The 60948-nt window shown below is 39.9% G+C and overlaps 4 protein-coding genes across 5 annotated transcripts in view; 3 read left to right on the plus strand and 1 right to left on the minus strand.

The window, feature by feature from the left end:
• LOC134745115 (ubiquitin carboxyl-terminal hydrolase 36) overlaps window positions 1-699 on the plus strand; it is a 17922-nt gene extending 17223 nt beyond the window's left edge. For both annotated transcript variants that reach the window (XM_063679076.1, XM_063679077.1), the window contains exon 11: window positions 1-699. This exon is cut by the window's left edge and continues 1083 nt beyond it. The gene's annotated coding sequence lies outside the window, so the exon portion shown is untranslated.
• Window positions 700-7939: 7240 nt separating this feature from the next.
• On the minus strand, window positions 7940-57432 carry LOC134745105 (uncharacterized). The gene is made up of 16 exons (XM_063679046.1): window positions 57089-57432; window positions 50937-52233; window positions 49930-50806; window positions 49409-49569; window positions 46452-46574; window positions 42529-42767; window positions 41729-41837; window positions 41363-41524; window positions 39847-39983; window positions 39434-39553; window positions 38464-38594; window positions 20364-20508; window positions 16297-16537; window positions 12002-12164; window positions 9666-9846; window positions 7940-8258 (listed from the first exon to the last, which is right to left on the minus strand). Exons 1-16 carry the CDS (start codon window positions 57269-57271, stop codon window positions 8127-8129), a joined length of 4401 nt encoding a protein of 1466 aa, XP_063535116.1. The 5' UTR covers window positions 57272-57432; the 3' UTR covers window positions 7940-8126.
• On the plus strand, window positions 25907-26832 carry LOC134745568 (uncharacterized). Its single transcript, XM_063679643.1, has 2 exons — window positions 25907-26270; window positions 26525-26832. The coding sequence occupies exons 1-2, from the start codon at window positions 26153-26155 to the stop codon at window positions 26830-26832; spliced, it is 426 nt and encodes a 141-aa protein (XP_063535713.1). The 5' UTR covers window positions 25907-26152.
• Window positions 26829-29202, plus strand: LOC134745570 (uncharacterized). The gene is made up of 2 exons (XM_063679645.1): window positions 26829-27469; window positions 29043-29202. The coding sequence occupies exon 1, from the start codon at window positions 26829-26831 to the stop codon at window positions 27462-27464; it is 636 nt and encodes a 211-aa protein (XP_063535715.1). The 3' UTR covers window positions 27465-27469; window positions 29043-29202.
• Window positions 57433-60948: the final 3516 nt, after the last annotated feature.

Below are 60948 nucleotides of genomic sequence, written 5' to 3' on the forward strand. Positions count from 1 at the left end.
TTGTAAATAGTGAAGAACTGAGCTTTTTCGGACTTAGCGTTAATGGTGATTTGACGAATGCTAACTCGAAAGGTGGCACATTTTGTAATTATAACAGCCAAATGCGTCGTCCCTCCAGTACCTTCTAAGAAAACGTAGGTTTGCATTTATATAATCAATGCATAACACACTGTAGTAACAACAACACTAAAGTAAGGACGATAAGCACGAACAATTTAGTACATTTACCCGCCTGTACTTATCTCTATCGCACGCGCATAATTTGATTGGTGCTCCGCTCGTATTGTCATTGACCGTCGGCATCATGGGACATCAATATAATTACGCGCGTGCGATAGAGATAGGAGCAGGCGGCCTTACTTTACAAACCATTGGTAGACCTTATTTCGTTGTGATACGAGTTACGAATGGTCAGACTAGTGTGTCGACGATGGTACAACATAACAACACATACTCGACTACATCTAGCCTTATTATTGTAGTAGGTACAGTGTGATATGCTCGTTATTATTCCCTTAAATATGTATTTATTTTCAGTCTCATGTAGAGATGTTTCGTTTGTGCGTATTTTTTTAAATTCAGAGCTAGGTATGTTTTTGATGTATTTGGAATATTTGACGTAGCCCTAGTGTGAAAAATAAAAGTATATACGCGTTGACTGCACAGCGTGTCAAAATAAACTAATTAAATGCAACAACATTACTTGTGTTTATTCTTCCATCTTAGGACTGGTCCATTGTTTTATATTGTACATAGACATGTCTGGTGTATTGCTTTCGCTCTAAAGTTACAATTTTATAATTATTGATAAAAACTCCAATCCTAAAGAAAACATTGCACGCACATTTAGAAAAAATAAACCGGCCAAGTGCGAGTCGGACTCGCCCACCGAGAGTGTTATAGCGGCAACAGAAATACATCATCTGTGAAAATTTCAACTGTCTAGCTATCACGGTTCATGAGATACAGCCTGCTGACAGACAGACGGACAGCGGAGTCTTAGTATTTTTACCATTCAGATGGTCCTTGCTTTTATATACAGACTGTTTTTGCAATCCTCAATAATATTCTACGAGGTGAAAATAATAACAGAAGTGAATGTTAGAAAAATAATAATAATAAAAAACTAACCGTGGAACGTACCGTGAAATTGCGAAAATATCTGACTATTCCACAGAAACCATCGGCATCTGTGAAATAGGTAATTATTTTTCATTTCTCATGCTCTGAAAGAGGGTCATTGTTGTTCTAAAAGGTGCGCAGAAAATGATACGTGTCTGCACTAGAGCATTTTACGTTCGAAGTACGACTTTTTTAATTTTTTTACGATACGCAATTGAAATTTGAGTTTAAATGGATTTGTAATAAATTTTTCATTTTGATATTTGACTCTCCATTCCATAAATAACGATACTTTTGTCTGAATTGTTAATTGAAAGTACCCTCAAGAAATACTATAAAAATGTATACTTAGTCATGTTTTAAAAAAAATACATGCATTTTACTTTCCTCGTATTCGAAATGAAAAGTAGAGTGTTTAACTCGGGTGAAAGGCATCATTTCTGCCTCGGACTATTGGCGCTCTCACTGCATTCGAGCGCCAAAATACCTCGGCAGAAATGAGTGCCTTTCGTCCCTTGGTTAACAATCTACTATTAATTTTACCTATTTCTGAGTTGGTTCTATAGGAAAGGTGTGATGTGATGACTAACTTAATCACCTCGCACAATATGACAAAGGTTGAAAAACCAACCTGTAGTTCGTATGAGCGTACACTACTGACAACATTCTTGTCAGGCATGTATACCTAAGGGTCGGTTGCACCAAACAGTCTGTCACCGTAAAGCGTTCGAAAAAATATATTATATGGGAACCATAGTTAACCGCTGAATGACTGATCAGTCCGCCCATTATAGTTGGTGGAACTGGCCCTTAATGAAGGTAGTCTTAATTTGACCTCAATTTTAGAAGGAAAAACTAGGCGTTTGTATGATTATATTAATGTGGGCTAGAGTTAAACATTTTGTAATATTCATTGCAACGCGTAAATGAGTAAAAAATAACTTGCAACCAATGTGTTTTTAATACCTTTTTTTACCTTGTAACTTTTAAATTATTAGTTACACTTAAACAAAGATATTTGAGTTAGTTATGGACCATAGTGGAGACTTTGGACTATGCTTGAACACTTGGGTACTTACGGTAATGACACTTGATAACGATTTCGGAGCTGCTGGTAATATTCTACGAATTCGTTTCATGGCGTTACAACTTTAGAAAACTGAGTCGAATTGGATTTTAAATGAAACAATGATTAATACAAAAATAACATAGTTTTATTGGATACAAAGGATACGTATACAACAAATAACATAGTTTTATTGGATATTTACAACGGTCCCTAAATACGAATAATCGATAACAGCATAATACTCGCTATAAGTACTTATCTAAAGAATTAGCTGAATACAAAATCGTGCACGTGGCAAAATCTGGGTTGGTGCGAAATTCGAAGGTATCTCCATCGTTCTTAAAATGTTCGAGTGACGGTCGGACACTTCTAAATTCGATATTCGTGGTAGCCTACCGGGCGAATGATCTTATGGCACACAGCAGCATCATCATTAGCATTAGGGGCATCTTAGGTGTCTTACAGACAGACTGCAACCCAACTGCAATTTGTATGGGAAATGGCGACGTTGCAGTTGGCGTGCTGTTCCCATACAAGTTGCATTACGTTTGTACCGGTACTGGCCCTTAGTGTCGAAGCAACAGGCGTTTAGCTCGCAAACAAGTTGCATTCCGTCTGTACCGGTACCGGCCCTCAGTGTGGAAGCAACAGGCGTTTAGCTCGCACACAAGTCGTAGCTGGAATACAGTCAGTCCGTATCAACACTGGGGCAGTTACGGCTTACGGTGCATTGACATGTATTATTCTAAAATTACTATATTCGAACTGCATTCGATTAAAGTTATATTTTGACAGCATTCTAACTTGATAAATGAATAGATATGGATTTAGGTACATAATGTAATTCAAAATATAACAACAGTATTCGAATGGTGAGTTTAACGTCGTATTCTGTTCAGCTGTAAGGCATGTATTAAGATAAATAGTAGAAAGATTTAAAAAAAAAACGCACTTCGGGAGTGCCGATAGAAGTAAAAACGAACAATTATTACGTGTCTATGTTTTGAATCGTTAGGAAAGTTGTTAGTTTTGACTGACTGTTTGTCTTGCCAATATTTAACCATTTGAACGCCAAGAACCTCTAAAGGTGTCGTCATTAGTTGTGCCCACAGAGCCAAGGACAACTATAGGGGTTACGGCGGACGCTGTCAAAAAGTAACCTTGACACTTTACATTCGCTCGCTTGCGCCCGTTACCTTGGCGTGACAATGACGTTTTTGTTAATGATGTAAAGCGTTCAAAAGGTTAACATTTGCATCTATCGCACTACTATGGTATGTAACGCAAATATCAAAAATTTGCATCTATCGCAGGTGTATGGACTGTGACGCCAATATCAAACATTTGCATCTATCACAGGTGTATGGACTGTGACGCCAATATCAAACATTTGCATCTATCGCAGGTGTATGGACTGTGACGCCAATATCAAACATTTGCATCTATGGCAGGCGTATGGACTGTGATGGCAAAATCTTACTCGTACACTTTTTTTCAGCTAGCCCCCATCCGCAAACCGTCCGATAAGAAACTTCGTTTCAAAAGTCGTATGTGACTATTATGATATGACTATTTGCCATTCACCGTAGAATTTAAGTAGCGAATATTCTTTATAGTTTTTTTTTTTTTAGCATTAGAGAGAGAAGGTAAGCGATCTTGACGTAAATCACTTATACGATCTTTTACATTCTTTTGCTTTCATCACTACATACTACATAGTATAAAACAAAGTCGCTTTCCGCTGTCTGTATGTCTGCCCTATGTATGCGTAGATCTTTAAAACTACGCAACGGATTTTGATCCGGCTTTTTTAATAGATAGAGTGATTCAAGAGGAAGGTTTATATGTATAATTTGTAAACGTTTTGTGTAAATTTGTTGAACTTCCCGTGCGAAGCCGGCGCGGGTCGCTAGTAAGTAATATAAACATTTTTTTAAAGAGCGTTTCATCAATAAAAAGATACGTTAAGATCGTTTACCTTTTTTCTAATGCTAAAAAAAACGAACTATAACAAAAGACTGAACTCTTAAGTGCCAGTGGCACCATCCGCACTTGACAGACTGAACAACGTCACCCGGCGCGCCGCGGCAGTTACTCGTACTATGAAACTTTCCATACAATTAAATTTAGCGAACTCTTTAACGATGACAAACAGTTTGGTGCAATAAAGTAGAATTTTCCTAACGTACATACCCATTATTCTTTCTTTATGTATTTTGACAGAATTTATTTGAATTTGACAGCATCCTTCCCGTATTTAAGGTTAATAAGGTCTACTGTCCTTAAAATTTTGTATGGAATTACAAGCAAATATCAGCATTCGTGAAATTGGTGTCGGTTACCGTTACAGTGTCGCGAGTTTAATGGATTTTTCAAAAAATATCAAAAAATGCCGAAAGCGCCTAAGAAATTTTCACTTTAAAAATAAATGCCTGCTACTCGATACTCGACCCAATCAGTCGAATCACAAAAAAACTAGCAGATAAAGTTGCACTCGACAGTTCAAATCACTTACTTATTTAATAACTCAATTATACATTATCACCATGTTAAAAAGTATAACATTTACACCAACAACAATATCACTTGGTCCACAATAAAGCTACAAATTATACTTTTATACGTGAAAATGAGCACCATACAGATGTATAATTTATATGTAGTTCCTCGTATCTACACAGGTTTGTTCTACGTTACACGCTTCGTCTATAGGTATGTTGCCATCGCATTCACGTGACAACGTACCTTTGGAATGGCACTATGGCGGTCAGCAAAATATTATCGGCGCGTGTCGATAACTTAGTATAGGTTAGAGCACGCGCTGATTGGATTAAGATAATGTCTGTACCGCCGTAGATTAGAGATGTATAAAACACTTGATTATGATTTAATAAATGAGTCTAAGTCTACCCGTCAACGGTACCTTTTTCTCACCCAACTACGTTCCCCTAAAGTGGTGACCCCGAGTGGGGTTCCCACGGGGACCGACGTGCACGGTTGCCACTTCGCTACAGTGGTAACCCGCCGAAGGAACACGCACCTACTGAGATGTCTACACGAAGAGCTCCAGTGAAGAAGCCTCGGAAGTAAGTGACTGCGACATTCAATTGCTGGTCGAGAAGGACTGACAAAGTGATCTCGTCTCAATTTGATTTCGCCACCTTCCATCAAATGACATCACCGACACTACCAAATAACATCGCAGGAAAAAAGCGGCTACTCCCATTATATTCCGGTTTCCGGATTCTTGGATCACAGAATATCTTCAGAAGGAAGAAGAGATAATTACAACGAGCCTGACATGACCTCACCATGACATCAGATATCCACCAACGCTTTATGGCAAGAGGATCCTGATTAATCCTGATGTGGCACGCAGCAAACCTAGCGACCCGACTACTCTACTCAACGCTCCACTACTAGTCGTCGCCCTCAACGCTCGCCTTGTCGGCTCCGAGCACCCCGCTCGCCACAATGGCTCGAGATTCTCCGCTCGCCACCCTGGCTCGAGCATTTCCGCTCGCCACGCTGGCTCTGAGCACCCTGGCTGCACTTCATACGTCCGCCCAGACGTATTAGAAGACATAGGCACGTCTCCGTTTCTTCCAAGAACGACAAGTTTAAGGAAATGATGCAACGGGGAGGACTGTCACAACGCATCAGGAATATATTCAAGGGAATTCACGCCGAATTGCAAATTAATTAAATGAAGTCATGCCAGCTACATATTATAATTGTTTTGAAGCCGCACTCAAGAATGCAAGCAAGCACAATACGCGACACGCGCGAGGAAATTATTGTCAACGCAGCACGCGTCGAGACATGCCGCAGCAATTCATTTTCAAGTTCACGGTCGCGGAGCCGTGATTGAAGCTATAACGTCGTGGAAGTGAAATAATCGTATCGTAATCGTAGGCAATAATCGTATCCTGTTCAGGACAGCTCCTGCGAAGGACCTGGTCGTCAACCCTACCGGTTGACTAAAGGGGGAGTACTATGGCGGTCAGCAAAATATTATCGGCGCGTGTCGATAACTTAGTATAGGTTAGAGCACGCGCTGATTGGATTAAGATAATGTCTGTACCGCCGTAGATTAGAGATGTATAAAACACTTGATTATGATTTAATAAATGAGTCTAAGTCTACCCGTCAACGGTACCTTTTTCTCACCCAACTACGTTCCCCTAAAGGCACATCATAGTGAGCTTATATTTTGTCGTTGCTTTCCTTTAATTGATTAGTAATGATGGCTCCCAAACATTAGGTAAATCTTCCTCTTCACTGGTAATTAATCTTCGGTATTCCTTCCTCCTTAAAGGTGATCAACTGATCATATAAAATTTTAAATCATGCATTTTACGCGGATAAGGCGAAAACGTGGTAGACATAACACTAACTATAAATCCTAAATAAAAATGTTTTGTAGATACTTCAAAACGGTATTTTGCTTCCAATACAAGACAAAGAGAAATTGTAAATGAGAAGTCTATTGGAAGTTTTTATTTTAGTTAAACGTTGGCGTGATTTAATGTAATATTTTATTTTCAAAAAAAATGTGACGTTTTCAACCAAAAGGTACCACATTGTCGCTTGTCGATAAGGTTGATTTCTAATTGAAGATGGAAATAGCGCCTTACTGACAAGCGACAATAAGTACCCTTTGGTTGAAAATGGCACAAATAATAAAGTATTGCATTACACCTACCTTTTTAAAAGGTTTTTGTATAAATGTATGTTTGTGCATAATTGTATTTATGGAGGTCGATAAGAATCTAGTAACATGCTCATCACTCATCAAGCAAGCAAGCTCACGTTTAGGCTCCATTACCAGTTTCTTTACTATTTTAACTGCTTTAACTAATTATTATTCTAACTCATAAATCGATTATTGCTGATGCAAATGGCATAATTCTAGCAGCAATACATTCAAATGATGCATTAAGCTATATTATACTGACGGTGGGTCGTTTTACAAAATACATGAAGATTTTTTTATTATTTTTCACATAAAATAAATACAAAATCTTACACTGTTGCATGTCGCAAAACGACCTATTGACATAACCAACGTAATTAAATAATTTGCTATATTAATGCAATGACTACAAGACGAAATATTAACAGTCAGTATACACAAAAAGTGAAACCTACATTAACACATTCAATTACATCAGATTCATACAAGATCTGTTTAATAATTGGGGATTATGGGTTTCAGTTTTTGGTAAACTTTGTTTTGAAATAATTATAAATTGTGTCATGAGCATGACCAACCAGATTCAAATTAATGTTTGAATCGTAAAAATGACGCGAGTTAGATTTAAAATGTGTTTAGCGAAAAAAAAATTAACCTAACAACGTTATCTTTCCGTTGAAAAAAAAAAACAAGCTGTGCCTATGCTAAAGAGAAAATCACAGAAATAAATATACCATAGAAGACGCAAATGCATCTACTTCGCGTGTCCGAACCCCGACCAAGCGTCGAAGTTGACCGTCGCTCTTTACAGTCCACGCCGCCGGTTGTTGCACCCGGACATCCGTGAAAACTTAAAAAATGCTTCGTTGCATGATAATTAACTGCAACAGCCCAAAAATTGCGAGCACCCAAAGGCAAGCAAATATTTCCTATCACAGATAAGTAATTTTAAAATTTTATTATGCGTAAATTTTGTATGAAAAAGTCGGCACGCTTGGTTTCAATACAAATCGTGGTATTTGCGTCGTCTAGCGTATATATTAAATCTGTGGAGATGTAAAGCACCCTGCATCTGCGTAATTTAAAAAAAAGTAGTGCTGAAAAGTTCCAAATCATTTTTTTCCTCCGTCAGTTTTCATGCGAGCGTTTCAGATATATAAAAGGCAGTTTTAGTTTAATTCAACAAGGGTTAATCATCTATCCCTTGTCTGTTATATAAATGTGGATATAAAATAGCTCTTAGTTTATGTACTGCAGGATTTCCTCGACGGGTTGTCCCGGGGCGAGCGGTTGGCACATTTTGTTCGGCAGCGGCCGTAGAAGTCCTCTCCTTTGCGCATCTTCGACCAAAGTACGCCACTGATCGTTTCTCTGCAATGACAAAAATAATATAACTATAAAATTAATAGAAAATCGCAATTGAGTAAAATATATACTACTTTGCCAGTAGTAATAATAAATAAAAAATAAAAAAATAAAAAGCCTTTTATTTCTTGAACTTTTTTTTACATTATTTCATATTTGTTTAAGCGTTCTATATATATAATATTATTCAAGAACCCCGTTTTCACAGGTGAAGGCCTCCTCCAAAGCCTTCCATGTATCTCGGTCCTTTGCCACTTGTATCCAATTTGGCCCAGTAGTATACATAGTATATTTTACTCAATTGTTTAGGCGCACTCTGTTATTACTGCTCCGAGCCGAGTCATTAAGGCAGAGTTCTAGTATCGTCGGAGAAGGACCACGTTGTCCTTCATCAGTTTTGTTAGACGGTCAGAATTCTGTATGTGCGTAAAATTTATACTACTTTGCAGTAGAAGAAAACCAATTTTAGCATGACGGCCCGCGTTAGTTAGAAACCCCGAGACGTGCAAGCGAGTTAGCGACACGACTGTCTCGCTCAGGGGCGTAGCTAGAGGATATGGCGCCCGGGGCAGTCACCAAATTTGCGCCCCCTGACGACTGACAAGTTTCCCTGCTGCTGCTTTTTGCCCATTTTGGCGCCCCCCCTTGGATGGCGCCCGGGGCACTTGCCCACTCTGCCCCCCCCCCTAGTTACGCCACTGGTCTCGCTCTTGAGCGCTGTCTACTATATACGTAGTTACCTCCACCAGTCTTAATATAAACAAACAAACACAATCTCACCATGATAGCATGCGGTTTGAGCGCGATGACGAGCGTGTGTCAGGAAGGCCACTTCGTTCGAGCGAGCTAACGACTCTTTGTTTTGGGAGCTCTCCTCCAGTCCGTATCCACTACCAGGGGCCCGTTTATCAAAAGCTTGTAACTTGTAATACAAGTGGATGTCCCTTTTTGACAGCTTTTATTAGAAAGGGACTTCCACTTGTATTACGAGCTACAAGCTTTTGATCAAAGACCTATATAACTCCGTATAAGATGAATAAAGTCTAAGGCAAAAACGTGCCGCGGAAATCAAGAAAATTTGATTCGCGCACAGATGGCGCTACCACCAATACCAACCTTTGGCCTATTCTCGTTCAGAGGGCGTTAACGGTTTCGTTTGTTATTTAACAATTTTAACACATATCCGTGAAAGAACGTGGGTCAAACTCATATAAAAATTATAAATACAAATAAAAAAAATTACATCCATATATTATTATACATTAAAAAAAAAAAATTAAATTGTGTGTCGATAGATGGTAGTAAATTGACTGTGACTACAAAATTTACTATGACAGTACTTCTCTATCCTATATATTCTCTTTGCTTTTGATAAACGGGCCCCTGTACTGATATAAACAAACACAATCTCACCATGAAAGCATGCGGGTTGAGCGCGATGACGAGCGCGTGCCTGGCGCGCGTCAGCATCACGTTGAGGCGACCCGCGTCCGTTAGGAAGCCCACGCCGTGCGAGCGAGCTAGCGACACGATTATTATGTCTCGCTCTTGCCCTTGGAAGCTGTCCACCGTGTTAACCTCCACTGGTTCCGATCTGAGGAAATTACTAGTTATGACTAGTTTTTCTTTAAATCACGTAAGCTAGATTCTCCTGTTTCATGTTATAACGTGCGTATACGTACACCCAGCTGCAAAAGTGCGTGGCCACTTCATAAATGAATTTGATTCATAATGAACAAGTTTGGGAACAAATCAAATTATTTTATTAAATATTTTTGATTTGTGTTTTTTAAATAGTCACACTACTATATATAAATTAAAAACTGTAATAGATGTCATATATTAAAGAAAAAGTGACGAAGCCCTCCAGTGGTGAAGGCCGGATTCGAACCGGCGTCTTTAGCTATCGCGGCTAACGCCATGAACCCCTAGGCCACCCCGCCACAACGGCGGCGGGGTGGCCTAGGGGTTCATGGCGTTAGCCGCGATAGCTAAAGACGCCGGTTCGAATCCGGCCTTCACCACTGGAGGGCTTCGTCACTTTTTCTTTAATATATGACATCTATTACAGTTTTTTGATTCATAATGTTTATCTGTAGTGTCCCCGCCAAAACGAGCAAAGCGAAGCGCAAGGGCACTACCTACCTTTTCTCGAAGCGCTTCGTCGTTGCTTTGAACCCTCATAACTTGGGTTTGGATTATACCAGATAAACAAAATTCTCGGGATATGATGTCAATAGTGGACTAATTAAGCATAAAAAATTTCAATTGCATAGCTGTTATATTTTAGATTTTATTCATATCTAAAAAGCCCCGATTTCGTCACTGACTCACTGACTTGCTGATGATCATCAAAACCTTTAGGGTACTTCCTGAAATCCTAGGAAGCTGAAATTTGGTACGTAAGATAGTCTTAGTACACAAACAACAAAAAATTCAAAAACTTGAAATTTTTAGCCCCTAAAAGGGAGAAAGCAGGTCACGTCTGCCGCATGCATCCGGATAGGTGGGCTAGTATAGCCACCAAGTGGATGCCGCAAAAGAAGCGCGGACGTGGCAGGCCCAGGCGGAGATGGCGGGACGACTTAGACACCTTCACTAATAACTGGCCGGAAACAGCTCAACAACGGGAGTCATGGAAATCAAAGGGAGAGGCCTTTGCCCAGCAGTGGGAGACTACAGGCTACTACTACAGGTTATGTAATTATTTTTTGTAATTTTGGGTTAATTTTATTGTTTGTAAAAATTGACACGTAAAAGTGCCCCTGTGGCCTATTTGCTGTATAAATGTTTAATTGATTGATTGATTTGATAAAAAAAAAGGGTCAAAAGGGGGGTGGAATTTTGTATAGGGAATCAAAAACCGCTGAACCGATTTAGTTGAAATTTGATATATAGATAGCTTTTGTTATGGGAAAGGATATAGAATAGTTTTCAACCCCAAAATCACCTCGTAAGGGTGGAAAAGGGCGTTAGGGGGGAAAAGGTGTTGAAGTTTGTAAGGGGAATTAGTAAAAAGCAGATTGTATAAAAGATGCCCCCAGATACGTATTTCAGAATTTTTAACAGTAAATTACAAGTTTTTAACAGTACGATACAAGATAAAAAACATAAAACATAAAAAATAAGATAAGCAACATAAAAAAGGAAGTAAAATCAGAAGAGAAGTAAAATGTTGCCAAGACGAAACCATAAGGCTCGCAATGTCAAAAAGTTATCAGATCTCTTGTAGAGCCAAGCTTCTAAGTTTCTAACTCTACAAGCCCTAACTTCACAAACTCTACACCTAAGTCAAAATATGTGACTTGACCGTTTCGTTTCGCTACCGTAAGGGTAAAAATGTATTATTTTTTATTATACCACATATTTTAACTAAGGTGTAGAGTTTGTGAAGTTAGGGCTTGTAGAGTTAGAAACTTTGCTCTACAAGAGATCTTATAACTTTTTGACATTGCGAGCCTTATGGTTTATTTTACATGAAAATGTTTTTGGTGGGTTTAATTTTTACTACGGTTCTGACTGCGACCATCGTCGGACCAGCTCGTTTAGGGATCGCCATTTTGGCGCATTTGGTATAAAACTTTTTAAAAGAAAAGGAGGACACTAAAAGTGTAAATAACACCGCAAAGTAAAGTGTGTTAAGGGTAAAAACAGTGTTTAGGTTAAAAGCAAATATAAAAGTTAGATACGGGTAGCGGACGACAGTACAGAGTTCAAATCATTTGTAAATATAATACAAATATACTTACTGATCCTGTTGCAGTGCTTTGAGGTTCCTCTTGATGAGCTCCTTGTGCGCGTTGTAGGGAGTAATGATGGCCATGTTGAGGTTAAGCCGCCGCGCTACCTCGCGCAATGCGATGGCCAGTCGCGTCACGCCCCACGCCTCCATGTCGTTGCTGCCTGATGCACCTGGATAATATAACGATTAGGTTAGGGGACGACATTTAAAAAAAAAGAGCTATCGGCAGTAGAATTCTCCAATTTTAGAAATATTTATGTTAGTGAACGAAACCATAACTTAAGACCGAATAGTTTAGTGTCCCATTGCTGGGCAAAGGCCTCCCCCCTCCTTACCTCCACTCAACCCTGTCGTTTTACTTTCCCGCCAATACGGATAAAATGCGTCCAAGTCGTCCCGCTATCTCCTTTTCGGTCTGCCTGAACCCCGGCCTGCACCATCGATGGTGTTCCGTAGGTCGCACTCGGTAACCATTTTGGCCCACCTTTCAGAGGGTGCATGCGACAGACATGTCCCGCCCAGTCCCACTTAAGCTTAGCGGTCTTGACACCTACATCTACAATTCGAGTTCTGGAGCGCAGTTCCGTGTTTCTGATTCGATCAGTTCTGCGAAGGAAAGTGCGATTTTCCTCACTCCAGGGTGTGAAACAAAGTAGCTTTTTAATTTAATGAAGGCCATGAACTGCCACTTCATACTTTTATTACATTTTTTTTTATGGTATGGTATGGTATGGTATGATATGGTATGGTATTATGGTATGGTATGGTATGGTTTGGTATGGTATGGTATGGTATGGTATGGTTTGGTATGGTATGGTATGGTATGGTATAGTATGGTATGGTATGGTATGGTATGGTATGGTATGGTATGGCATGGTTTGGTATGGTATTTTATTTTATTTTATTAATTCAAAAAATTTACACAGCATTACAGCGAACTAATACACTGAGAAATGTATAATAGAAAGTATTTATACAAACTAGGTACATGATACAGTCTAGAAAGGACAACAGAACAAATGTAAGAAAGAAGAACTAATACAAAACAGATGATTCACGCTTATCCATCGCCTCACAGTACTTCATACATTCTTTACACAGATCCATCCAAGTACTTGCAAATACATCACATTCCAGTGCTGATGCGAGGAGCGCGTTGATATATTGTAGAGCGCGGGCAAGTGGTGATTTGCCATGAGACATAGTGCCCGTTTTAGGCACAGCTAATAGGTGACAACTTCGCGGTCGGAAATTAAATTGGGCCTTAGTTATAGATGGAACGAACAGGCGTACGAGCTGTGCAACCAGTTCAGGGCAGTCTGAGCTCCCCCGTAAGACATTACATGCAGTAGTCAAGGAATTAAACCCTAAAATGCCAAGCAGGAACTTTAATGGGTACAAATATGGGTAATACCCGTGAATCTTCTTATATAAGAACCGCAGAAAGGCTTTCTGGATTTTTTCCAGACGCAGGACGTACTTGTCTTCATGCGGGCTCCAAACGACCGAGGCAGCTTCAAGTTTACTCCGAACTAACGCAGTGTACACTAATTTAATAGCCCTGACGTCATCAAAATCTCGCGCATTCCGAACTACAAACCCTAACCTCTGATAGCAATTAGTAGCTAACGCTTTCATGTGCTCATGAAAGTTGAGCTGCGTGTCGAGGATGACACCCAAGTCACGTATAGACTCGACACGAGTTATGGGATCAGGACCTAGCAGGTATTGGGCGAATAAGGGACTATTGGCACGGCTAAAAGTCATCACGGAGCACTTTGATTTGTTAAAAAGGAGCTTGTTGTCAATGCTCCACTGATGAAGGCGGTCAATATCCTCCTGCAAAGACACACAGTCGGACAATTGCTGCACTCCATACATGAGCTTTAGGTCGTCAGCATATAATAAACAACTGGCATACGTAGGGACTGCAGCTAAGTCAGTTATCATTAAGCCAAATAGAAACGGACCTAAAATCGAACCCTGACTGACTCCGGAACGTGTGTGGTAGCATCCATGCTGCACGTACTGCGTCGATCCCGCAGATAACTGGCAAACAACCGGAGCAGCTTCGGCGAGAAGCCAACGCTACATAGCTTGCTCAACAGTATGTCGTTATCCACGCGATGGAAGGCCTTCTTAAAGTCGAAGTACAGCACGTCAACTTGTATTCCCTTATTTAAATGCTCAGAGAGTCAACCAGAGTTAATAGGTTCGTTTCAACAGATCGCTTGGGCCTGAAACCGTGCTGAGAATCGCATAGGTAAGGTTTTACTTGAGAAGCGACAAGTCTATTTATGATTGACTCAAACACTTTTGCAACTGAAGATAGAATGGCTATAGGGCGGTAATTCTCGACCTCTGACGTTTCACTAGATTTTGGGATGGGACGCACTCGTGTAATCTTTCATTGACTCGGGTACTCTCCAGAACCAAGAACCAAGTTGAAAATATGAAGTAGTGGCCCAGTTAGCCATTCCTTACACCCCTTGATAATAAATGCAGGTATGCCATCAGGGCCAGGGGAGCTCTGAGGTTTTAAATGAGCTATACCAATTATTAGATCCCCAAGGGATATCACATTTACGTTTATGTAGTTTGAATTACATGTTGAGTCATTACGGATAATGTTTTCATGGTCAAGGAGAGGTTCAGACGGAAGAAAAACACTTGAAAAAAAGTTTGAGAAGGCCTGGGCTGCTTCAACCCCTTCGTGCATCTTTCCCTCATAATTGACCTGCGATTCAAATCCTCCTTTAGATTTTAGACTGCTCACATGTTGCCAAAATGCCCTAGGTTCGGAAGTTATCTTGCTTTGGATACGACGGACATAATTATCATAGGCTACTGTGGTTTTCGATTTTACAGCTGCCCTTAGCCTAGAAAAGTCGTCATATACCGCACTGTCACCTGTTCGCTTCCATTCACGGTGAAGATGAGCTTTACGCCTAATATCCTTTAATAAATCGGCTGTAAACCATATTGGATAACGTGTACGCGCTTTCTCAGATCTGAATTTCCTAGGTATACAAATATCGAATATATTGTATATTATCTTATAAAAGCGCACCAAAGCAGTGCTGACTTCGCGACTTTCAAGAACTTCTTCCCAAGACACTTCAGAAATCAGTTGGTAAAGGAGTGTATAGTTTCCTTTGGGGTAGTTCAATCGAGTCTCGAGTCAACATTGCTTGGTTGCAGCTTAGCAGTATCACTCTTGGCATCAACACAAGGAACAGAGATCTCAAGCGGAGGATGGTACGCATCGGGATACGGAACTAGTCCACACTCTTTAATTTCCGTTACAGTGACCCCACCTTCACGCCCACGCACCAGCACTACATCTAACACTCCGCCATACATATTCGCAACTTCATTCATCTCTTTCAAATCACAAACAGTAGGTAAATAACAGTAGTAACTTAAAGTACTAATAGAGGTGTGCTTAGGGTTCAAATTTAAGTCCCCAACAATAATTACGACACCGGCTATCGATTCAATGATTGATTCAATCTTGTGGAAGAATCTCATGTACTCACTTTCGGCGGCCCCCGCACCACGCCACGCCACGCATATACACCACGCACAGATAAAATAATGTGTTTTCCACCACAAACGAGACCCACAAATCTTCTCCGCTCGTTGTTTCAAGGTCAGGTAAATGCTGCAGAGCAATCCCAGGTCTCGCCGCAACCAAGACACCGCCCCCTCTTTGTCCGTCGGCGCGATCTCGTCGAATCACGCTCCAGTCGCGTCCTACCAACTCCTCGACTGAATCAGATAGCCATGTTTCAGTGACAGCTATTATATGGTATCGTATGGTATGGTATGGTTTGGTATGATATGGTATGGTATGGTATGGTTTGGTATGGTATGGTTTGGTATGGTATGGTTTGGTATGGTATGGTTTGGTATGGTATGGTATGGTGTGGTGTGGTATGGTGTGGTGTGGTATGGTATGGTTTGGTATGGTATGGTATGGTATGGTTTGGTATGGTATGGTATGGTATCGTATCGTATCGTTTCGTATGGTATCGTATCGTATCGTATCGTATCGTATGGTATGGTACGTATATTACTTTTTTTTCTGTTTATTATGTGTAATTCGAAATACATTTTAACCTTTAATATGTTCTCACTACTGAGGTGAAAAATTATGTGTGCAACACGAGAGCAAATTTATTTTACATCTCGTGTTTTTGAGTCCCTCGCAAGAAAAACCAACTTTCCTCTCTTGTTGCACAAATAACTATTTATTAATCCGGGTATGCATGTTCAGTATGTTTGTTGCAGAGGACTCACCCTGCCCCTTGTCGCCGCTGGCCACGGAGAGGATGGAGTAGGGCAGCACGGGCAGCGGCGGGCGCGGAACGGGCGCGCACGCCACGCGGCCCGCGTAGAACGTGCGCACCGGGTACTCGGCGATGGCGCGCTGCATGCGGTACTGCGTGTCGAGCAGCACGACCGGCGTCCGAGGCCAGCTCTCCGCGCTGCTCGCTAGACGCGAGAACAAGCTCTCGCCGAGACCGTGACGTTTCGCGCGCTGTAATAAAACAGTCGAAATTAAGTTTTGATCACCAAAGGGCCTGGCGTTTCGAACGCCAAATTTTTTAGGGTCCCTTTTTTACCCTTTGGGTAAGGTAATAATTGCACTTAAGGTGGTTCGATTTTCATACAAAATTCAATCTGCTTTAATTAAGGCACTACACACTATTACTACACAAATATTTGCTCATTTATCTACTTTCGAATATTCGTTTGCGCTAAATTAATAGAAAAACTTTGTTTCATACAGAAATCATACATAAATCAACGTAATTTTTTCATCAATTTTACGTATGTGTGTCACAAATGTCGTGTACAAATACGTTGCGTGCGGCGTTGCCACTCTATGACGTTGGCGACGTTGCCTGGCCGACCTGGCAGGATTTGCAGTGCCGTCATGTTTAGTGCATTTTTATTTGACAGTGTTGACACTGACACATAGGGTCATGTTTATTGTGTCAATTTGTTTGTATAAATTGAAAATGATAGCAACGTCTAAATCAAGTTACAAAAATCATCGGTGTTCTGGTCCGCGAAAATCCAGAAAAATTCAGACTCAATTGAAGCGGAATTCATGATGGTGAAGTTTCGTAAGGTAGGTACAGTTTCATTCCTTCATTGTACATTGTAATTTTCTCGTGCCGATCTTTTTAGAAAATAATTCTCACTTCTTCCGTAATGGTAGATATAAGCAGTGAACAATACCTATATAATGTAATTATTACTGTTTTGGTTGCCGAATAGTCAATGTGTCACTAACTCTAGGTTTTTTTTAGGTATTGTGCAAAATGAAGAGGCATTCTTGGAAATAAAATGTTTTCCTTCATTAGCCAGAAAAAATCAGGACATCCTCACTGCAATAAAGTAAAATAAAACATTTCCTGGGGATGAAAATTATGGAATTTTGTCTATGAATGCCAAACACAATTATTACTAGGTAAGTAAATGATAACTTTATTAGAATCCATATTGTTGCATCATCTTTCTTCCTATAACATTAGAGATTTTGTGCTATCATGATATTATTTTTCTTTCAGGTACAGGGACAACTACGGATAACAAATATGAAAAAATGTTATTTCATTTGTTGTGTGAATCCATCTACACCAACAAGACATCCACTGCTGGACATAGGCCTCCCCAGGGATCTCCACAACGACTGGTCTTGCAAGACCGGCCAAAATATCGAGAAATAAATAATATAAATAAACATGATAAATATCCCGTTTTCTATAATAGTTATAATTAGAAGGCCATGCAATGTTGTTACTCACTGTACCTACTTGAATCCAAAAAAAAATATAAAAAAAGTTTTAATTTTATTTTACAATTACTACTTTATTATTAGTACATTACGATACAAGTGCGAAAAGTAGGAAATTGGCAACGAGTGGCGATAAATTGAAACACGACCGAAGGAAGTGTTTTAATCGACACGAGTTGCGAATTACCTTTTCGCACGTGTATTGTACAACGTTTTACAGTACATAATTATGGCCCTTTACATTTTCGACATATGCACGTATTGTACTAATTACCGCACTAGGGCGGTAACGTATATGTAGCACCATATGTACTAAAAAGTATTTTACAGTACATATGGTGCAACTTTCTCGCCCTAGTGCGTAAAGAGCACTTTTCATGCATATGTCGAAAGTTTAAAGGGCCATATGTACTGTAAAACGTTGTACGATACACGTGCGAATAGGTAATTCGCAACTCGTGTCGATTTAAAACACTCTCTGCGGTCGTGTTTTAATCTGTCGCCACTCGTTTCGAATTTTCTCTTTTCCGCACTTGTATCGTAAATAACTATTTCAAACTGCAAGGGTACGATGATAGATCTCAATTCAATATAATTTTGCAACATTTGGCATTATTAGGTTATAAATTATATGGAGATGAAATCTATCATCGTACCCAGTTTGAAAAATACTATAGAGGCTGGGCAGTAAGGGATTGCTTTACTTGTAGAACTATATTTAGCCCTTTAAAAAAAAACTGATACCTAACACTTACAAACCTGGACTTCCTTGGGCTAGTGCTACTAAGAATCGTCAGTATTCTCCATCCTTTCTGAGTTGGAAGAACCCAAAAAGGTGAGATTTGTGAAAGTCAGGTTTTCAATATATGTGGCGTTTTCAACCAAACGGGTACCTACTTATTGTTGTCATATTTCCATAAAGCTTCAAAATGAAATCAACCTAATCGACAACCGACAATGTGGTACCTTTTAGTTCAAAACGTCACATATTTTTATAAAACGTTATAAACTAATTTATTAATAATACTGAATATCTGGGAGAAAAAGAAAACATAAGTAAAAACTCAAAAATGCTCGTTTTCCCAGAGATAGGACCTAGCTAGATCGAACCCCTTACAGCAAATTTCATCGAAATCGTTAGAGCCGTTTCCGATATCACTGAAATATATTTCGGTTATATCGGAATCGGACAAGAATTCGAAGAATAAAAGGTATAAGAAACATAAGATAACACAAAAAGGACAAAAAAAAGTACCCCTGTCGTACCAGTCTCGAACCTGAATCCTCTTGCACGTATTTCCACGAACATACCGCAACGCCATTGCAGCATACTTACACTGCATGAAATTGTCTACTACAAGCATCACGGAAACACTGTTTGCATGTGTGAGTAATAGTAGGAAATAGCATGACAGAAACACTCTGTCGACTTTAAAAGTGTTTTTTGCACTAATGAAGTATTCAATGTTTATTATAATAGTTCAATATTTATGTAAAGAGTGCGCTAAACATACTTTTAAGTATACAGATACCAACACTATTCCACAAAAAAATAAAACCTGAAAATTTGCGAGTGACGCCATCTAGCGGGGTTTAAGCTTTTGGTAACCTAGTCGAACCACCTTAAACTATCGTGAGACATATTTCAAAATATTTATCAGTACGGTTTTTACTCACTATTATTTTTAGTCGCTTTTGGCGACATGTTTCGGATTCTTTGGGAATCCATCCTCAGGCACGAGTGTCCGCGGCGGTTGTACGTCGTGCACTGCCCGGTGCCCGCGCCGCCCGCCTCGTCGCTCGTTGCGCACGCGCTGATGGGGCGGGGGCGGGGGGCGCGGGGCAGTCCGCAGATGGAGTCGTCAAGTGAAGGTCTGGTAGGGCGGCTGTATCGAACGAAGTCAAGCACACTGCACTCACTATGTCCCCGCGATCGTCACAACACACTTGCCGCTTGACCTTAAGGTATTATAGGCTTCCATGCAGGTGGCAACATCCAGCCTCCGTCCCGATTGAAATTAGGGCGGCGTGCAATTTCAATCGCCTCGCGAATCTTACGCGGCACAAAACATTTCTCCCGTACCAGTAATCTCGCTTTATCGAAACGAATGAAATGGGACGCGCCTATATCGTTCGCATGCTCTGCCACCGCTGAGTTCCTGGTGTCCATGTTCTTTACGCTGCGTATGTGTTCCGACAACCTAGTGGAGACATTCCTTCCGGTCTCACCGACAAAAAATAATAGTGAGTAAAAACCGTACTGATAAATATTTTAAGGTAATAATTCTTTAAGTCTGAGATAAAATATATACTTATAATAAAAAAATATTATTAAATTATCCTAGATTTAAAGGGTCTCCAAGACTGGAATTCTTATATTAAGTAATTAAAAGACAAGATATTAAATTAGACAAACAGAAAAGAACGAATGAAGTGTCTCACGTTAATGCCAAAAGTAAAGTTACATATGTACTTATAACATAACACGTAGCCCGTGTAAGCTTAAACAGACTGGTCTTCACAAACAGCACCCGTTCACGAGTATGACGCGTATAGTGACCTGTGAGCAGATGTAGCCGGGCAGCTGCTGCGGGTCGCCGATGAGCGTGAGCCGCGTGACGTCGAGCGTGAGGGGGATCAGCGCCTCCGGCTCGATCGCCTGCCCCGCCTCGTCCACGATGCATAACGCGATACGTCTTTTTAACCTGCGCACAATGTGAGTAAACATTATCCTTTATCCCGTATTTTTAGTGTTCCGTGCAAAACTTTGTTCTGACAAACGGAACACTTATGGGATCACTTCGGTCTTGCAAATCAGTTAAATGCGTTTGAGGTAGATACCTAAAATTTGAAACAGTTATAGCAATTACCACCACTAATATCGTAAATAAGTCAAAAGCGCTTATTTCTTATTTTAGGGGGTTGAGAGGGGTAACCAAATATTTTTTTATTTGTAAGAATCGTGTGGGCTACCATTAGAAAGCTTGCAAAAAATTGAGTCGATGGACTGATTTTGACTTAATTTTAGACTGCAGTAGTTTCGATAAAAAATGCATTTAAAGTTGCAAATTTCATACAAAAAGATTCGCCTCTGTCCTGGGATTTTTTGGGAAAACTATAGTTAACCAGACAATAACCAACTAAAACGAGCATGAAGACGCGGGGAAAATTATCAAGATAACCTTACCTTTACTAGTTTTTTGACTGCAGCCAGTGCAGCCTGATCTTAGATTACTTAGGGAATCAGTAGGTACTTAGTAATTCTGTACTTTACAATGGTTGACCAATTACCTTAATAAAAACAACCTTATTCGAATAGAAATAAGTTCAAATTTGGAACGGGATTTTTCACATATTTAAGTCATTTAGTAAATTTGTTCGTGACATTTATTGATGATTGATGATGATGATCATGATGATTTCTAATTTTAACTATGACTGACAAATCACTATCTGATTAGTCAAATTATACTGTCAAGTAAACCTGGATAAGGGTTGTGTGATGGACGGATAGGAACCTTATACAAATTACAAATGAATGGTCATTTTTGCAATATGGCACAACACAGTTTAATGGCAATAATGTATGTGCTACTATAAAAGGCGTTTTACCTAGTTAAAACGGATTTTATGTAACACCCCAGTGAAAACCCATTTTCACGAGTAAAACTAGTTTCCCAAACTGCATTTTCACTAGTTGTAACTCGGATTTTTCAAAACTAGTTGTTGCAAAAGTACATTGGTGAAAACTAGTTTTGACTTTTCGGGAAAACGCATTTTCACTAGGTGAAACTAGTTTTCACGGTAGGTATTCTGCCAGAGATCTGGCGAGAATGAAATGTCCCAAAATTAATACTGAAACGGGATTTAATAGAATGCACTCACTTTTATCATTTTGGCCTGACGTTTTGAACGTCACATTACGTTCGCGGCTACAGGCAAACTAAAATCATATACGTACCTAAATGTCTCAAGTCTTACCTCCTACATAATAGTTATTTGTTATACAAGGGTGCAAAGTTGTATTTTACCCGCGAGTGTAGAATTGAAACACGAGCAAGCGAAAGGATTCTATAGGTGAACCACGAGCGAAGCGAGTGGTTCTAAAATAGAATCCTGAGCGTAGCGAGTGTTTCAACACACGAGAAGTAAAATACATTTGCGCCCGTGTGTAACACAAAACTTTTCACCTCACTATAGCGAGGAAAGTGCAACATCCACAGGCGTTAGATCATCTTCATCACTGGAATCACTCATTTCTTTACGATATTATAACAGAAAACTCTGGAATTTGTGTATTTGCACGCGAATCGGTAAGAAAAGGTTTTAAGTAAAAAAATTGTGGACAATGTTGACATTTCTGATGTATGAAATGTCAACGATGCGTTTTGAAATTGCATCGACTCACCTTGTGCGTTCAGAATTATATTTAACATCATTATAAAAAAAAAAAGTTTCTTATGGAATTTTAAGGTTTATGACTTAAAATCATTAAATAAAGCTAAATTTGGTATTTTTTATTAGATTCTCAAACCACTTATTTAATGATAATTAATATCGAACGAACCATTATCATGAGCGTTTTACGTTTTGTTATCTGTCAAGCTACTTAAACACGCTCCATCCAAGGTCAAATTACTTTCCCCACTAGTGGATAAAACGCGTTTTTCCCCGCTTGTATTGAAGGATAAACGACAACTTTCTGAGCTAGTGAGGGGAAAAATGTATTTTTTCTTATTGCTACTTTCATATACCTCTTCTTAAAAAATTCGGTAATGGGGTATTTGTAAAAAACGAACCTAAGTGCCAAAAACTGACTTTCCATTTTGAGTCGCGTCCAGTCAACAAGTTTCAAATACTATGATAATAATTGTCATAGGTGTTATCTTAACATGAAGTTTTTTTATTTTATTTATTTATTTATTTAAGAAACAAACAGTCTTTTATAGTTATACATAACACTGGAAATTTTCTTAAAGCTAAACTTACAGTTCCCTTAATGAAAATATTTTAACATCATGTTTCATAAAGTTTCTACAGAGTAAAACAGAGCTATTTATGCAAACAAGAACAAAAACAATAATAGCAATAATGAAAATAAAATGCAAGAGTATCAGGGTGTTAACAATTAATTTGTATATAAACTGAATAAGTACAAAAAAGGTTTTGTTATTCTTATTACTTATTAACGTTCAATACTGAGATTTTTTTCCTAATAGGGCTAAACTAATGATTTGGGTTATTACACTGCATAAATAAGTGTTCTAAATGTATAATAACACCACGGATTTAGATTTTAATAAACCGGATGGAGTACACGGGCCAAAAAGTGTGTCCACATGAGAAGTCAAAGTGGGCGGTTGCATCTCTTTCTAATTAGGGTGACCATAAGTCATATGTATGTGGGATATTAGGATAAGTTGGAATGTATAGTTTGGCCAAGATCTTTTTTCATTTATGCATAGGAAGTCAGAGAGAATGGATATAGTTTTTTTCTCCTCTGTAAAACGCTTCACAAAACCTTACTTAATTTAGTCGTTATAAAAGCTGTTACTGATGACAGACAGACTGACAGACGGACAGCGGAGTCTTAGTGATAGGGTCCCGTTTTTACCCTTTGGGTACGGAACCCTAAAAATGGTCACGTTTTTTTCATTTGTAGTCTGCCTCTTTCGCACTCATGGTATGTTCATATACGTAATGGCTTCTCTTTTGCACACTTCAGCTATTCTTTAAGCGTCATCGCAGTTAATTGCACCATTTTTTTTTAATTTGCCGCCTTTGTGTACTGATGGAAATGTGTGTTCAACCTATATAGAATATTATGTATAAATGTGTCTGTAATATTTAAGGATTTTGGATTTAAATTTTGGCAATTATATAGCTCTCATTACGTGCACAAATAAATCATTTATCTATCTATCTATGAACCAAATAATTAAACATGCCGAAATAAAGATATACTTATTTAGGTAAACTTATTTTTACATTAAGTAAGTACGTAGGTAATAAGAACTCTGTAAGGCCGATTCACATCGTGCCGACATCATAGTCACCCTAATGAGTTTGACAATGTTTTTTTGTATTTTTATCGTAAACTTTAATAGTTGAGGCTTACCTGTGAAAAGATATACCACAATCAACAAAACTTTCACTTCTGCAACCTTTCACACAACATCTTTTACCCATTTTATACTTTATTTCGCAAATAAATCTTGAGCGCCGCCATTCATGTATTTTGAAAATTTCTTTATCAAGTTGGGGATACCAATTAATATTCAAAGTTACTACAATGTCTACCATATTAAAATTAATGTATTTTTTGTGTTGTGCACATGCTTGGTTAAATCAGTTAATAATATTGACATTATAACTATTTACAAATTACGTAAAAGATATCAGAACCGCACTCTGAATATAGCACTTAAATAATATAAGAAGGTATTTAATTTTAGTAGTTATTGATATAAATACTACCAAAATGGTATTTTTTTAACATTGGCAACATGTACTGTTTGAGCGTTATATGTATTGTTTCAAGTTTTTATTGATACCTCAAACAGCTCGGTTTAGATAAAAAAAAAAAAAGAAAACAAAATGGCTATTCTCAATAAAATCTCCATGTTTGCACGTTGAACCAGTTTTGTATCATTTTTTGAATCCAATAAATTGTGCCGGCCCACGAGGTCGGACATGGTCCTTCGAACCGGATTTTAATAAAATCAGTGAAAGTTCACCAAGATCACAATGGAAGTCGACTCTTTCATAAAGTTACAACAAAATACAGAAGAGAAGATAGACAAGGCCGCTTCTAACCTCAAAAAATCGCCCAAGGCGCGGATCACCAGTACATATTTAGAAACGAGGTTAGAACTGTTAGATGGCTACTGGAAATCGTTCGAGAACAACCATCAAGCTATTTTGTTACAATCCGAAGATCTCAACATTACTTATTTCACAAGTGAGAGTTATGACAGAGTAGAAGAAAAATACATCGAATATAAATGTCAATTAAAAGAGGCCTTGGACAAAATCAAACCCCAATCAAACTTGCCGACAATGTTAACACCCACAGTTCACTCACACAATAATCCGCAAAATGAATCCAATGTATCCAGTGCAGTGAAACTACCAAGAATTATTATCCCAGTGTTTTCCGGCAAGTATGCAGAGTGGCCTACTTTTCATGACTTATTCGAATCTGTGATCAATAACAACCAAAGTTTAGCACCTGTGCAAAAGCTCCATTATTTGAAAGGTCATCTGACAGGTGAGGCAGAGCAATTAATACGACACACACCCATAACTGATGCAAATTATGAACAATGTTGGACCTTATTAAAGAAAAGGTACAGCAACACTCGCTACATCTCATCATGCATACTCAACCGATTAACAAGTCAAAAGACCTTATCCGCAGCATCTTCTTATGGAATCAAACAAATATTAGATACAACAAATGAATGTTTAAGTGCTCTCACCAACATGAATATTGACATTTCAACCTGGGATCTCATTATTATCCACCTGATCATACAGAAGCTTGACCAGGAATCCCGGAAACTATGGGAACACAAGATCAGTGAGAATGCAGACACACTACCAACCTTTAGTGAATTTTCAACGTTCCTGGAATCCAGATTCAGAGCATTAGAGTTCCTAGAGCCAAGTAACAAGAGAGAAATAAAACCAAAAGAAACAGATCGACCTAAAGTGTTCAGCGTTACTACATCAGCACCATCAGTGTCCTGTCCATGCTGTGCAGAGGCTCACTTGTTGTATCAATGTAAGCGGTTTAGCCAGGACTCCGTACAACAACGGCGGGACTTTGTCAAAAATAAGGCGTTGTGCTTCAATTGCTTCGGAGTAAAGCATTCTGCAACACAGTGTAAGCGAGATACATCATGTAGGCGCTGCGGCCGTCGTCACCACTCCCTGTTGCATCTGGACAGCGAGCATCCACCTTCAGCGCAGCCAAGCCGAGTCAGTGAAGGGGAAAAGATCCACAGCAAACAGCGTGAAGGCAGCCATGAGAAGTCAGAGCAGAAGGAACCTGTACCTAGCAATATTGTGGCTCATGCGGCTGAAGGTTCTAGTATGCCCAATTATATTTCGTTCGTTTCATTCTTCAGATATTACATTTACCAGGTAGTCCTTTAAACCTACAGGCGACTTTTGCACTATATTAAGAGACAGTCAATTGACTATTGAACTGATTTTTAGTTCATTCATTCATTTCCCTACCCTTCCCGTTCGTTCCACCCTCATAGTTGCTCATTCTTTTTTCGTGCACGGCGACGAGCGCACGCGCCCTTTAGCTTCTCGGCTACGACATTATTACCTACAGAAATGTCGAAGCGCACAGCTAAAGACAAGTTAAAATATTACCGTGAAAAAATTAAACGTCTTGAAGATCATAAAAGACGATACCGGATAATTTATGATTCGTCTTCATCGGAAGATGAAGGTAAGTTGTTTGTTTTATTATTTGGTGTTGAGAAGTGATTAAAATGAGCCGACATAGGGATTGACTGCGAGTCTCTAACTATGATCATATAACCATCGGGGTTGACTGCGAGTCTCCAACGATGTTAACAAGCAGAACAATGCGCGCAGTCTTCAGTAGATGCGCGTTACTCTGCGACACAAATATTTTCTCAACCTACCCCCAAGAGAAAATATTTTTCATAAAATGTAATAATCACTTCTCTTTTGTTTTAGAGGTTGTAATGGAACAAAATGTAGATGGTTCCATACCGGCTCATGATCCTATTATACAGGAACCACAACCAAACATCGATCCCGTAATACCGGAACATAATAGTGATGTGCCGATGCCGGACCATAATAACGGGGTTCCTGTACCTGAAAATCAGGCAGAATTGCCCATGTCGTCAGCTCAATCCGAGCTCGACCCGGATATGCTGCTGGCTCTCGGGGAATCGACCGAGGATACCCCCGAGTATGCCGAAAAAATCCACGATAATTTATCCAAACTTTGGTTACCGTTACTCAAAAAAAAGGTATGACCAATGAAGCCAAAGATAAAATCCAAAAAGGCTATTTGGTTCCCGACAACTGTCGATTGTTACAAGCACCAAAATTAAACGTGGAGATTTCAGCAGCCGTACCCGATATGGTCCGGAACCGAGACAAAAATCTGGCTGCAACGCAGCAACAACTCGGCCACGGGATCGCTGCCGTCAACAGGGCCATGGATATTCTAATTAAATGTGTCGATACCAACGGAATCGAAGCTATGAAACACCTCAGCAACGGCTGCCGTATTCTGTATGACCTCCATGCGTCATCTACTCAGAGCCGCATAAAACTCATCACACCTAGTCTCGATAAGACGTTCTTGCAAGTTATTCAAGACACAGAACGTGATGACACCCTATTTGGTAATAAATTGTCCGAAAACATTAAGGCAGCGAAGACCATTGAAAAACAAGGTCTCCAACTCAAGAAAACGTCCCCTAAGAAACCTGCGCCGGCACAGCCGTCGACAAGTCGAGCTTCGTACTCGGGAAACTGGTCAGCGCCCCCTCGTTATGCTTCGAACAGGGGGGGGCGGAGAGGTGCTCGCAGGCAGACGAATTACACCAGGCGGACGTTTCCAGCTCCACAACCGGCCAAGACACGTGCCCAGGCACCGTAACGCAGGTACATGCCGGCCGATCATTTTTATTACTGTTGGCTAAAACGACATGGTTTTAGATTGGGTCAGATATGGCTATTTAACTCGGAGGTAAAACAAATATTTGTTCTATCAAACACGCTTGAACAAAGTGAAATAGCTGATATGAAATTAGCTATACAAAAACTGTTAGATTTAGGAGCCATATCTGAGTGCCCTAAAGTCAAAAACCAATACATATCTATAAGGTTTTTCTTACCCTAAAACCTAACCGAGGAAAGCGTTTTATCCTAAATTTAAAAGGCGGCCTCAAAACTCATTCCTAAAAATGGTTTTTTAGCCACAATAGATTCGACAAAACCATATCTGCTTATATCTATAAACATTAATGAAAAAAGTGTTATCTAATTTGAGATCTCGAGGTCTCAAATCTGTCATTTATTTGGACAACATTCTGTGCATAGGAAATACCTTTCAAGAATGTCTTATATAATGTTAAAGAAACCTTAAAGCTATTGCAATGTTTAGGATATGTTATAAATTACGATAAGGGTTCCTTACATCCAGAACACACTTGTAAATTTTTAGGGTTTAACTTTCACACCCACAATTTTACCATGGCCTTACCTAAACGATAAGGATAAACGAAATAAAATCGCACAATTGGTTCGTAAATTTCTAGGTCTGTCTAAATGTACCATCTCGAATGGTAGTGTTCAAAACTCATCGGAGTTTTAGTGTCAGCCTGTTCCGCTGTAAAATACGGTTGGGTTTATACAAAAACCTTAAAAAGGCTAAAATATTTCGAGTTATTAGAAAATAACGATAATTTTGACGCCAAAATGAAACCCTCTAGTTCCATATTAGATGTTTATACATCAAATAATTACATGAGATATCCCAGTTTTCAACTCGAAATTTACAGTGACACACCCAACTCAGGTTGGAGTGCCGTTTGAAAAAAAAAAAAAAAAAATAGTAAGGTTAACGGCACGTGGAAATCTTCGGAACGGGATTCTCATATCAATTATTTGGAATTGCTGGCGGTTTACCTTGGATTAAAGAGCTTTGAATTTTGTTGCGAGTTGATAGCACGACCGCCATAAGTTATATGAACCGCATGGGGGCATACAGTTTCCACACCTAAACGATGTGTCTTGTACATTTTGGCAATGGTGCGACAAGCGAAATATATTAATCTTCGCATCATATTATATAAATACAAAAGAAAAGATTGCGGATCTAGTCTAGCAAAATAGTTAACCCTGATACCGAATGGGAACTGTCAGACAAAGCGTCTGAATCTATAGTACAACGTTTTGGTAAACCAACAATAGATTTATTCGCTTCTCGTTTCAATGCCAATTGCAAAAATTTCGTTTCATGGAAACCCGACCCAGATGCGATAGCGGTTGACGCATTTACGATTAACGGGGGTGAAAAATATTTTCATGACTTTCCCCCTTTTTTCGTTAATCTTAAAATGCCTTAGAAAGATCTTAGACGATCAACCAAATAGAATCATAGTGTTTCCTTATTGGCCATTTCGGAGATAATGTTTCGCAATCCGAATAAAAACTTGCTGCATTCCCATTACAGGGACTGCCATCCCCTACACAAGGGGCTTACCCTGGGGGTCGCGAAGCTCTGCAACAGTCCTTCAGTCGAAGAGGCTCTCCGCCAGAGGCTATAACACTGATGTTGGCATCACTCTCCGACAAAACAATACAACAATACGAAGTTACATATTAGCTCTGGTGGCAATTTTGCACCGTTAATTCTATTGAAATTTTAAATCCCCCAAAATCGTCAATATTTTTATTTTTTAACAGAACAATTTAACAAAAATTGTGCATACGGCACACTGAATAGTCACCGTTCAGCCTTATCTTTGTTATTGGGAGACAATGTCGGTTCGGACGATTGCGTAAAACGCCTACTCAAAGGTGCGTACAAACAAAGATCGAACGGCCCCAAGTATAACCATACATGAGACCCTCGGGTCGTTTTAAATCGTGTCTCTCACTGGTATCCCAATACAAGTATAAGCCTGGAAAAACTGTCGAAAAAATTAGTGACATTAATGGCCATATGCACAGCGCATAGGGTTCAAACATTAGTGCTTATAAAAATCGAAAATATTGTTATTTCCACAAACGGTGTCAAAATTGGAATTACTGACATAATTAAAACATCAGCTGCCGGAAGAAAACAACCCGTTCTCTTCCTTCCATATTTTAAAGACAATGTGTCTATATGCCCTGCTACAACTTTTAGAGATTATATTTTAGTAACAAAAAATAAGAGAGTTGATAGTATAGGAAATTTGTTATTGACATACAAACCTCCACATAGACCTGCAACTTCTCAGACCATCAGCAGATGGATTAAAAATGTTTTGTCGAAAAGTGGCATTGACATTACAGTGTACCGCGCACACCGCACAGTGCGCGCCACGCCGGCGCCAGCGTCGACACTATCACTATCCGCCGCACCGCAGGCTGGACCGCGGCGTCTACGTCGTTCGCGCGGTTCTATAATAGGCCACTATCGGATGAAGGACTCTTTGCGAGATCTGTTTGCTTGTCGAGTACGAGTGACAATCCTTAGATAAGATTATCGATCATAACTAGTTGATTTATTAATATGAATAAATGTTAATATCTGATCTGACTGACTGACCACTGAGGTCACGTCAAAGGTGAAAATAAATATATGATTTTGTGTTTACATATATCTATAGTTTCATTCCGCCTAAGCAAAACTTTAAGACTCTAAACATCTACCTGGTAAATGTAATATCTGAAGAATGAAACGAACGAAATATAATAGATGATCAAACGAACTTCTCGAGCGAAGTTCGATCACTATTATATGAGTCGTTTCATTCGAAGATATAATAACCCTCCCACCCTAATATGACCCCAAATTTTAAAAGTTTTGCGTTTTCTCTAAAGATAATGAGCAACTATGAGGGTGGAACGAACGGGAAGGGTAGGGAAATGAATGAATGAACTAAAAATCAGTTCAATAGTCAATTGACTGTCTCTTAATATAGTGCAAAAGTCGCCTGTAGGTTTAAAGGACTACCTGGTAAATGTAATATCTTCGAATGAAACGACTCATATAATAGTGATCGAACTTCGCTCGAGAAGTTCGTTTGATCATCTATAGTGAGGTAATGTTAACTACGGCATTAGTTAAGGTAGAAAATAAGGGAATATGTCATACACTTAGGGCATTTCTTGACCAGGGTGCACAATTATCATTTGTGACTGAGCGTACTGTACAATTACTCAAGTTACACAAGATACCTGCAAATGGTAGGGTTGATCCTTCAGGACTGGGCGGGGAGAAAATCCCATTGCCAAAACCAATTAAACACAAGGTTCAATTCAAAATACAATCCACTTGTAGCTCTTTTAGTTGTGTCGTTCAGGCATATGTGGTAAGTCAGGCAACTAATTCCATTCCTTCACAGAAAGTTGAGATTCGTGATTGGCCAGAGTTGAGGGAGTTAAAGATGGCAGATCCAGGATATGACACTCCAGGCCATGTAGACATGTTGCTGGGTGCTGAGGTGTATGGACAGACCCTGACAGATGGTATTGTACGGAATCCGACGTCCACCCTGACAGCACAAAACACCGCGTTGGGCTGGATCCTGTCAGGGAAAACACAAGTGAGTAACCATTCTAATAGCTTTATAACTGCACATATTCTGGATAGCTCCATTAATGACACTCTCCGTAAATTCTGGGAAATTGAAACTGATCAGCCTCGCACCTTGTTGTCTAAGGAGGACCAAGCGTGTGAGGAGCATTATGCATCCACTACAACTAGGGACAGTACCGGTCGCTATGTTGTTAGTCTTCCGTTCCGTGATGAGGATCCATTATGTCAATATGGGGATTCACGGAAAGTGGCTTTAAGGAGATTTCTCTCATTGGAGAAAAAGATGAATAGCAATCCACTCCTAAAGCAGGAATATACCAAAGTGATTAATGAATATTTATCACTAAATCACATGGAACTTATCCAAGACCAGCGGGAAACTGTGAAACCGGGTTGTGTGTACATGCCTTACCATGCCGTGATTCGCAGTGACAAATCCACAACCAAGTTTCGCATGGTTTTCGACTGCTCTTCTAAGGGTGTCAACGGCAGGTCTTTAAATGATGATCTCATGGTTGGTCCACGACTACAACCTGAACTGCGTCATATCATCATGAAATGGCGTATTTATCCAATTTGCTTTATAGCGGATATTATAAAAATGTACAGGCAGGTTAAAGTCGTGGACAAACACACTGATTTCCAACGCCTGCTATGGCGTGAGAGTTCTGATGACATTGTAAAGGATTACAGGATGTTACGTGTAACTTTCGGGGTCTCATCAGCTCCTTATCTTGCAGTCAAAAGTTTACAGCAAGTAGCTAAAGATGATGGTAAAGATTATCCATTGGCTGCAGAAAGGGTGCTGACAGATTTCTATATGGATGATTTCATGAGTGGGTGTGAGACTGAGGATGAAGCTATACAAATCTATTCGGAAATGGTCAGTTTGCTAAGTAAAGCTGGGTTTGAATTACAAAAATGGGCAAGCAATAGCCAAGAATTGATGGAAACAATTTATCCACACCCGGTTACTAGCTCTGATAAAGTCATAAAACTAGATGACATGATCAAAATCCTGGGCTTGTCGTGGAATCATCAGACCGACTCATTTCACTACAAGGTTAACTTACCTTCACAGCCAACCCCCGTCACCAAACGAAACATCTTGTCTGACATATCACGTCTCTTTGATCCACTGGGATGGATTTCTCCAGTCATAATCCGAGCCAAGATATACATGCAAAAACTGTGGGTTTCAGGTCACTCGTGGGACCAGGAAGTAACTTCCGACTTGCTGACGGAGTGGAACGAGTTCCGGGAGCAGCTGCCGGCTCTCAACAGCTTCATCGTGCGAAGATGGGTCGGTATCAGGCAAGACGCGAGTGATATCCAGCTACATGGCTACTGTGACGCCTCCAACGACGCTTACGCAGCAGTCGTATACCTTCGGGTGGTGGATCATGAAGGTAATGTCTCCGTTAATTTAGTCGCAGCCCGAACAAAGGTCAGTCCAATCCGTCAAATCTCCATACCCCGTCTTGAACTTTCCGGGGCAGTACTATTATCCAAACTGCTGGCAGAAGTATCCACTATCCTATCCGTTCCAGTCAGTCGCTGTAGGGCGTGGACAGACTCAACTATAGTCCTAGCATGGCTTCAAGGCGAGCCAAACCGATGGACAACGTTTGTTGCCAATCGCGTCACTGAGATTCTATCCATACTAAACAATGATCAGTGGGCGCATGTAGAATCCACCAGTAACCCTGCAGACTGTGCAAGTCGAGGTATGTCACCCTCCGACTTCATCCAATTCGAGTTGTGGGTCCAGGGCCCAGCATGGCTACAAGACCCTAACTACCAGCATCCAACATCCAAGCCAGTATCCACTGAGCTGGAAGCCAAGCCCATGAAAGTACTCGTATGTACAGTTTTATCCCCTGATCAGCCACCCGAAGAGTTGAGTGTTTGGACTAAATACTCATCTTTAACAAAGACGGTAAGAGTAGTAGCTTACTGTCTCAGATTTTGTAAAAAACTGAAAGGAGAATCGTTTCCGTCCTATCTGACCGCAAGAGAGCTCGATAATGCCTTAAAGGTAGGTATCAAAGCAAGTCAATTCTCCGCATTCCCTAGGGAGTTAACTAACTTGAATAATTCTCATCCAATCCCTCGGAGAAGCATTATTTTATCATTGTGTCCCTTCATGGACGAGGATGGCATTATGAGAACTCGAGGTAGGATTGAGCATAGCGATCATTCTTATAATGTTAAGCATCCTATAATAATGCCTCATGACCATCACTTATCGAAGCTGATTGTGAGTGACGCTCACACAAGGACTCTCCACGGTGGTCCCCAACTTACTCTAAATTATGTGAGATCCAAGTTTTTAATTGTTAATGCCAAAAGCTTAATTAGGCATATTTTAAGTAAATGTGTGAGATGCATTAAGTACAAAGCCACCAAAACTCAACCCTTCATGGCTGATTTACCCAGTACCAGGGTTACTGTTGCTCGGGCGTTCCACCGCACAGGGTGCGACTATGCAGGCCCTATAAATATCAGAATATCCAAAGGTAGAGGTTGTAAAAGCTATAAAGGTTACATAGCACTGTTTGTATGTATGGTAACTCGTTGTATCCACCTGGAGGCAGTAAGTTCACTTACCACTGAAGGGTTTTTAGCAGCTTACAGACGGATGATTGATGTTATCTCAGTTTAGTAATTCTTTTTGTCTTATCTTAGTTTAGTTACTTTAGTACCTAAACCTTGTTCTGTATGTACTTCTATATATTTCTGTATGATGTGATGTCATGGCGGGCGGTAAGAAGAACATACTGTTCTTGGCGGGCGGGATGTTTGAGCGTTATATGTATTGTTTCAAGTTTTTATTGATACCTCAAACAGCTCGGTTTAGATTAAAAAAAAAAAGAAAACAAAATGGCTATTCTCAATAAAATCTCCATGTTTGCACGTTGAACCAGTTTTGTATCATTTTTTGAATCCAATAAATTGTGCCGGCCCACGAGGTCGGACATGTACGAGTGGGACACCGCGACCCACTTTTGCTATCTCATGTGGACCGTTTTCTCTAGTCTGGTACGAACACCTTTCTGGCTCGGTGATAAGGTTCAATTTAGTATGGCAAAAAAAGTGACAGCTCGCTCCTGTTTAGGGTATAACTTCATGAATAACACTCACTGCTTGATTTGATTTTGAACTGACGACCTAATTGTTCCTCGGACCCTATATGAAACCCAGAAAAATCTTAACACCGCGTTGTAGAAAATACATGTTGGGAACAAAGTGCCATCTTTTGACTTATTTGGTAATTAATTTTATTTAACAACAAATCGCAAAATTGTGACTTTACATGAAAAATAATACATAACCGTTATTCAAAATAATTTTACAAATATTTTAGTGTTGGATAACAATCCAAGGTAACTAAGGGACTATGCCTAAAATTTAATCCGTAATAACGATGCGTACGATAGATGGATTACGTACGCACGGGACACTTGCTACCGCAGTTATGACTGCGGGCTTGGCCAATTTATTATTTTATGACATTTAGTTTTATGAACTTGAACGACTAACTGCAGCTTATATCTAGCTGTAGCCGGAGTCTTCACCCGGAGCTCCCAAGCGTGTCATTCAAGTAATTTAAAGCGAAGCCGAAGGCCGAGCTGCGGGAGTATAGTGCCCACTGTGCCCAGCATTCTACCTAGTTAACTGTTTTGATAAGCGAAGCGTCGATGCTTCCGAAGGTCGAGTTCCGCGTACGGCCGAAAACCCGTAGTGTCACCTAAAAGCGCAATACCGGGGAACAACAACTAAACAACCATACGAACCACAAAAGCATCAAGCAAAACTAGTAGTATCACTACAGCTGCAGTTACCCGCGCATCTTCTGGTTGATGGCGGAGGCGAGCGTGGTGAGCACGATGTCGGCGCCCTCGATGATGCGGCGCTCGGCGCGGCTCGTTGTCCTATCTAACTATACTATCACTACAGCTACAGTTACCCGCGCATCTTCTGGTTGATGGCGGAGGCGAGCGTGGTGAGCACGATGTCGGCGCCCTCGATGATGCGGCGCTCGGCGCGGCTCGTTGTCCTATCTAACTATACTATCACTACAGCTACAGTTACCCGCGCATCTTCTGGTTGATGGCGGAGGCGAGCGTGGTGAGCACGATGTCGGCGCCCTCGATGATGCGGCGCTCGGCGCGGCTCGTTGTCCTATCTAACTATACTATCACTACAGCTACAGTTACCCGCGCATCTTCTGGTTGATGGCGGAGGCGAGCGTGGTGAGCACGATGTCGGCGCCCTCGATGATGCGGCGCTCGGCGCGGCTCGTTGTCCTATCTAACTATACTATCACTACAGCTACAGTTACCCGCGCATCTTCTGGTTGATGGCGGAGGCGAGCGTGGTGAGCACGATGTCGGCGCCCTCGATGATGCGGCGCTCGGCGCGGCTCGTTGTCCTATCTAACTATACTATCACTACAGCTACAGTTACCCGCGCATCTTCTGGTTGATGGCGGAGGCGAGCGTGGTGAGCACGATGTCGGCGCCCTCGATGATGCGGCGCTCGGCGCGGCTCGTTGTCCTATCTAACTATACTATCACTACAGCTACAGTTACCCGCGCATCTTCTGGTTGATGGCGGAGGCGAGCGTGGTGAGCACGATGTCGGCGCCCTCGATGATGCGGCGCTCGGCGCGGCTCGTTGTCCTATCTAACTATACTATCACTACAGCTACAGTTACCCGCGCATCTTCTGGTTGATGGCGGAGGCGAGCGTGGTGAGCACGATGTCGGCGCCCTCGATGATGCGGCGCTCGGCGCGGCTCGTTGTCCTATCTAACTATACTATCACTACAGCTACAGTTACCCGCGCATCTTCTGGTTGATGGCGGAGGCGAGCGTGGTGAGCACGATGTCGGCGCCCTCGATGATGCGGCGCTCGGCGCGGCTCGTTGTCCTATCTAACTATACTATCACTACAGCTACAGTTACCCGCGCATCTTCTGGTTGATGGCGGAGGCGAGCGTGGAGAGCACGATGTCGGCGCCCTCGATGATGCGGCGCTCGGCGCGGCTCGTTGTCCTATCTAACTATACTATCACTACAGCTACAGTTACCCGCGCATCTTCTGGTTGATGGCGGAGGCGAGCGTGGTGAGCACGATGTCGGCGCCCTCGATGATGCGGCGCTCGGCGCGGCTCGTTGTCCTATCTAACTATACTATCACTACAGCTACAGTTACCCGCGCATCTTCTGGTTGATGGCGGAGGCGAGCGTGGTGAGCACGATGTCGGCGCCCTCGATGATGCGGCGCTCGGCGCGGCTCGTTGTCCTATCTAACTATACTATCACTACAGCTACAGTTACCCGCGCATCTTCTGGTTGATGGCGGAGGCGAGCGTGGTGAGCACGATGTCGGCGCCCTCGATGATGCGGCGCTCGGCGCGGCTCGTTGTCCTATCTAACTATACTATCACTACAGCTACAGTTACCCGCGCATCTTCTGGTTGATGGCGGAGGCGAGCGTGGTGAGCACGATGTCGGCGCCCTCGATGATGCGGCGCTCGGCGCGGCTCGTTGTCCTATCTAACTATACTATCACTACAGCTACAGTTACCCGCGCATCTTCTGGTTGATGGCGGAGGCGAGCGTGGTGAGCACGATGTCGGCGCCCTCGATGATGCGGCGCTCGGCGCGGCTCGTTGTCCTATCTAACTATACTATCACTACAGCTACAGTTACCCGCGCATCTTCTGGTTGATGGCGGAGGCGAGCGTGGTGAGCACGATGTCGGCGCCCTCGATGATGCGGCGCTCGGCGCGGCTCGTTGTCCTATCTAACTATACTATCACTACAGCTACAGTTACCCGCGCATCTTCTGGTTGATGGCGGAGGCGAGCGTGGTGAGCACGATGTCGGCGCCCTCGATGATGCGGCGCTCGGCGCGGCTCGTTGTCCTATCTAACTATACTATCACTACAGCTACAGTTACCCGCGCATCTTCTGGTTGATGGCGGAGGCGAGCGTGGTGAGCACGATGTCGGCGCCCTCGATGATGCGGCGCTCGGCGCGGCTCGTTGTCCTATCTAACTATACTATCACTACAGCTACAGTTACCCGCGCATCTTCTGGTTGATGGCGGAGGCGAGCGTGGTGAGCACGATGTCGGCGCCCTCGATGATGCGGCGCTCGGCGCGGCTCGTTGTCCTATCTAACTATACTATCACTACAGCTACAGTTACCCGCGCATCTTCTGGTTGATGGCGGAGGCGAGCGTGGTGAGCACGATGTCGGCGCCCTCGATGATGCGGCGCTCGGCGCGGCTCGTTGTCCTATCTAACTATACTATCACTACAGCTACAGTTACCCGCGCATCTTCTGGTTGATGGCGGAGGCGAGCGTGGTGAGCACGATGTCGGCGCCCTCGATGATGCGGCGCTCGGCGCGGCTCGTTGTCCTATCTAACTATACTATCACTACAGCTACAGTTACCCGCGCATCTTCTGGTTGATGGCGGAGGCGAGCGTGGTGAGCACGATGTCGGCGCCCTCGATGATGCGGCGCTCGGCGCGGCTCGTTGTCCTATCTAACTATACTATCACTACAGCTACAGTTACCCGCGCATCTTCTGGTTGATGGCGGAGGCGAGCGTGGTGAGCACGATGTCGGCGCCCTCGATGATGCGGCGCTCGGCGCGGCTCGTTGTCCTATCTAACTATACTATCACTACAGCTACAGTTACCCGCGCATCTTCTGGTTGATGGCGGAGGCGAGCGTGGTGAGCACGATGTCGGCGCCCTCGATGATGCGGCGCTCGGCGCGGCTCGTTGTCCTATCTAACTATACTATCACTACAGCTACAGTTACCCGCGCATCTTCTGGTTGATGGCGGAGGCGAGCGTGGTGAGCACGATGTCGGCGCCCTCGATGATGCGGCGCTCGGCGCGGCTCGTTGTCCTATCTAACTATACTATCACTACAGCTACAGTTACCCGCGCATCTTCTGGTTGATGGCGGAGGCGAGCGTGGTGAGCACGATGTCGGCGCCCTCGATGATGCGGCGCTCGGCGCGGCTCGTTGTCCTATCTAACTATACTATCACTACAGCTACAGTTACCCGCGCATCTTCTGGTTGATGGCGGAGGCGAGCGTGGTGAGCACGATGTCGGCGCCCTCGATGATGCGGCGCTCGGCGCGGCTCGTTGTCCTATCTAACTATACTATCACTACAGCTACAGTTACCCGCGCATCTTCTGGTTGATGGCGGAGGCGAGCGTGGAGAGCACGATGTCGGCGCCCTCGATGATGCGGCGCTCGGCGCGGCTCGTTGTCCTATCTAACTATACTATCACTACAGCTACAGTTACCCGCGCATCTTCTGGTTGATGGCGGAGGCGAGCGTGGTGAGCACGATGTCGGCGCCCTCGATGATGCGGCGCTCGGCGCGCGCCACGTCCTCGGGCCGCGGCTCCTCGCTGCCGTCGCCCGACCCCCCTAACTGGAACACACTCATTACAATGAATATCTGGGAGACCGAGCTTTGCTCGGAAAACCTATCAAAACTAAAAAATACGAGTTTTCCCAGAGATAAGACCTAGCTAGATCGATTTTTCGCCCCCGAAAACCCCCATACAGCAAATTTCATCGAAATCGTTAGAGCCGTTTCCGAGATCCCCGAAATATATATACAAGAATTGCTCGTTTAAAGGTATAAGATTACCAATTTTGAACCATGGGCCCATGGTTCAAAAGTTAAAGTTAAATTATTTCCAAAAAATATTCACTTAATGAAAAAATGTTTATTGAAGATCCCTATTCGTTTTAAAAGACCTATCCAACGATACTCCACATTGTAGGGTTAAAGCGAAAAAAAAAAACTTACACCCTCACTTTACGTGTAGGGGAGGTACCCTAAAACATTTTTTATTTTATTTTATTGTACGACTATCGGATTTATTGATTTATATATCCATGTCAAATTGCAGCTTTCTAGCACTAACGATCACGGAGCAAAGCCTCGGACAGACAGACAGCCAGCGGCCATCAACAGCGGAACCTTAAAAAACAGAAGTAATTCATGCTCATCGCATAAATATATGCCGCTGCTTGCCGGGATGTGAACCCAGGATCGCCAGAAGCATGATCAAAAATGTTAAGTACCTAATGAAATGCGAATTAATGATATTGCATATAATGGTCTAAAGAATGCGTGACAACGTGTTAGTAAGAAGGTTGTAAAAAATAATATCATACCTAAAATCAAAGAGGTTCCATGGAACCAACGAGTAGTTACAGGAAATGTGCCTCAGTTTGCTCTACAGCGACAAGTTCTGTTACCTGTGCTCTCTTGAGTGTGAATTGCTTGACGCGCTCCTCGCAGTAGGCGATGCGGGACGGATCTTTGGCATCGCGGCTCGCGCTTTTCCACATGTTGATTTTGGCAGTCAGTCTCGAGATCTAGGGACATTGTTGGCCTTTAAGTTAAGTATAAAAACGAGCTGAAACCATTCGGGGCGGAAATTTTTACCCGCATCTCGACGTCTAATTATACTTAAATTACTTAGCGGGTTGCAGTGACGGGTTCTAATTCAACTAATGGATTCACATATACAAATACAAACGTATATGAGAGGGCTCAGGCTGCACAAATCCCTTTGCCACGTTGTCTACCCTGTCGAACGCTTGGCTTGGAGATGTATGATGGAGATTCCAAGAAGCCGCTCATCTGTGACACGTGACTGTGGTAATACCTCCTCCTTGAGCGCGGGCGCTTGTTGGTCGGGCCGGACGCGCGCGTCGCGCTGCGCGAGCTGTTGTGAGCTGACGTCGCGCGCGCGCTGGTTCATCGCCTCGGCGCGGCCCACGCGCACCATGCGGAACCGCTCGTCTATGATACGGGAAAAACGACTAATTAATCGAAGAAAACAAAAATTCAGAAGCCAATATTTTTATCATACGAGAGATGCCTTTTAAGTTGTGTCGTTTGTAAAATCAAAAGACAATTGAAAGCTAGAGTACTATTTATTGTTTTTCTAGGAACTCGCCGTGATATTTAATACACTCTTTCATTCGGTCGATCCAGTTTTGAAAGCACTTATTCCACACCGATGTTGTGGCTCGAAATAGCCGTTTTGTATACGTCTACCGCCTCTTCTTGGCTCGATACCGTTAACCACGAAGACATTTCTTGATTTTAGGGAAAGCAAAGAAATCATTAGGGCCCAAGTCAGGGCTGTACGGCGGGTGGTCTAGAATTTCGACGTTTTGCTCTTGTAAAAAGGCAACTGTTTGCCGGGAGGTGTGTGAGCTGGCATTGTAATGGCGCAGTACCATACGATGTTTTCGGTTGATTTTTCGGAATTCACTTATAGCTTCTAGTAAGCAAAGTGTGATATACTGTTTTGTGATATTCTAACCCGATGGTGGCAACGTGTCCACTTTTGGCGACAAACGAGGTGATCATTGTTTTATTTACCTACTTCTTGAGCGTATGACTTATTTGGTCGGTTTCGGCTCGTTTTAGAACACTCAGACGGTGGATTGCTGTTTGGAATCTGGATCTTAAGCATGAATCCAAGATTCATCACCACTGACAATGTCACAAACGAGTTTTGAATCTCCTTGATCGAAATTTTTGTAGTTTTGCGGCACCATCTAATGCGAGCCATGTTTTGGTCGTCAATAAGTAAATGTGGTATCTGGCGAGATTTTTTTACACCTAGCTCTTCAATCGCGTTAAAATTTCAAATACCAGCGTTACACAGTCAGAAGGTATGATGCTTTGTCAATGAAAACAGTAGTTAGCTCTTTAAAGCACTGAAGTCGCGTTAAACCAAACCTCATTTAAAGTTATAGAAAATTAACGCACGAAAATTTTCCTATGAATTTTCCAGTTTCATAACTGACTTGTCAACTTTAACTCGACGCTGTACTAAAACGGTTCGGTCAATCATAATTCGTTTATTTGTTTTTGAATTCTTAATTCAAATAGTTTGATATATATAGGTATATATAAATATAAATATATACGATGGTAGTTTTTTTATAACTGTGAGATTTGCAAACGACAAGACTTAACAGGCGGCCCTCGTAGTTATTGCGAGGCGATTAAAAAAACACATAGCTAAATTCGAACTACTCTTCTACACTTCTATTCTATGTAAGCTTTTCGAACGATTAATCCCTCAACTGCCTCTCTCACCTTCCTGATATAGCGTCGGGGATTTCCAAGTGGATAAAGTGGACACAAATGAAAATAGAACATACTCTTGGGCAGCGTCTGCCTGATGATCAGCAGCCGGCAGACCAGCTCGTCGACGGCGGCGTTGCTAGTGGCGCAGATGAGGATCTTGCTGCGGTTCTGCAGCCGCCGCTCCGCCGGGTCATAGAAGTACGCCATCACCATCGCCGTGATCACCGCCGACTTGCCTGGTGGACGGGTTACGGGTTAATTACCACTATCAAAGAGTTATTAGATTGAACGTACCCTATACGCTTAATAATAAAGAATATTTGTGGCTTTCCATCAGAGAAGGGTCCTTATGCTTCATCTGCAATAAGAGCCTTTTTATCAGAATTTGAAGCATAAGCACCCTTCTGTGATGGAAAGCCACATTCAATTTCATTAGTCACCTGTGCCAGGAGGTCCCTGTACCATCTGTATGCGCGGCCTGTCTCCGAGCGCCGCCGACACGGACGCACTTACGGCCGCCTTTTGGCTGTCGTTTAGACCATTTACCCACTACAAACACAATATTACATATTATAGACACATTAATTATAGTACGTAGACGTAGAGTTTTACAATAAGGTTTACGACCTGTCAGTTAACAGTGTGGGCGATGGTACTATTATGATAGGTAGTTAAACTAGGACTGAACCTGAAAGGTAATTCATTTATAACTATATGTACAGTCGCCATCAGATATATCGGAGCGACCAAGGCGCTCACAAATATCTGAACACGCCTCTATTGTCCAGGCGCTAGAGTGCGTGTTCAGATATTTTGACCACCTCGGCCGCTCCGATATATCTGATGGTGACTGTACATACAATTGAGTAGAATTTACAATCCCACTGATTAGGAAGATGGGAATTTTAGGGTTCCGTACCCAAAGGGTAAAAACGGGACTCTATTACTAAGACTCCGCTGTCCGTCTGTCTGTCACCAGGCTGTATGTATCTCATGAACCGTGATAGACAAGACAGTTGAAATTTTCACAGATGATGTATTTCTTATGCCGCTATAACAACAAATACTAAAAACATAATAATATAAATATTTAAATGGGGCTCCCATACAACAAACGTGACTTTTTTGCTGTTTTTTTCAGTAATGGTACGGAACCCTTCGTGCGCGAGTCCGACTCGCACTTGGCCGGTTTTTTTAAAGTATGAATTATTAAATATGCAAAGATAACAAAACACGTTACCCTTGAGTTCATATTGCATTCCGGACGGTGTGGTATTTCCGGGAAATGTTGTGGCTCTGGCCTTAAAATGGCCTCGCTAAGTGGCGACTCCGCCAGGTACTCCATCGCTTCGAACAGAGTCAGTTCTTTCTGAATATACGCTAGGCTTTTCCCGATCATTACTTCGCCAGGGTGCATTGACCTCATCTTGTCAGTGAAAATTGCATGCAGATTTACTGTGAAACAAGGTCGTCTGTTATCTGAAAGGCGAACATTGATTACGAAAATTACTTGCAGGTTGTAGAATACATTAGTACACATGTTGTCTATTCCATATTAAAGGTTATAAAACTTGTTTGTCATCGCGATCGCCGGTAAAGATACACAAGATAATACTAAGGCGCAATTGGATAGCTGAAGTAGATGGTGCCGTACGGGCATATCTATAGTGATTATTATGTGGCATCTAGTGATGGGAAATTGCCGAGAATATTTCCGATTGAGAGAATATTCTCGGTAATGTTACGGAAAGATTCCCAAAACTGGCAATTTATCAAACAGCGCGTATTTTTTGTATAGAAACAAAGATAGATATAACTCCGTAATAGATGGATACAGTCTAAGGAAAAAACGTGCCTCGAAAATCACGAAAATTTGATTCTCGATCAGAGGGCGCCACTAGTTTTGGCCTACACTCGTATAGAGGGCGTTGACGGTTTCGTTTGTTATTTATAATTTTAACGCATATCAGTGAAACAACATGGGTCAAAATCATAAAAATAATTAATGCAAATTAAAAAAATCATTTATCCATATTTAAATACATTTTATCGTATTTATATAAATATTTATTTTTAGTTTTAAAGTGTGTCGTCAGATGGCAGTGAATTTACTGGGGTTACAAAATTTACTATGACAGTACCGCTCTAGTATAAGTTACTCTATGATAGAAACTAGATTTCTTCTAATGATAAAGTATTTTAGAAATAAGTACTTGAAATTTCATGAATTTTTCGTAATTTTCCATAAATTACCGTAAAATTCTCATAGATTGCAGGGAAATTTCCTTGGTAATTTATGTTTTATTATGGAAATATGGTCTATAAATAACATTTATGTATGTTGTTTCTCGCAAAACCATGCTTAAAAATGCATTTTTGTGATTGGCATATATTTAAGTGCTAGTTTTGTTAAATCAAATTATAATTGCATGTGAACGCATCAATTAGTACCCTCGATGAGAATGGTTTCTACGAAAGTTCATTGTTGAGGTCACATAATATCCCAAATTACCTAATGGCCTCAGTACTAACTTTTTTTGGTACAATAGTGGTACCGTCAAAAGGGCGTAACTGCCGTAAGTTTTTTAGATTTAATTTAACCTTTCTTTAGATTTTTGTATGATTTATAAATATTATACAAATATAAGAAAACAAAACAAATAAAGTTTAGCTAGAAAAATAATAAAAAACTCTAGGAAACTGTTGATTCAGGTTCATAATCTCTTAAGACTTTCGGTTCGATTATCTCCCAAAGTATTTATTTAAGCAAAAAATGATCTTAAATACCTTTAAATCATTTTTCAAACCCTATTGAATGATGGGGCACAAATTTATGTACGTTATTTTTTTATTAAATTTAAATTTTCAAAATATTCCTATCCCTAACATAGAAACCCTTTTAGGTAAGTATGTATTATATTTTCCATTTGTAATATTACTAATTGACTCTTTTGACGGCTCTACTCACTAAGAAAAGTGCAATACAATCATCAAAAAAATGTAAATTTCCCTATTTTTCACGTCGGGAGAATATTACGGAAATATTCTCAGTAAATTACGTTACCGAAAGTTTCCCGTAAAGGAAACTTTCCGCTCGCCCATCACTAGTGGCATCTAAGTTGCCAATCACTAAGAAACCATTTATCATAAAACAAAACCATGGTATCGTTCGACGACTTCTAATTCAACTGTCAAAACGGCGGTACACTGACATTCATATATTTATTGGTATTAGCAGAAAATAAACTGCACAAGTTATATATTTTTTTAAACAAACGTATTTTGCGGCTCCGTTGCTACCACGCTACGGCCTAGTAGGAAAATAGATAAATAAGAAAAATGTGGTATTCGAAATGTAGGCATCTAGTACTACTAGTAGTACTGGTAGACTAGTAATGGAGTACGCATCGCTGCATCTTTCCTAACAAAAAATTCTGCTGTTTTTCGAGGCGGACGAGCTAGCACACATATAAAGATACTAACTACAAATGCATCTTTTCCCCTCGTTACTACGCACCCATACTAAAACAATACTACAACAATAAGTTAACTTAGCACACTAATGCAGTAAAAAACGATATGCGGACACAATTTCATACTATCGGTGTAGGCGTAATCGAACCGATTAATAGGACTTCCAAGTGTCGGGATATTATCGTATCGATATAATTTTCTAGACGTCATAGACAGCGCCAGTTGGTACTGGAGGAATAGTTTAACAAGTAATTTACTGGATATCAAAATTACAGATATTGAAACTCGATTATTTATTGAAATAATTGTTGCTATAAACTAAAAAAAAAATTATTAACAAATTTTAATTTCAATTAACTTTAGGTGGATCTAAAGAGGGTACCTAAACTAACTGGGTGGAAAAGTCGAAACATGAACATCGAAAGTAGAAAATTTCGAGCAACTACTCGTATCTCTTTTAAGGGCTTATTACACTTATGAAGGATAGCCTTCGGACGCATATCATTGTATCGACCATACCCTCATCTCTACTTTAAAGTCTCCGGAGGGTCACGTCATCGTCATTAGACATTTCAAATAAACCTTGCAAATATAATTTTAAAGTCTCTTTTAATTGCAGTTAGGTTCATTATTCCAAAATACGAAATACGATTTTTTCGTAATTTTGTTTAAAAAATGCTAATATTATTATTATTATCGACTCTATTTCAAATACCTTTAGATTATTTCTTACAAAGCATGAAGACCAATGCCCTGTTTATCAAATGCTTGTAGCTTGTAATACAAGCGGAACTCACTTTGTGACAGCTTCTGTTGGAAAGGGATTTCCACTTGTATTACAAGCTACAAGGTTTTGATAAACAGGGCACAAGTCTCGTGGGGAGTGCCGTTTTTTACCACGTTTGAATTGTAAATCGATTGAAAAATGGATTCATTTGACGTGTGATGAAAAATATTATTTTTATAAAAATAATATTAGACCAATAAAAATAACTAAAATTACTTACAAATGGAATGATATACCATCTTTTTCTATGCTTGAAGTGGTTGATCGTTTATTACATGTGTTCACAGCACATGCGGGCATTTTTAGTTATCAGTGATCTGTTGCGCAGCGAGTGTGGGAATGTGCAATAATCGATTGTGACATTGTATTTACGTGACTTTTTGCACATTGTGCAAGTTTTTTTGGCAGAGGGGTAAGTTATTGAAACCGGCTCCAGTTATAAATGCTCTAAGGTAGGCATGCATCAAACATATGTTAGTAAGTACAATATTGGTATTTGATACCAATCGAGAATCGGCGCAGGTTTAGATGTGTCTCGTGTTAGGTCAGAAGCTTCTTTAAATCTTTACGTCATTGGTTCATGATAAGATTATGGAATAGCACTTGAATAATCAATTAAGGATTTATGCTAAGCTCTAACAGAACAAAACAAATGTTATTTTACAACAATCGCAACCGCAATGCCGTCATGTTGTTGACCATTTCAATTCTAAAAAAAGTCATGATGCTATACTCAAACTCTAAATATACTTTATTCATGTAGGCCTAGCAACAAGTACTTATGAATGGTAAATAATATGTACATGTATATTATCTTAAGCTAATTATCAGAGCAATTTATTGATGTTAATATTATTCCATAATAATATATATGAGAATGATAGTATATGTATAGTACTTACTTGGTTGTTGGACATTATTCACATAGAGAAATCTTGAATTCTTAGCATTTTCTGGTCCGAAATAGACAATCATTATGTCTCCCATTCTTGGTACATTTCTAGTTTCGGACCTTGGTACAGCAACTGAAATTAATCACAATGTTAATAGTACAGTCACGCTCCGTGATTGTTATGCCATTTAGGGTTCTAGCTAAATTGGACAGTCCATAGCGTAAGTATTGAACAACCAATTTAGCTAGGACCCTAAATGGCTCAACAATCGCGGAGCGTACCATACATTACGATACAAGTGCGAAAAATAGCAAATTCGCAACGAGTGGCGATAAATTAAAACATGACCGAAGGGTAATTTGACACGAGTTGCGAATTACCTATTCGCATATGTATCGTATTTACAACGTTTTACAGTACATATATGGTCCTTAAAATTTTCGACATAGTTGCATAATGAGCTAATTATCGACTAGTGCGGCAAAGTAGCACCATATGTACTGTAAATTACTCTTATCTGGTAGGGTAAACCGTATGTTAATTGCTACCCCAATAGTTTTAAGTGTGTATCCGTTGAAATGTGTATATCCGGCTTTTGAGCCCAAAAATTTATTGATTTTACATTTGAGACAAATTCATGCTTCGAGTTCGCTGATGCAGATGGCGGCTGGCGCTGTACATTAAGCGGTAACTCTGGTGGACTAAAGTTGACCTCTGATAATTCAGTGACCTCAAAATCTATGGCGCTCAAACTAGGACACCACACAAATTTTTCTTACACAATTAAAAATTCTTACATAACGCAATTCTAAAACTTTGGTTTCCTAGGAAAGCGGTGCCGTCATATAGCGACATGTGTAAAGTTCCACGGCGTCATAACACACCGTCAGCCACCAACGTCAAACCAAACGTATCCAGGAGACAAAATGGACGACCTTGATTTAGCTTTAATAATTTACTCAGAGGATGAACTATCATCAGAAGAGGAAAATAATCGTAGTGCGTAAAATCATTTATTCAAATCTCGTGGTACAGAAGTTGCATTTGAGATTTTAGTAGAAATTACTTCACCGCTATCAAGCAAAACGTTCACGAAACTATCGACACCGTTAAGGCCGTTCCATCGGTTTGCCGCTGTCTCTGTCACATTTCGCAAGAAAGAAAGGGAAAGATCATGCGCGCCAAGTGTCAATTTTGATCGAATTTTGTCGATTTTTATTTATTTTAAAAACGTTACCCTACAATATCGAAATTCAAAAGCTATGAAATTACTATTTAAGTTAAGATTGTTTTTTCTTCTTTTTTTGTTTATAGTATCACATAATAAATAACCGAGTAAAGTTGGATTAAAAGTCCGAGTTAGAGTTTACTTTGGGAATTAATTGTATCGAGCGAAGTGTATAATTCGTGCATCGGAAGCTATGATATTAAAGATAATATAGTCAAGAGCTACATATATTTTTTCCACGTCTACGAATATCAACGCCTCTTAGAAAAACAGGATCATAGGAGATTTTTCGCCTTCAGGCTCAGGGAACCGCCTTAACCTTTTGACCGCCAAAGACGGTAAATCACGTCGTCGACATTTTGTGCCACTCACGCCGCCGACGTCATTTGCCGTCCAAACTTAATTTATCAAAGACTCTTTAATAAATAACTATATTTCTTTGTTTGTATTTGCATTATTTTATTTTGCCCTTCTACTTTATTGTATAACTTTATTACAATTCAACTATGAATAGAAGGTTAAAAAAAACAACATTATGTTATAATACGACTTACCCAGTAAATAGCATAGCCAGCCACGCCAAAAACGGCACTTGACGTCGCCTAGTGATGTGACCGAGTCATGGAGGAATAATATTATTATATGAAAGTAACAATCTCCTAATAGAAATCGTTTCGCGCAGTTCCGACAAACACGCTAGCGCCATCAATAATAGATATGGCTTAATCCCATACATTTTGTAATAGGAGTTGTTTTTGCTAAAATAACTGCTATTTGTGCTGTTACGGTACTTGTTTTCGTGCTTAATTTAAACAACTTGGTTTGAAAGACGGTGGAAAGACGGTACTGACCTTTTGTGATAATGTAACCCCTTATGCATTTATTTTATTGTAACGATACTGCAGTTTGCTAATTAGTAGGTAATAATAATCGACAACGGGTTTGCACATCTCTGAGTAACGCGCGCTTATCAGTGTTCCGTGCGCCCATGACGGCACTTCACGTCCGATGCCTGACGTCACCACCAAGTAGTGATGTGGCATTATTGAGAGATTTGAGTGGAAGTTACAAGTACATTTTGATATTTAAATACGTTATTTAAAGGTTTTTAGTAGAGCTAAAAGCCAGAATTAGAATATTATATTGTAAAACACCTGTGTAGTGGTTCTTCTAATCTAAGTATGTCAAAAACGAAATCAGTGAAAATATCGATATCCTGTTTTGTAATCACTATTGTTCTCTAAGGTTTTATTTTGCTTCATTGCGGTGTCACGTCGAGTTACGTCAATGCTTGGCGTTCAAAAGGTTAAGACGGCCGTCATGCAAATGGCGGCACCGCTTTTTGACGTTACGGTGTCAATCACCGCCCTCGAGGAAACCGCGTCATTTGGTTTACATAGACAACGTTCTAGTGACGTCATTTACCGCTGTATTAAGGCCGCTATATGTGACGTTTTCAATCAAAAGGTACCACATTATCGCTTACCATAAGGACGAAAATTGCTTGAATTTTTATACGAAAAACCTGTCAGAGCCTCCTTATGGCAAGCGACAATGTCGTACCTTTTGCTTGAAAATGACCCGTATAACGGCACCGCTTTCCTAGGAAACCAGAGCTTAAGGGCTATAATCGCCTCGCCTTTGACAATGAAATTAAGTTAAATAGCAGACAACCTATATCCTTATAAAAGTTCATTTTTCAATTAAAAATCTACCTTATAGTTGGAATTTTACTTACTTTCTACAGTAATATTGAATAAGTCGTATACGCGTTCCTGAGGTGGTGGAGGTGGCAGTGAAGTAATTTTCATAGGGATTCCAGTGTTCTGATCCCTTACCCTCATGTAGCCCTGTGTTACACATTCCCAGATCTCCATCAAAAGCAGATCACCAACTTGCCTGTAAATGTTATATACATTGATTTAGGTTACAAACTGCCTTTTGATCACTACAAAGGATGCTAAGAGGAAACATTCCTTTAATAGGTTAGGACCTACCCGAGGGTGCGTTGCGTTGAGCTGGTAGTTTTATATGTATAATCTCACTATATGTATTTGTAATTAAGTTTCTCGACGACGCGTTGTGTCAGTATGGCCGAATGAGAAAAGTATACGAGAGTATAATGATGTGGTTTTTACTTCGCTAGCAAATGTGTTAAGCTGTCCTAAGCAAATTATTATCAGTTGCTCACATTCCACATACATCCATCTCATTTCATGGCAACTAAATGTTTTATCAAGCAAATTTTCATTAACTTACCCAACGTATTGACGATGATTATCAAATGCTTGGAAAATATTTAAGGGAATATTATTATGTCCTAATATTGGAGGCGGGTCATTATTATTAATCTGCTCATCTAGCCAATGTGGATTCCACCTCAGAATTTTGATTAAAGTTAACTTTTCTAAAGAGAATGACGGCATACGTCGAGGAGTGTCTACACGTGAAGTTTTTATAGAGCTAGTCTCTTCCAGTCTGTTTCCTGGCTCAATTTGGAATTCGACTATTTGAGGAGGTGCATCAGAAAAACGGACCGTTTTCTTTGCTTTTTTATGGGGCATGGGATCTACTTTTGATATTGGTTTCTTTGTTTCTTCACTTTCTGACAATGGTTTAAGGCTCTTAAGTGGTACCCGTGGGTCAGATGGTTTCTTAGTTGTTTTGGTTTCAACTTTTTTTGGCTCTTTAGTATCTTTTTCTTTTCGTTTTTTCGAGTTTTCAATGTCTTCGGAACGCGCCTGTCGGCTATGTGAACTTTTTCGAGATGTTTCCGTTTTCTTGCTTTTCGTTTTATGAGGTTTTTCTGGACTAGTTTTTCTTGCCATAGGTATTACAACTGCTTGCGCTACTTGTTCCTCTGCCAAGAACGCACCTCTGTTGGAAGACGTTTGTTTAACGTTAACCTTTGCTTTATTGGCTTGATTGTCCGAAATATCAGTTTTACTATAATTTATGTCTGTTTGTTTATCTTTATTAGCAATCTCCCTTAACTTCTTTCTTCGTTCTTCTTTTAGTGCATTACTAATCTGATTTTTAGATGAGGAGTGTTTTGATGACTTACTCCTATTTGAGGAAGAAGATGAAGATGGTTTTACAGAAGTAGTTCTTGATGATGTAGTAACTTTTGGTTTACCTATAAAAATAATAAATCGATAAATAAAAAATTGATTCATCTAAAAAATAACATAAAGTAATGTGTAAAAAATGAATATCAATTTTAATTAATTAATCAGATCCTTAAAAGCTATACTAATACTATGTACCTTCAGGACTAGTGGCATAATGTGATTTTCTCTTTGGTAACTGCACAAGTGGCTCAATCATTTGTGTTTTCTTTCCAATCTCATTTTGATTCTCAATAGCAGGTTTGGGTGGAACTGTAGAACAACCGTCTACTCTGTCTTCACCTTTCTCCAAATCCTCATGTGCAGTGGGAGTTTTTGGTGCACTGAGGCTTATCATATTGTTCATAAAGTCTTCTTCATCAGTAATTTCCCCAAAAAACTCCTTATTTTTTGCAGATATGTCATCTTTCGTTTTATTAGGACTTCTCTTATTTTCCGATTGTTTAGGTTGTGGAGGTGGTGGAATACTTATTATATCATCATAGAAGTCTTCATCATTCTCTAAGTCAATTATGGGATCGATTTGGCTGTATGAAGTGTTTTCTTGCTGAGGGTCTATTTCACTGCTGCGTCTCATGAATGGTTTGCCGGGCGAGCTTTGGGAAAGTCTCATTAGCCATTGTTCAGATTCACTATCAGTATCACTATCCTCTATTTGAATGGGTTCATTATCGTCAAATCCTAAATATTCTTGCTTTACATCAAACACTTCATAATCTGATATTTCATTTTCAGTATTCATTACTTCTTCTTTGACTATTAATTTTGGTTGTTCCTCTATAATTGGATCAATTTTAATTTTCTTAGTGTCACATTTTGGTTGTTCCTCCAAATTCGGATTGTTTTTAATATTCTTAGTTTCATGTTTTGGTTGTTCCTCTAAGATAGGATCCATTTTAACTTTCTTAGTGTCATGTAAGCTCTTTTTAGAATCTTTGGTTGTTACTTCACTATCACTATCTGATAAAAGGTTGATGACATTTGTGCTTTGTTTAAGAAGGTCCTCTTCTTTTTTTGTTATTTGATTGTTTAAACTAGAATCAGTTAGATAATCATCTTCTTTTTTAATTTTTGTACTACTAGTATTAATGTAATCAAGTGATTTTCTTTTTAACGACTTAGACTCTGATTTTAGTTTATTAGATAAAAGTTCTTTTGCATTGGCCTCCCCTGCATCCATGGAAGAAAGTTTCGATTCTAGGTTATCATCACTGTCACTAAGATATTGTATTCTGCTAGATGTAGATTCTCTGTTCAATACAGTTTCATTGTGGTTTTCGTTGACTAATTTATAAACGTGCTTGTCATTGTCAGTGATGGATGGAAGCGAGCTGACCACTGTGGTCCATCCAAAACCTATTAAATCATTATGCTTGGCAGATATTGTAGCTCCAACAAGTATTTTTTTACTCCCAATGTAGGTGCCATTAGAACTCTGAAAATTTATTAAAACATTTCTAAAAGAAGAATTTAAAATGTTGCATAGATCAGCCTGATTAGAGGCAAATATTTTTAAAATCTTGGTTTTACAAGTTACAAGCCATAGTGAACTATGCAAAAACCAAAATAAGGTTAATTATTGTTTAATTTTTTTGGGGCTTTGGTTGTCAGACACAATATTTTGTGTAATAGTTGTCAAGGACATATTGAAGTCCAGTCAAAGGTCCCACTTTGTCCCTTACCATAAGGACGAAATTTATTTGTATGTTTATATGAATAACCTATTAAAGCGTTATTATGGCAAGCGACAAAGTGGGACTTTTTGCCGGGAAACAACAAATATGAAGATATAGAGGTCCACAAACAGCCCAATTTAAACACAATGTTAAGTAGGTAATTATATGAATTTATTACAATAAAGCAATGCGAATAATATTAATATTTAATGTACGATCCAATGAGCACTATACTTAGCCTTATGTCTAACATCTATAAGGTTTTCTCTAAATTAATATTATTATTATTTTCTCTAAGAGATCTCTTTCTCAGCCTAAGCTGGTAATTAGTATTATCTACGAGCCGGAGCCAAGTAGATGATATGTGACACTTAAGTTAAATTAGTTTTTACATCTTCTTGCAGGAACTTCCGTATGATTCTGCAAGTGTTAAGTATAGCTGCCTTTTGTAACTGTATATAAGTATTTGGTTTCAGGTCAATGAGTTTCAGACTGTGGTGGAGGTATTTAGGAATGACACCAGTGGTTGACAAAACTATGGGGACAATGTATACTTTTCCTGATTCCAGATCCTGGTAACTTCATCTTTAAGCTTAGAATAAATTTAAAAGTAACGAATTGATGAGCGAAAAACGAAAAGTAATGAATTCTTAGTGTTTCTGTTTTGAAAGTTTCATCTGATATCTTATGTATTTGTATGTATGTATATTGTATGTATTTATATGAATATTATATATACAGATATATGTATGTATGTCTATGCCTATCCATTATTTAACTACTTGTATATATGTAATCACTATGTTGCACCGCCTACAAATTATCTGCTTTGCCCGAAGGTTGACTGGTAGAGAATGCCTCATAGCATTAAGTCCGCCTTTTGTACGATTGTATTTTCTTTTGTGCAATAAAGATTAAATAAAATAAATAAATAAATAAAAGTGGAAAAATTACTGCCTTGGGTGAGACTTGAACTCACGGCCTCTGGATTGGATTTTGGAGTTCAAGTCTCACCCAAGGCAGTAATTTTTCCACTTTTAAGTTTATTCTAAGCTTAATAGCATCGATCGCAGACGTTTCTGCTTGTTAAAAATTAATTTATCTTTAAGGTTAGTATTGTAAGGTGTTAGAACGTGACAGGCATGGTGACAGGCAGTAAAAATGCTACCGTGCTAAGCCCGCAGGTGTGCGTATGCGTATCATATGGTCAGAAGCATAAGAAAAAGTATCTAAAAAGTATCTAAATTTGAAAAAGTTTTATAACATTAATTAAAGTTTTATAAGTCTAGGACCTACGTGATTAAGAGACTATTTTTTTTTTTAGTATATTTTTGTACTTTTTCAGTAATAGTTTTATCTAGGTTGTGGGTGTTGGGGACAGCGATATCTATTAGGTAAGTAATTTTTTGTATTTTGTTAGTCAAGGTTATATCCGGTCGGTTATAGTGAGTCATTGTGTCGGTGAGTATGGCGCGGTCAAAGTACATTTTGTGGGTTTCATTTTCTAGAATACAGCTAGGGCTATATTTGTAGTAGGGTGTGTTACTGTATGGTTATGTTTAAGAGCCAGTTTTTGATGTACGATATTTGCTACCTAATTATGTCGATGGGTGTAGTCTGTTTGTGTAAGATTAGGGCATGCTCCGGTGATTATTATTATTATTCAGTAAGCAGGCAGGCAGTTGTGACAACTGATATAGTCTGTATCCAGTTATATTAAACAGAATCTCAGAAGAAATGGAAGAAACGACAACCTATGGAATAAGCGGGCTTCAGAGCAGGGTTTTCAACTATAGACCACATGCATACCCTAAAACAGTTGATAGAAAAATATCAAGAATATGGTAAAGCTATGTACATTGCATTCGTGGACTACAACAAAGCATTCGATTCCATAAAACACAACTTTCTTTGGAACGCTCTAATGCAACAGGGCGTCCCCAATAAGTACATCCGTATAATTAGAAATGTTTACTGCAACAGCACGGCTCAGATAAAACTAGAAGCAACTGGTGAAGTTTCCAATATCAACTGCACTTTAGCTGACGCGGAGTTCAGGGCTCATATTTTTTTTATAGAAAGTACTCATCATAACCAATCTCCCCAGAGTCCCCACCAAGTCTTATGGCGCGGAACCCCATAGTTTTCGAGAAAAAAAAAAGTAAAAGTTCCCATACAAACTTCCTTTAACACGGCTCTGGCGCATTCAGTTGTCAAAACTGAATGCGTTCCTACGCAGTTTAGGACTATGATACATCTAGGTGTACTCTTTAAAATTCACCACTCTCCCCACCCCTCCACCTGACGCTACACCCCCTCCCACCTTAAAATGTGTCCCCGTTGGTGGTTTTTTGACATTCTCACGAAAACTATAATAGATATCAAAAAAGTGTCAAGCACAGAATTAATCCTTATTAAATTTGGAACAAAAAAGGCTTTATGTGTCTTTGTACAAGTTGGACGGTATTCACTTGTATAACCTTAAAATTACAAAATAACCATACTCGTTTGACGACGTGCATTATATTTTCAAAACGACTAGACGGATTTTAATGAAATATACCTAAAGTTCACCGCAGTGAAGCCAGCTATCAAACAAAAAAAAAACACATTAAAATCGGTTAATCTGTTTCGGCGCTACGAGGTCACAGGTAGACACACAAATACCAAAGACATCATCCTTTTTCAACTGGAAATATTGAGATGTGTACGCTATAGACCAAAATTCTTTTTCATCAACCCTCCCCACCCCTCCCCCCTCTGTGTCTCCCCCACACCGCAAGGGGCCCGAAATGCGGTTTTACAAGCCGTTTCGATTTGGGATCCAAAACTGACGAAATGTCACAAACTGTCAATTTTGACAGTATAAATCTACACTTAACAATGTCACTGGGTGCTAAATTATATCCCAAAAAGATAATTTACACTGAAAATGACAAAAACTGTCAATCTGTCAAATTTTACTGATATGTTAAACAACACTAAACTATGACACTTAGTACCAAACTTTAACAAAACATGTTAATTTTCACTAAAAATGACAAAAACTGTCAAACTGTCAGTTTTGACAGATGCGTCAAACTACTTTTTCCATCCCATGACTAATGTTGAAGGTCCTATCAAAATCGGACAAACCGTTTCGATTTGGGATCCAAACCTGTCAAAATGTCACAAAATGTAAATTTTGACAGATAGTATAAATCTACACTTAACAATGTCACTTGGTGCTAAATTATATCCCAAAAAGATAATTTTCACTGAAAATGACAAAAACTGTCAATCTGTCAAATTTGACTGATATGTCAAACAACACTAAACTATGTCACTTAGTACCAAAACTTTAACAAAACATGTTAATTTTCACTAAAAATGACAAAAACTGTCAAACTACATTTTCCATCCCATGACTAATGTTGAAGGTCCTATCAAAATTGGACAAGCCGTTTCGATCTGGGATCCAAAACTGTCAAAAATGTCACCAAATGTCAATTTTGACAGTATAAATCTACACTTAACAATGTTACTTGGTGCAAAATTCTATCCCAAAAAGATAATTTTCACTTAAAATGACAAAAACTGTCAATCTGTCAAATTTGACTGATATGTCAACCAAACCGTAGTTCCACTAGGTACTGCCAGGGTTCAGCATCAGCTCTATCATGGGTCTCTCCGAAGTGCTCATCAAGACGATTCAAATGACCAAAACCGCGTATGTCTATGTTGCACCAAACCTGAATTCCAGTAGGTACTAGGTACTGCTACTACCGCCAGGGTTCAGTCAGGGTCATTTTGCTGTCTCATTTTAAAATATCACGAATTTAATTTTATTAAACGTTAATGCAATTGAGAGTAATTCTAATTAATTTTTTGAAACTTTAATGTCTCAAAAATTTAATTTGAATTAACTTGAATGCAATTGGTGCGTAATACAATTGGTTAATAGCGGAACTAATGGTTAATGCAATTGATCAATGGTTAATTAAAATTAACAATTACGGCCAACACTGACGAAGGGCCTACACCTAACCTATCCAGGTTAAAAATAACTATCTTATGGCGTCTGTTTTTTAATGCGGGGGGCTTCGGCCCTCGAGCCCCCCGTCCCCCCTTTTGTCACTCTTCTTGTCCTTGTCCTAAACCGCGGAGGAACATATTCATCAGTTTTGACAACTGAATGTGCCAGAGCCGTGTCGAAGGAAATTTGTATGGGAACTAACATTTTTTTTCTCGAAAACTATGGGGTTCCGCACCATAAGACTTGGTGGGGTGATTACTTATGATGAGTACTTTCTATAAAAAAATATGAGCCCTGAACTCCGCGTCAGCTAAAGTGCAGTTGAGCTAATTTGTATGGGAACTTTAACATTTTTTTTCTCGAAAACTATGGGGTTCCGCGCCATAAGACTTGGTGGGGACTCTGGGGAGATTCCTTATGATGAGTACTTTCTATAAAAAAAATATGAGCCCTGAACTCCGCGTCAGCTAAAGTGCAGTCCTTAAATGGTACCTATATTACTTAACGATTTTAGAATATTTTTTTTAATATGAAATATGACGATAAAGTATGACATGCAGGTGTGAGGCTAAGTAGAATAAAAGTAGTTTTGTACTTACTTTTAAGTCTGTAATTAAAATGCGGTCTTTTTGTGCTTCTATAACACAATGATTTCTCGATATCACTATGCTTGATAACGTTATTTTATTGTCGTATCCTCTGCCAATAGATATTTTTGTGTCTTCCTCCAAAGTAAACTCCTCTGTGCCAAACTTATGACGACATAATTTCCACTTTGCCATGCTTCTTTTATTATATTTACTGCTAAAAAATGCTTAGACAAATTGGTTGTTTAACTTAAAAGCATTTTTGAGGTTCTTTACAGCTGTTCTTTTGTCATGTATTACAACGTTTTTGCATGTAATTGAATTATAACGGCTTAGAATAGCCCCATAAATGCCTAGATAACTTTGTTTTGTGGATAAACCTTGAAGAAAACAGTTAACCGCACAAAAACCGACGAATGCGAAAAGGTGAAAACTTGAAAAGCTGTTACTTTCATTTGCTTTGACATTTTTGACAGATGGTGGCACAGATGCAATATGTTATAACCGCCAAGGTCGCTGTGCGGTGCGGTAGTGTGAGTTGCGTACATAAAGGAAACATTTTAGGCCTCTCCAGACTATGTGCGTGAATCGCGGCGCGACTTCGCGGAGAGAACATGTAGTGGTATACAGTTTTGTTTCTTTTTAAAAATAAAAGAATGTTTCCTTTAAGTAAAATGAGATAACTTAAGGTTTTAAGGTACTTTTTCTCCAGGGACCATAATTTTTTTCCACACTGTATAATTTCATAAGCTCGCTCCAGACTACGAAGTGTGGGAACGCGAGTGTGGAGTCGATTTCGCTGATTAGCGAACTAGACTGGAGTCGCGTTCGCGGCTTCGCGCCGCGATTCGCGCACGTGTGGAAGGTCCCATAAATTTCAATTTTCAATTTCAATTTATTCAATAAAGATAACATGATCTTAATTTTTGTTAGTATATTCTTAAAAATAATGTTAGTACTTAAAAATTTAATTCGATTTTACATTTAAAATTATTTCATTAATTACAGGACAACACACATGATCAGCAATCATCTTTAGGATGCTGTTTGGGCTGTCCCTCGTTCTGCTCAGCAGAGACGCTGCATTTTTGCGCAAGATTGCTGCAAACCCATCGGTGCGTGACTCCGCGAACATGGTGGATGCGCTGCAGAATTTGGGCAGGCCAATCAGCATCCTAAAAGCATTGTTGTACTGCACCCTAATAGCATTGTATGACTTTTGGGTATATCGGACCCACAGGCTGCCAGTGTAAAAAGAAGAGCAGTATGCCTTGAAAAGCGTAATTTTCATTGCTTTTGAACACCTAGCAAACCTGCGGGCCAGCATGTTCGCCCTCACACACAATGCTCTTCGCTCTCTCTCCATATCGGCATCGTCCTTCAGATCATCAGTAACAACGTGGCCGAGATATTTGAAGCGAGTGACTCTCGTGAGGGCGATGCCGTTTAATTGGACGGGAGGTATAATTGTGGGATACTTGTTTCCAGCCTTAAAAATCATTATCTCACTCTTTTTCCCGTTATACAACAGACCGTGTGAGGAGGCGTAGGATTCACATACAGCTATAAGTTTACGGAGCGCCCCAATGGAGGGAGCCAGCAGTACCATGTCGTCCGCGTAACTGATGTTGTTTAGGCATACGCATAAAAGTTTGACGTCTAAAATAACACTCGTACTGCGTGTGCTATCAAAATCGTTGCAGACTTACCTTGGTCTGACTCTAAATTAGTTAGTAAATCAGCTTGATCCAGCGCTTTTTTGTGGCAGCTGGATCCAGCATTTGGTTCGCGCCAATCCAGCAAAAATCCACCTTGATAGATAACGGTGCTGGATTGCAATCCCTACAAGTAGGTACCGTACAGTAATATGTTTAAAGCAGAGTAAATATAAGTATTGTAGGTACTTTCTCGCAACCGAGAGGACCCAGTATATCAAGTTCAATGTAAAGGGTCCTCCACACTCATGCGCAAATCACAGCGCGAAGCCGCGAACGCGAGTGTGGAGGGCCCTTTAGACCATCGAAAAAATTACTCGCTCGGACAATGAACTACGTTAAAATTCCATAAACAAATTATTGGGTTAGTTTTACTTAATATATACCTACTCAAAATATCATATCATATCATTTATTTATTGTATTGTCATGTACATAATAGGTCTTAAAGCCTGACCGAATATATGATCACGCGCCATGTTTCGGAAATTCATTGAAACTGTGGCGAACCTCTTTGGTCGGCTTACGTCCGCCTGCGAACGCAGCCCGCTAAGCCGATTATGTACTTCTCGTTTATCAAAAACTGACTGATGTAAAATATATTTTTTTATTTTTTTTATTTAAGAGCTTGTCACCGAGGTGAACATGTCGCTCCATAGAAAACAGTAATACAAGTTATTCTTTGATTTTGTCAGAAGAAAATATAATTAGTTTTTCTTTCTTATTTGTTAATTGATTATTTATTTATACCAAAAAATAGAAGTCCCACAACTATATCACGTCGGGGTCACCAGTTGTGGGACTTCTATTTTTTGGTATAAATAAATAATCAATTAACAAATAAGAAAGAAAAACTAATTATATTTTCTTCTGACAAAATAAAAATAGAAGTCCCACAAAACTATTTTTTTCATACTATACTGAACTGTGACCCTATACATGAGAATAAACACCGCCCTCTTGACAATGATCATATATTACTGTCATATGTCACCCGTGGACCACGAACGCTGTAAAGGGTTCGAAACGTCGGGATGTATTATAAATTCAATATACGCGATATAATCCGTTTTCATAGTTTTATTTCATATATTACTGGTCAGGTTTTACATTATATAAAGTCAGATCATGACATCCTGTAAGGGCACACAATATCAATCATCAAACAAACAAGGAACTTAACTCACTTCGCTTGGACGAAAAAGGCGTTATTTCCGATGGCTGGTTAGACTTTCGAATACCATTTTCTTAGGCCACCAAACGAAGACCAAAACATTGCCAATCGGGAGAAATAATTCGTGTATAAGCAAATTTTAGCATAGTTGTAGGGAATGTTGCGGGAATGTTGTATTAAACCACATACTAAAAGTACCCGAGAGTGGGCTGGGGCTGGAGCTAACGGGTACGGGGGGGTTTTAGTGACCCTTTTTATAGTTTTTCGTAAATCACTTAAACGGTGGCACGTAGCAAAAAATGGTCTATTACATAAGTAATCTACATAAAATTTTCTACAAAAAAGGTTTAGTATACTTTTTCGCTAGGACCAATATTTCAAAATACATTAGTGGGAAAGTTACTTCTGTGGGAGCTTGTTTTAGATTTAGGTACATACTAGTATGCACTCTAGGGATGCATGCGCATTGCATCTGTTATGCATAAAACTAACTTTTAATGTTGTAATTTTAATCACAGTAATCAATAAGTACGTATTAGGTAAGATAAAATAATAATAAGAGCGCACCGCCAACAAACTGTTACACAGTTTGGCGAAATTTTTGTAACGAAATTAATGTATGTTCTCTTTATATAACAATAAATTAAATTAAATTAAAAAAAAACATAAATATAAAAGTGGAAAAATTACTGCCTTGGGTGAGACTTGAACTCACGGCCTCTTAATCAAGTCTCACCCAAGGCAGTAATTTTTCCACTTTTAAATTTATTCTAAGCTTAATAGCATCGATCGCAGACGTTTCTGCTTGTTAAAAATTAAGTTACTTATAATTTGTTCTACGGTCTTTTTAGGGTTCCGTAGCCAAATGGCAAAAAACGGAACCCTTATAGATTCGTCATGTCTGTCTGTCTGTTTGTCTGTCCGTCTGTCTGTCCGTCCGTATGTCACAGCCACTTTTCTCTGAAACTATAAGAACTATACTG

Source organism: Cydia strobilella, chromosome 11, assembly GCF_947568885.1.
Source record: "Cydia strobilella chromosome 11, ilCydStro3.1, whole genome shotgun sequence".
Classification (NCBI taxonomy): domain Eukaryota; kingdom Metazoa; phylum Arthropoda; class Insecta; order Lepidoptera; family Tortricidae; genus Cydia; species Cydia strobilella.

Coding starts and splice junctions, on each gene's coding strand:
- LOC134745570 (XM_063679645.1), top strand. CDS start 26,829: ATGACCAATGAAGCCAAAGATAAAATCCAAAAAGGCTATTTGGTTCCC.
- LOC134745568 (XM_063679643.1), top strand. CDS start 26,153: ATGTCGAAGCGCACAGCTAAAGACAAGTTAAAATATTACCGTGAAAAA. Junction 26,271..26,524: donor GTCTTCATCGGAAGATGAAG/GTAAGTTGTTTG, acceptor CTTTTGTTTTAG/AGGTTGTAATGGAACAAAAT.
- LOC134745105 (XM_063679046.1), bottom strand. CDS start 57,271: ATGGCAAAGTGGAAATTATGTCGTCATAAGTTTGGCACAGAGGAGTTT. Junction 52,234..57,088: donor TTTTAATTACAGACTTAAAA/GTAAGTACAAAA, acceptor ATAAATTTTCAG/AGTTCTAATGGCACCTACAT. Junction 9,847..12,001: donor AAAGCACTGCAACAGGATCA/GTAAGTATATTT, acceptor TAATTTCCTCAG/ATCGGAACCAGTGGAGGTTA.